The sequence below is a fragment of the Gastrolobium bilobum genome, unplaced genomic scaffold (genome assembly GCF_033153095.1).
Source record: "Gastrolobium bilobum isolate Gb01-03AN ecotype WA unplaced genomic scaffold, APGP_CSIRO_Gbil_v1 utg26293, whole genome shotgun sequence".
NCBI lineage: Eukaryota > Viridiplantae > Streptophyta > Magnoliopsida > Fabales > Fabaceae > Gastrolobium > Gastrolobium bilobum.
This window is the reverse complement of record NW_026897991.1, coordinates 131,390-203,478: the sequence shown is the minus strand read 5'-3', so window position 1 is coordinate 203,478 and position 72,089 is coordinate 131,390. Positions and strand designations below refer to the sequence as shown.

General features: G+C 34.3%; 2 protein-coding genes and 1 non-coding gene across 3 annotated transcripts; all 3 read left to right on the top strand.

The window, feature by feature from the left end:
• The first annotated feature begins 37,982 nt into the window (after positions 1-37,982).
• LOC133312002 (small nucleolar RNA R71) lies at positions 37,983-38,089 on the top strand. The gene has a single exon (XR_009751626.1). It is a non-coding gene; the product is annotated as a small nucleolar RNA R71 (small nucleolar RNA).
• Positions 38,090-47,840: 9,751 nt separating this feature from the next.
• On the top strand, positions 47,841-55,630 carry LOC133311991 (cellulose synthase-like protein G1). Its single transcript, XM_061513132.1, has 8 exons — positions 47,841-48,428; positions 50,592-50,684; positions 52,083-52,184; positions 52,286-52,498; positions 52,607-52,709; positions 53,498-53,676; positions 53,770-54,117; positions 55,157-55,630. Exons 1-8 carry the CDS (start codon positions 47,841-47,843, stop codon positions 55,628-55,630), a joined length of 2,100 nt encoding a protein of 699 aa, XP_061369116.1.
• A 2,943-nt stretch (positions 55,631-58,573) lies between these two features.
• Positions 58,574-63,852, top strand: LOC133311999 (cellulose synthase-like protein G1). The gene is made up of 8 exons (XM_061513140.1): positions 58,574-59,161; positions 60,682-60,774; positions 61,646-61,747; positions 61,845-62,057; positions 62,161-62,263; positions 62,433-62,611; positions 62,738-63,085; positions 63,385-63,852. The coding sequence occupies exons 1-8, from the start codon at positions 58,574-58,576 to the stop codon at positions 63,850-63,852; spliced, it is 2,094 nt and encodes a 697-aa protein (XP_061369124.1).
• Positions 63,853-72,089: the final 8,237 nt, after the last annotated feature.

Genomic DNA, 72,089 nt, shown 5'->3' with positions numbered 1-72,089 from the left:
GTTAGAATGTTAAAGTTGTTTTTTCTCTCTCTCCACGTTAGCAGACAAGTTCTGAAAAATGTCTAAAGAGAGAGGAAAAAAACTAATTTTAACATTAAAAATTATGTACTACCCGTAGTACATAGTTATAAAGGGTGGCTTGAGATAAACTTATCTCAAGTGGCTAGAGAAATGTTTACCCATATATATATATATATATATATGGCAAAATGATTTCTGCAACTGCTGTACCTACAGCAAGCAAGGATCCGCGTCTGGATCCTGAGTTTTTTTTTTTAAAGCCGTGGGGCCCACTTTTTTGTGTCAGCTGTAGATAACACTATATACGGCAGCTGCAGAAATGTTAAGCCCTATATATATATATATATATATATATATATATATATATATATATATATATATATATATATATACCGTTAGAGCTATGTACTTTCCAAGGGCATTTCCGTACCTCATCTTGTCTATGAAATTTGTTCCTTAACTCAACAAACTCAGTTTCTTCACCATTCACATATTTATATTACCTTCTATAAGGAATCACATAAACTCTTTAGCAGACAAACATGCAGATACTTCAAAATGATTTCATAAAAAAAATTGTAAGTCATAACATATTATTTAAATTTGATATGACAATAAAAGGAAGAACAATCATATCACTACAATAAATTGAAACAAATATAAGCAATAGGAATTTTTATCGTACGAAATTTACCTTATAAGATTTACCATAATAGTTTACATGAAATTTAAAAACATAATATATAAATATAATGAACATGCAAAATAAAAATAAAAATTAAATAATACATGTATGATATTTATCACATATACAACACTATTATGATATATGCTACTACGTACATATACGATAATTATAAATATCAAAATTCTAAATTTGCTTAAATATAAATTAGAGTATGTATACATAAATATATAATTATAATATGTAACAATATAAAATGTAGAAAAGAAAATTACAGAAATATAAATTTTTGAATTATAAATCAATATATATATAGTCATAAAGTGGGAAATATAAATTCCAGAAATGTAAATTGCAAAAATTTAAATTGTTGGAATATAAATTGCATAAATATGAAGTGGTAAAATATAAATTGCTGAAATAAATAATATAAAATAAATTGCAACCATGTGTATAAATTAAATTGAAACTAGTATTTCATAAAAAATAAATAAATTGAAACAAGTATCCCATCGGGACCAGTTAAAGGAACAAGAAGAAAGGTAAATAAATAACAAATAACACTTATATGGGTTTATATTAAGAAGAAAGAAAGAAAATATCTTCACCCTTAGTATTTGCTTTTATCTTCCTTATTATAAAGCTTATCACTCTAAAATTTCTTTCTTTTTCTCTAATTCTTTTTTAGTAGAATTTTCTCTAAATTTTCTAAGACACTTCGCTCCTTGATTTTCCTCAATTTAGAAGTAATGACTAATGGTTCATCTAACCTCTATTTATAGGGAAAATATTACCATGTTAACGGTAAAAATTAATATGGTAATAGTAAAATATTATTTATCTAATAATCATTAAAGAAAACATTCCCATGTGAAATTTCTTGGAATTTTGTTTATGATAATTTGTAATTAATTTATATATTTTTGGAGTATTGTTTATGGTAATTCATGATTGATTTATATATTTTTCGAGTGTAGTTTATGATAATTAACGATTAATTTATATATTTTTGGAGTGTAGTTTATAATAATTTATGATTGATTTATATTTTTTTGTGTTTTTTGTAATAATTTATGATTGATTTATATATTTTTGGAATGTTTTTTGAAATAATTTGTGATTTAATTATATATTTTGTAGTGTTATTAATAATAATTTTGTGATTGACTTATATATTTTGGAGTGTTTTTTATAATAATTCTGTAATTGAATTATATATTATTATTATTGTTATTATTATTATTATTATTATTATTATTATTATTATTATTATTATTATACACATACAAAGGTCCTACCTTTCTATGGCTTTTCAGCTTAATACCTTTGATTACTATGTAGGCAGGTTGTATCTTCAATGGTAATCCTCATGATGACTTTGAGGGCTTGTGAGAACTCTTCTATTAGGATGAACTCCTTGCCTTGGATAGTTGTTATTCACATAAGAATGGGTTGCCCTATTATTATGGTGTTTTCTTGTGATCCAAGTTACTTGATTATGTAACTTGGAATGAAGTAAGTGAGAGAGGGAGAAGGAAGATGAAGGGTGCGGCTGCCCAAGGTTGCTCTAGGTGTCTGAGTTGCGGCCAAGCCTTGTTTGAGTTTGTTGAAAGAGAATTTCTAAATGGTTTGGAAAAAATACCCTAACCCCATTAATTATGTATAGGATTTATAATCTTTAATAAAAAATAAAATAAAATCTAACCAAATCTAACTAAATAATTGTAGATACACAATCTGTAAAACTATGAGATTTATTTCCTAAAATAGAAGATAATATTAAGATATTATTCAACACTCCCACTCAAACTAGAACATACAGATCATATGCACCAACCTTGTCACAGATGAAAGGAATTCGAGGGCCATGTAGTGACTTTGTGAGAATATCAACCAACTGATGACTGATCATTAGAGTTGACAAATTCAATTATGATTTCCTTGGAAAGAACTTTCTCCCTGATAAAGTGACAATCAATCTCTATATGCCTGGTCTTCTCAAGGAAAACTGGATTTGATGCAATGTGCAAAGTAGCTTGATTATCATAGTATAGTTTCATATAGTCAACGTTTCCAAACTTTAACTCACTAAGTAACTGTTTTACCCATATAAGTTCACATGTGAGCATCACCTTGGTTTTGTACTCGGCTTCTGCACTAGATCAAGCCACCACATTATGCTTCTTGCTTTTCCATGAGATATCCTGAAGTAGATCTCCTATGAGTAAGAGAACCAGCCCAGTCAACATCAGAGTATCCCATTACTTGAGTATTACCCTTGTCTTCGTACATCAATCCTTGACTCAGAGCATTTTTAATATATCATAGGATTCGTACCACAACATTCCAATGATCAACACTATGAGATTGCATGAATTGAGTTACTATACTAGCTGCAAAAGAGATATTTGGTCTAGTTAGTGTAAGGTAGTTGAGCTTACCAACCAATCTTCGATACTTGTCGAGATCTGAATACGAATCTCCTTGGTCTGGTAATAATTTACTATTTAGATCCATGAGAGTCTCAATAGGTTTGCAATATGTTATACCAGCTTCTTCTAATATATCCAAAGCATATTTTCTCTATGAAACTACAATACCATTCTTTGATTGAGCTACCTCAGTACCAAGGAAGTATTTAAGATTTCCCAATTCTTTGGTTTGAAAGTGTCTAAACAGATGCTCCTTTAACCGAGATATTCTATCATGATCACTGCTTGTAATCAAGGTTGTTGAATCGCAATACGTATCATGTATCGATTGGCTGATTTTTTTTATTGTGTATCGTGAATCATGTCGAATCGTAAGATACAAAATGTAATAAAAAAAATTTCTTAAAATGTATAGTATACTTGATATTATATAAAGTCAAATTTCAAAAAGGATCCAATCAAAAAATACATAAGCAACTAAAGTGCAAACTAATTATTCTCCAACTCATCAATCATCGAGACTAATATTATCATTACTATCACTATCAATATCTATCAGTGACAAAATCTATCATTCTCTTCATTAATGTGGTCATTTGACTCATCTCCCATTTCTTATTCAACAATCTAAGGTTCTTTTCCCTTATCATTCTTTGTTGGCAATATCATTTCGTTTATCAAGCCTGCTGACATTATCTTATTCTTATAAGATGATTCCTTTACTTTTATCATTCTTGTCTGCTTTAAGATTTCGAGGAACTAAAAAATAAAAGTATACATAACTAAATATATATTTATTTAATCATTTTCTTTATTATTAAATTTTTTTAGATTGATGTTTGAATTTAAATTACAAATCAAATCTTTATTTTCTTTTCCTTATTAATAATAATATTTGTAGATTTTTTTTAATTTAATTCACAAATCAAATCTTTATTTATTTTTATATTATAAATTATAAATTTTAATTTTTTTTATCGTATGATACACGATACAGTATCATGTCGTATGATACACTATCATATCGTCTGATACACCCCTCATTACGTATCGCCGAGCTTGTGAATCGTATAGTATCATATAATATTGATAATTATGCTTGTAATAACTATATCATAAATATAAACTATCAAATAAATGCATCGACCAGATGGATTCTGTCTAAAGAAGACTGAATGATTGATTTCACTCTGCGTTAGCACAAACTCCTACACTACCATACTAAACTTACCAAACTAAGCTTTGGGAGACTATTTCAACCCATAAAGAGACCGTTTCAACTTATAAACAAGTCTTGACTCCCCCTAAGCAACAAACTCAGGTGGTTGCTTCATATAAATCTCTTCTTCAAGGTCACCATGAAGGAAGACATTCTTGATGTCGAGTTGATATAGTGACCAATGTCCAATGTCTTCCATGGCAAGAAAGAGACGAACAGAAACCATTTTGGCCACTAGAGAGAAAGTGTCACCTTAATCAAGACCATAAGTCTGAGTGTAACCTTTTGCAACAAGTCAAGCTTTGAGGCGATCAATATAACCATCAGATCTTATCTTGATAGCATAAACCCAACGACACTAAACAACCTTATTTCCTTGGGCCAAAAAAATTAACTCCAATGTATGATTATGCTTAAGGGCATTCATCACATCAATCATAGTCTACCGCCAACCAGAGTGTGAAAGGGCCTCACCTACAATGTTAGGAAGTTAAATAAAGGACAAGGAAGAAACAAAAGCATAATATGATGGAGACAAATGATGAAAACTTAAGAATTTATAAATAGGATAAGGGTTGGGAATGTATCAAATATCTTTTCAAGCGACAATAGGAAGATTATAAACACCAGGGTCACATAGATCCATAGTTGGTGAAGCATTTGGAGCAAAACATGTTTCATGAGAGCTCATGGTTGCCTCTTCTGTTATAGGAATAGAGGTCGTCGAGGTTGCATTGACTGAATTTGCTCGGATTAAATAGATGTAGATTTTGGGGGTTGGACCTGTAAAGGAGACATAAAGGGATCAAAATATGGGACAGGTAAAACTTCAGAATTATGTTTGAGTCAGTAGGTGAAGTAAAGTAGGGTGTGCATTTAAAAAAGGTGACATCGGTAGAGGTATACCATCGGCAAGTGATAGGAGGAGAATAACAACGATATCCCTTTTGTAATATGGGATAACCAAGAAAAACACATTTGATAGCACGGGGAGATAACTTGTCTCGTCCTGAGGAAAGATCATGGACAAAATAAGTACATCCAAACACTCGACGAGGAACAAGGTATAAGGGACATTAGGGAACTAACAACCTTATAAGAACATGATTATTGATTGCTAATGAAGGAATATGATTGATTAAATAGTAATAAATCAATACAACATTACCCTTACAGTGCAAAGGAATTTTATCATGTAACAATAATGACAAGCAGTTTCAATAAGATGACGATTTTTCCTTTCAGCCACTCAATTTTGTTAGGGTGTATGTGCACATGATGATTGATGTAAAATACCACGAGAAGACATAAATGATGAGAATTTAGTGGAAAAATATTCTTTGCCATTATCATTATGTAAAATTTTAATGGACATGCCAAATTGATTTTGAACTTCAATATAAAAGGATTGGAATATGGATAACACCTCAGACCTTTCTTTTATTAAGAACAACCAAGTAAATCGAGAAAAATCATCAATAAAAGTTAAAAAAAATTAAAACCAGAGAAGATGGGAACACTACTTGAACCCCATACATAAGAATGAATAATAGTAAAAATAAACTCTATTTGACTCTTAACTTGACTTATAAAAGAATCCCGAACATGCTTCCCAAGTTGACACGACTCACAATTAAGAGACTTCAAACTTGTAAGACTCCGAACCATTTGTTGAAGTTTTGACAAAACTAGGATGGCTGATACACTGATGCAGAAGACTAGGAAATTTAGTAGTAGGACACACCACATGGGGGGGGGGGTTAACTTAAGATAATAAAGTCCAAGTGATTCATCTCCTGCTCCAATCATCTGTCTTGTACCACACTCTTGTATGATAAAATAATAAAAATTAAAAGTCAATGAATAGTTAAGAGATTTGGCAAGATGACTCAAGGAAATCAAATTAAAAGGACATTCAGGTATAATAAGACTGATTTTAACAGTATAGATGAAGTGAGTGAAACATGACCATTTCCTTAAGCAGAAACTTTAGAACCATCAGTTAAGGTGGCAAAACGAGGAATATCATGTGGAGAGAGAAAAGAGAAAAGTGATTGATTACTAGCTACATGGTCGGAGGCCCCTGAATCAAGCATCAAAGAACTTGAATTATTACCCGTATGAGAAATACACACTGTAGGATTACTCGTATGAGTGATAAAGGTAGTAGAAGATTGATTATACTTTGTTGCCTTCATTTGGAGGTACTCTTGGAACTCTAACTCTGAAAGGATAATAGATGGTTTACCGAATGGAGTATCAAATCTCTTTTCTTCTTGTGTGTGGTAAGACTAACTGACGTTAATAGTTTTATTAGGAAAACTGTGAATAAAGTAACAAGTCTCCTGAGTGTGGCCTTGTATATACAATAAAGATTTCTACCACATCCTCCACAATCGCCTCGAGTTCCATGAGCTCCTCTGCCGCCACGTACTCTACATCCACCACGAGATCACGAATTGTTTACTAGGACTAATGTGTTAATTGTGTTTACCTCAAGAGGCGAGTAAAGATTGCATCCCTGGTGTTTACCTCTTGACTGGTCAAAAGTTGATATCACACATGAGTAAAGTCAGAATGCATTGCACGAAGAACCAACACTACGTACAAGTTATCCAATTTGTTATCCTTGATGACTGTTTGTCTGCAACAACATCTTTAACTCTTTTACTGTAGCCTGAGCCTGAGCAACAAAACTAGTCATGTCATGATCTAGTTGTTGAAGGGAAGCCAATTTCTGGGCTAAATCATACAAGCCCTGGATGTCATTAGTAAATAAAATGTGAGCCTTGTTCCACAAAGTAACACATGTCTTAAAATCCCTGAGATTGATCAAGATATTAGGCTCCACAGACTGCCATAACAAAGCATATAACTCATAATAAAACCGACTCCTATTTGTTGTGGAATATCGAAAGTTGATTTTTCAAGATGGCCAAATAGACCTTGACCGAGAAACCACGGTTTTACGGAGGATAACCAAGCCAGAGAATTCTTAACATTCAACTTCTTAGATGTGATTGTAGGAGAACTAAGAATGCATACGAAACAAGAATATTACTAGTCGGGTTGGTGACTCCAAATGATTGAGGAGCCTTGGAATTCAGAGAATCATTTGTACTTGAAGACATAAATGTAACCCACTTGAGGGGGAGCAAGACCTAGGATTTTTTATGTCTAGAACAGAACCTAGCTCTTGATACCATGTTGAAAGAGAATTTCTAAATGACTTGAAGAAAATATCTCAGCCTCATTTATTATATATAGGATTTACAATCTCTAATAAAATGAAATAAAATAAAATCTAACTAAATAATTATAGATGCGCAATCCCTAAAACTATGGGATCTATGTCCTAAAATAGAAAATACTATTAAGAGTTTTATGGGATCTATTTCCTAAAATAGAAAATTGAAGTCATGGTCGAACCGTAACTCCTTCCTCTGATGAAAAGTGAATTCGAATTAAATGACTAGTAATTATCCAGTCTTGAATTCAAATTCTAAGACTACTTCTACCAAAAAGGATTTGAGTCAAATTCTATAGGATAATGACTTATCTTAATCTCATTAAGATAAGAATAAAATATAAACAACTCAAATCTCCAACTTTTGAACATTTAAAATTCAAACCAAAATGTCTTCAAAAAAATAATAATAATTCAAACCAAATCAAATTTTAAACATACGATAATATCTCTATCTTATCCTTAGTCCATTCAAATTCAAAATCAAAATTTAAATCAAGATAAAGATAAAGATTTAATCCTTATTTAATTCAAACTTTGAATTTAATCTTGACTAACAGTTGATCCAAGAGTGATAACTTTCAGAATGAATATTACAAGAGTTGATTATTAACATATTAAATGCACACAATTCAAAAATGTTATTCTCGGTTTCAAATGCAAGTTAGATTCATGCCTTTGAAGGATTGAAATAATAAGTCTAAGTATGATAGCATGTTTTTCTTTTTTCATTTGGTTAAAAACAACTACAAAATAACAATTAAAATTCAAATCATTTTTTTTTTCAATTTGTAATATAGTTTATTTTAATCTTAAGAAAATTCTGTAATATGATTTGCTTTGGTATTAAAAATATACTTTATAAAAATATATACAAATTTTAGATATAATTAAAGAAATTATAAAATGAAACTAAGAAGAAAAATTTATCAATCAAACAAGTTTATTTTTTCTTTTTTCTTTTTACTTTGAAAACATATTCTTAAAATATATTTATCAAGCATATCTTTTTCTTTAATTTTCAAAACTCTTTTTAAAATAAATTCATCAAACAATTTTTTTTTTATTCTGAAATTCAGTTTCTATAAACTATTTACTAAATAATTTTCAAAACAAAAAAACCAAAACACATTCAAGCATATCGCAGATTTAAGTAAATAAGTTGAATTGATTGGAATTTAGATCAAGTTATGGATGTGAAAATTAAGGGAAATTGAAACTCGCACCACTGTTCTTAATAACGGTTGGTTTAATCTTGTATTCTTATCTGTGTAGTTTCTTTTTTTACATTGAATATTTTTTTTCCTTTCAGTGGATCGTAGATCAGATCGGTGCCACGGTTCTAAGCGAAAAATAATAATAAGATCTTTATCTGAATATCATTTGTTAGATATTTTTGGGGAAATTCTATTTCGGATTATTGGATGCCATTAAAGGTGTATTTAATTCCAATCCATAAAATCTTCAGAGCTTTCGGGAAATTGAAATAAGAGTACATTTTTTTTTTTGTGTGTGAAAATCTTTCTTATTTTAACTTATACAATTCTTATTTTCTACTTTAATTATTTTCAGTTATTATTCGTACACATAATTTTATTATTTAAATTCTTCCAACTTAGTGAAATAGCAAGTTAGTGGTTGGAGTACTGATTTTTGTGGGAATACTAACTCTTTCTTATCATTCTATTATTTGTATGACTAATATGTTTGTCAAGTCTGCAATACAGGAATAACTTTTACGTTCTTAGGCAAGCTCCAAAGAGGTAGAGTGCTACTTTCAAGAGAAATGTTTTTCCTATCAGGTAAAAAATCTAATATATTATATTGTCTCCACAAAATTATACGAGACTTTTCAGCGTATTTTGTCCTCATTCATACTACCGAAAAATATATGCATCTTGTTAATATAGCTAGTACATATTAAATCTTTCAAACCATCCTCAACTGTAAAATTTCATACATGCGCAGCCTCTGGATCCCTCTCGTTCAGGTATTGATTTGATTTATTCATGTAACCTCCCAACTTGAAGCCTGCCTGGAGCCACTCTTTGTCCGTGTCTCATCTCTTTTTGCACTGGCTATCACTCCCAACCTTCGCCAGCCTTTGGGATGTTATATGTCCACCAGCTTTCGCTTTGTTCGTCCTTGATCTACACCATATTGTGAGAGAGACCCTGCTCTGATAACACTTGTAACGCCCGACCACTTGCATGATCAATGACTCACTGACTGTCCCCACAAACTAATATGAAAATTTTCGTGTTTTGTACTCACTCATGCACTTCCTGAGAAACTTCCCAAAAGGTCACCCATTCTAGAATTGTTCTAAATCAAGCACGCTTAACTATGGAGTTCTTAAGTTATGGGCTATCGAAAAGTAGATGCATCTTGTTAGTATAGATAATACATATTAAATTCTTTAAGTCATCCTCAATTGTACAGTCCCATACCTGCACAGCCTCTGGATCCTTCTCGTTTGAGTGTTGATTCGATTCATTCATGTACCCACACGTTGGAAGCCTGCCAGGAGCCGCTCCTTGTCTGTGCCTCTCTTTTTGCATCGACGATCACTCCCAGGCTTCGTCGACCCTTAGGATGTTACATGCCCACAACTTTCGCTTGGTTCGTCCTCGAACCACATCGTACTGTGAGAGAGGGCCTACTCTGATAACATTTGTAACGCCCCGGCCACTTGCAGGATCAATGGTTGTCCCCACAAACCAACACAAGAATTTTTAGCGTGCTTTGTACTTACTCACACATTTCTTAAGAAATTTTCCAAGAAGTCACTCATATCATAATTGTTCCAAGTCAAGCATGCTTAACTATGAAGTTCTTAAGTTATGGGCTACTAAAAAAGATATGCATATTATAACACCCCGTGTATACCCGGAATATTAACATTACATCGTATTAAGCGGTGCTTAATTAAAAATGCGGAATATTTTTTTTCTTTTCAATTATGACGTCATTATCAATTACCAACTTGATTACTTAATCAATTTCATAAAATATCGCCTGTATGTAAATTGCAATAAGACATCTACTGAAATACCTCAATATATAGATAAAGTGTGTATCTAAATCACGGCATTACATCAAGTAATCCAGACAATATCCTGGTACATTATTACAACTCCAAAAGACTCAAGACATAACCAAGACATAATAATACTATGGGTCATGGACAATCCCCATGCTCACCAAATAAACATAGAAACAACAAGTCTCAATATAAAACTCCATAAACATAAACTGAAGCTATAAGCATAAGTAGCATGCAAATCCAGCATCCAATCATGGCAGCATAATATAACAGCAATCTAACTCAGCTCCGGCCTCCTGCCGCCTGAGGTCTCAACATTACCTGACCCTGAAATAAGCATTCCCCAAACGTGGGGTGAGATCTCTAAACTAGAAATCTCAGTAAGACAAGGGGTCCTCAAGGATCTTCCACCCCAAGCTCACTTACATGTGCAATATAAGTTCAAAAAGCATTTATATCATTATCAGTTCCAAAACTAGTGCAACAGATATCTATGGCATGTGTGTAATCACTATCTACTGGCCAGAGAAATGTAGGAATACGTCTATTCCCTACATGTAGTACAAGGAACACCGCTTGCACCTCACCCACAACCTCACCCTCTTGTATGTTCTACATACTCAGGCTTACCGTATAGGTGGAACACCTCCATGCATATCAACAAGGCACTAACATATAATAGCTCAACAGCATTTCCAAAACATCAAAAGCATGTAACACAGCATGCATATAACCATACCCCCATGGGACATGGTGGAACCATAACATGGCTAAACCGAGGACACGAAAGCTTACCTTTAAGCTAGCTATCCAATGCCACAAGCTCAAAGTCCAATCACAGCAGATCACAATCTGATATGGACCAAATATAAATCAATAAACATGTACCACATGCATACAAATTAAAGACAACGCCTTTTCATTACGTTTTCAAGTCTTAAAGCTTCTAACAAAGCCGCAAGCCCTTAATCCCATGATTCTGGCTTAATCCATAAAATACAGAAGTTCAACTTCATCAATCTAGGGTCTACAAACCCCCAATAGCCTACTGTACGCACAACACAGCTACTGTTCTGCGAAATCCCAGAATATCCGGATACTCCTCGGGACCATATCCGGATATGCAATATCCGGATATCTCACTGTACATATCCGGATATGCAATATCCGGATATCCAGAATCCCATATCCGAATATACAATATCCAGATATCCCAAAACCCTATATCCGAATACACATATCCGGATATCATATCCGGATATCCCATATCCGGATATTCCACGGGCAGATATCCAGATATTTCACGACAGAATGCAGTTTCTGCATTTTCGTGAAGATATCCCTTAAAGGTTCCCTTTTACCGATTTTAAACACCTAATCATGTATTTCTAGGCGTGTTCAACATTACTCAACAACAAGTTATCATCTTTTAACCTTAACATGCATCAAGCTTCCATTTTTAAGCCTTAAAACTCAAGATCAAAGGTTGATATACATACCAAGGCTCAAAACTCAGAATGAAGATGCTCTTGGAGCTCAACACAGCCCCTCAAGTCTGACTCAAGGAAGATGCACGAAAATGGCTTCGCAAAGGTTGGTTCTTTAACACAAAGGTCACCACTTAGACCTCCAAAAACCAAAACCAAGCTTCTCTCAACCCAAAACCAACAAGTCAGCAACCAAACCTCCCTCACACAGACTTCACAACTCATAAACAACACTACAAACCCCTTCCCAAAGGTGACTCTCCCTCACACAAGTGTTTAAGAAGAAGAAACCACAAAGAACAAGGAAGAAATGGCTCCAAGACTCTCAAGGAAGAAGAACTCAGCAATGGAACAGTACCAAGGTGCACTCAGCCACCAAGTCACGTATAAAATTCTGATCCTAGGGTTTTGTGCCCATAATGGGAGTATTTATAGCCAAAACTCACTTAAGCACGCAGTATTAACTTTAATTGCTACGCTTAGGATTTTAATCCCAAACTTTGGATTCTGAAACTACATAATTTTCTAAGAATTATCATATTTTTCTTATGATTTTCTGAGCAACTTTCTGGTACGCGCTTTTCCAAGTCAGTACTGGTTTCTAGCACCAGTTCTCATTATTTGGACTTGAAACTCGTTTTACAAGTCCTACATATTATTCTAGTAATTATCATACACTTACATCAATTTTCCGGGATACTTCTTCGGAACGCATTTATACCGACTAGCAGAACCGGTATCTGCACTTTTCTTCCGAAAAGCGACTTTCGACATTCTTAATCACTTATTATGATTATTAAGCCTCATAAATAATTATTAAGGTCAATTATGGAATCATTTCTTATTTTTGCATAATTAATTAATTTAATACCTTAATTAACGGTGCGGGTTCTTACACATATTGTTAGTATAGATAGTTCATATTAAATCCTTTAAGACATCCTCAACTGTACAGTCCCATACCTGCACAACCTCTGGATGCCTCTCGTTCAAGTATTGATTTGATTCATTCATGTACCCCTAGCTGGAAGCATGTCAGGAGTCGCTCCTTGTCTGTGCCTCATCTCTTTTTGCATCGGCGATCACTCTCATCCATAGTTATTAAAACCGGACCGACCCGGAATCAGTAAACCGGTCATATAACCGGTCTGGTTGAAGCAACGGACTGGCCATGCATCAGAACCAGTGCGACCCGGTCCGACCCGACCGGTTTTCATAAAAATCGGTGACTCGATCGGTTAACCGGTGACCCGGCCCGGTCCAAAAAAAAAAATTCTAAATTTTTATTTTTTTCAAAAAAAATCATAATAGTCATATTTGAATATTTTTTTGCTTATTGACTTACATAAGTTATGTACCTACAACACTAATATTATCTCAATTATATACTATGCATAAAAGTTTGAATTAATTTATAGTTAGAGATGTCGTTTTATGAACTTAAAGCCTCGTATCACGATCATTATATTTTTGTTTGATTTTTTATTTGATAATAATATGTGATTTATTATTTTTTGTATTAAAATATTTGAAATTTTTATTAATTTTTTTTAGATATTTGAGTAAGTTTATAATTTTTTAATATAAATTATAAAATTGCATATAATTACTGGGTCATGCGGTTGAACCAGTGACCCACTAGTTGAACCAGTGACTCATTGACCCGACCGGCCCAATGACTGGGTCGGTTTTAATAACATTGCTCTCAGCCTTCGTAAGTGATATTCCTCCAGCATATATGCTTTCTTAAGCTAAAAAGAACAAGAATCTTACCCAATTTGGAGTAAAAAGGCTTACAATTGCTAATAAATCGATAAATCATACTCAGGTATCTTGTCACTGATTCTCTTATATTTTTGTAGGAAAAAGTACAAGAAAGGACATCAATTTAGAAGCACAGATGAACACAAAGAGTGAATTCACCGCTCTACTGGCGCAGCTTTGGCGCCACCAGCGCCAGCATCAATTTTCAAAACAATATTAGTGTAAATGGCTATTTATATAAGTGTACCCACTAATCAATAATATTAGTTCTAATAGCTCCGCTAATCATTTTTCTACCAAACTTTATATTCTAAACTTAGACATTTTTCTAGGAAATATCATATTTTTTTATTATTTTCAAAACACTTTATCGGTACACATTTTATACATAGTCGCCATTAGTTCTGACATCACAACTCATCAGTTTTACCCCAAACTTGATATCCTTGACCTAGATATTTTTATAAGAATATTTATATTTATATTATAATTTTTTGGAATACTTCACGGTTACACATTTATATCGTGAAGCAGAACCGGTATATGAACTTTTCATCAGAAAAGCGATTTAAGCGTTATTTGAACTTCTCGATAATTATTCTAATCTTTCTATATTTATCCAAAGTCAATTATGGAATTATTTCCTAAACTCATAATTAAATTATTTAAATTCCTAATTTAACGGTGCGAGTTCTTACACCGTAAGCCCTTGTAGGCCGGTCTTGCCCATTTACATCCCTACTTGGAGGTTCCTCCACCCTTGAGCTCACTTTCATGACATACAGGCATTAAAATAAGCATGGCACAATATATCTCAGCAAAGCACATATAAATATATACATATACATAGCACAAGAGCCATTCCATTGGCCAACTTGCCAAACACACAAATGCTCATATGGCATTTCTGAGAAAAGACCTTTCGAGCTCCCTCTCTTAGGTGTCAACCATAAGGAGTTTGTTCCAAGCTACTTTGGCTTCAAGTGAAATTGTTATTTCATATTCTCCTAGCCAAAGAATCCTTTCCAATCATGCAATCATACATAAGCATATATCATCATATTATGCATCACTGCTTAATTTAACACATAATTCATATCAATCCATAAAATCATTACTCCTCATGGAGTATGATGGAACAACAAAGGGACCCTATGTCCAAGATTTTACCTTTCAAGGATATATCCTCTAACTCCTATTGGTCCAATCAATCCAATGTCACCAATCACAATAATCCATCCTATTCACAAGGTGGACATCCATCAATAACACATACAAAACAATATAATCATCAAATATCATACTCAATATCCCAAGGCCATGGTTTAGAAGCTTACCCTTGTTTTCTTCAAACTCAAGAACACAACCTTAGTCCTTAGGTTCCACTTCAATATCACCACCTCCAATAACACTTCTACATATAACAACAAAGATTCAAGTATCAATCCCACCATATATATGTATGAAATTCGAAACCCCTAATACCTCCATGAAAACACTAACCTCAACTCATGAATCTAAAAAAAAATCATGGAAATCAATGCTTCTTTACCTTACAAACCTCAAACCACTTGGGAGGAAGGATTCATAAGCACCAAAGGCAAGAAAATCATCTCTATACCTTACCCCTATATTATGGACAAAAATAGGTTTTGAAATGGAGATATGGTTGGGTTTCTTTCTTTATTTCAAGCTTTAGGGGTGAAAGCTTTGGGTTTCTATGGTGGATTCAAGTGGAAGTGATGAGTCCAAGCTTCAAGGAAACCAGGAATTGAAAAATGGAGGGGGAGAGAAGGAGAGGTAGAGGAGATGTGAATTTTTTAAAAGTGACAAGAGAGTGAGATTAGAGACAAAATGGGGGGAGGGGGAAGATATTTATTTTTGTAAAATATCTCCGAGGAAATTTACCTTTTTGCTCCTATGTTACTCCCTTTATACACTAAACCCTTAGCTTTTTTAATTCAAACTTAATAGGTTAGGTCTCAATGGGATATATTGCACACTTTGCATAATTTGCATTTAACCCTCGTACTCTTGTTAATTGCATTTTTGCCCCGAAAAGTGACTTAGCTTAAAAATTAGTTCTTTCATTTAATTAACCCTCTAATTTCATAATTAATGTTATTTAATTATTAGGGTTATTATAGTTGTCACTCTGCACATACCCATGCCTTTGGCTATACGCCAATATCATTGTACACAGTGATCTGTTACCCATTACGGCGTCTCTTCCATGAACTCACGCGAGGGTATTGATCCAATATATAATTACCAGTCATCGATTAGACATCCTGATACTCTCAGATCAAAGACATTTCTTCTTAAAATTATACAACACTTATGAATTGAAAAAGGCCTGTTTGAATGAGCTTTTGTAAAAAAGACTTTTTATGTCTCTCTAATTTTAGAAGGACTTTTTTCAAAAGCTAAAGCTAGTTTGCACTTGGATGTAGTACATGAAAAAACTTGTAACTAAATATATTATTTAGATGTTAAAATTAAAAAACATTTTTCATGTATTAAATTACTAAAAAGGACATGAAAAAACAAATCATAGGAGCAAATTTGATTGTGGTGGTGACGATGGCAGAATGGTATAGGTGGTGGTGGAGTGATAACGTTAGCGGTGGAGGTAGTGGCAAAGACGATGATATGGTGGCGGCGGCGGCAACGACAATAGAGGAGGTGGCGGTGACAACAAATGTGAGATTGGTTGGAGTTGAGGTTATAATGGTGGTGAGTGTGATGATGGAGGTGGTGGAGATGGCGGTGTGAGAAGTGAGATTGGTTGAGTTGTGGCAAATTTGGATTTTAAAAGCAAACATCCAAACACTAATTTGTAATGAAAATGACTTTTTCTCTCTAAAAAAGCAGCATTTAGAGGGGGGAAAAGCTCATTCAAACGAACTTTATGTGCTTAGATTTAAAAACTTGATCTTGATTGAAATTGGTTTACATAATTTTAGTTAGAAATGCTAATTCAAATATTACTACAATAATGGTACAATATGAAGTTATAAAAATATTTATTTATGTATAAACAACTTTTTATAGCAAAAGTGATAAAATACAATTATCATACATGTTATCATCATATGCAAAACAGATAATATTAGATAGTTTGAAATATTTATTAGAATTTGTGTGACAACCCGCTAATTTAGAATTGAACATGATTGTGGGACTCTAGTATATTAAATTAATTCGAAATTATGATTTAGAATTTAATAAGATTAGAGAGTATTCTAAGTAGCAATCTAAAAATCAAAGTAAATTAAAGTGTAAGTTGTGGATAACGAAATATTATATTATATCAATAATAATAGACTATGAGGACTGTTTTCGATATTTAATAATCAGTAAGATTATAGTTAATTAAAAGAAAGTTAGGCGGGTATTAGTATCTCATCCTACTCTACCTATGCTAACCATACCCATACCCGATAGAGATGTCCCCACTACTGTGACTCCCTCCCAATTAAATTACATGCAGGGGGTGTTCATCCTCCATTCCCTTTTAGCTAACCGAGAAACTCATGTCATTTCTTTTTTTTCTTTTCTTAAGAGCAGCAGGGGGATACTCTCTTCTTCCTTCGACATCCATCCATTCCACCAGCGATGGTATGAAAAACATCAGCCCCAAAGCATACCATTCTTCAACTCTTCCATTTTGCTTTGGTCAATTCTAAAACCTCTTTACTCTATTGTCAGATTAGACTCTCCTCTTTTTTGTTGAAGCTCGGCTGAAGTATATGAACTTGGACAACAACGAAGTTGAAATTTAAGAAGCCTTGCATGTGGAAGGAAGGGCTAGGATGGAGACAAAGGACCAAGTCCAAGCTTGAACCATAGAATCATTCACCCTTGAGGGTAAACTTCATGAACATTTTCTATTTTTCCTTCCCTATAAACTTCGAATCTCTATTCAAGTTAAGGCATGCTCTAGTGGTGTTAAAGATTTTAGCATCATGATAATGGGAATGGATAGATTGATAGACACACAGTTCTTCTTTGTTTAACCATGAGGAAGTGGGGTTGTGGTGAAATTCCTAATTTTTAATCCTTTGAAACCAATATGCATGTTGATTTATGACTTGAGTTTTGGGGGAAAATATGATGCATATAGGTTGTTTGTGTTAATGGTCGAAAGACTTGCATCGTGTGAGGGAGTGAACCATCCTTGTCTTTAGATAAATGAAAATAAAGGGCTAAGGCCATTACATGTTAGTGGAAGCTGGTATGGACAGAAAATCAAGAAGGGAATGACTTTTCACTGTCCTTGTTAAAACCTCAACCGGCATGGTCTATATGATACTACTTCCATATCCAAAAATATAGAAATTAGAGTAATTGGTAGTTTATGAATAAATCTTTGTAACTGAAAAAATCGTGTCATGATAATGTTCTAGGTGAAATTTGTGATTCAAGGAAATTCCAAAGAGAAATAAAGTGCTAACTAAATCTCCATCCACAATGTAAGTGTGTAGCTTCCTTTGATTGTATTGAATGACTTGCGTGACCTTGTGTGTAAAATGCCATGTGTATATACTATTGCAAGAATAATATAAATGGGTTGAGATTAATTCCCTATGGTTAAAAATAAACGGGCTGAGTAATTCCCCATGATTGAAAATATAGGTTGAGTGATTCCCGTGATTGAATATATGGGTGGAGTGATTTCTCATGACTGTGTATGGGTTAAGTGAGTCCCCATTATTGAAGATATGGATTAAGATTGATTCCCCATAGTTTTATATGTAAGTGACATGTTGGCTGTTGTATATGTGTATATGCTTATGGGTTTTATGCCTTGTTGTTGTGCTGGGCTTTGATGTATGAAAAGGAATGTTGCCACTTATTGAGATTCTTTCTCACCCTTTATTGAGCTGCTATTTTGTAGGTTCTAAGTAAAATTAGCTATGTTGGCTTATGGATAAGTATGTTAGCCAATGGGTAATTGATGAACGGAACATGTATATGTTGAATTGTAAAGAATTCTTATTATGGTTGAAACATGTAATCCTTGTGTAACTATGGCAGATTTGTGACTTATGTTAAATAACGTGTTATGTAGATTAGACCAATCAGATGTGTATTTCTATGTTGTGTAGAGAATTTGGTATTATGGTCGAATGCCATTGATTGTGTGAGTATATAAGTAGTTTGCATACTGTAAAAATTCAGATTATGTAAAATTTAAATATGGAAGTGTAGGTGTTCAAAAATTGTAAACATAGCACCATGTTAAAGGTATGGATGTCTATGTTATCAAAAAAAAAAGGTATGGATGTCTAGTTTGCTGGATAATAATTTCAAGGTCATTGAATGTAGGGATTAATACAATTTATTGATTAAATGAAGGTACCTCAGGATGACAGGGTTCCGTTAACATAACAAAATTTGAAAGAGTTACAACTAGAACCTTAGGCACTTAATTGACATTCCTTTTTCATGTCTAGATTTCATATTAATTAATTAATATTAAATGAGACTTTAGAAATTATAATAAAAGGAAACAATAATATAAACGCGAGACGAAAATATAAGGTTTCCGATGGTAAGTGATATGGACCGTCTAATTTTTAATTGAAATGTAAATGCTTTTAGCCTTGCGAAAATATAATTATTAATATTAAATGGGACTTTAGAAATTTTAAGACTCGAATACAATAAAATTGGGCAGTCTTGGATGCATACGAGGGTTGTTACAATTTGTCTAAATTAAAAATTATTATTAATCAAATAAAATTATAAAAATTAATGAATTTGAGTGGCTATCCAACCATCCTTTTTATTTATATAAATATGTCTTTAAAATTATTAATTTATTAACAAGTTCGTTTTGTTGAAATTGTCACTTTTTAATAAGTTTAATTTTTATAAAATTAATTGGTATGAATACAAATTAAGATAATTAAACTAATATAAGTAACCTATAGACAAAATTATATATTTATTGAAGGAATTAATGTTTCTCATAATAAAATTACTATTTTTAATCCCAAAACAATGTCGTTTTAGAGTTTTAGAGAAAATGCAGGGTATTTTAATAAAATACATGATAAAAAAGTGTAAAATTTTCAAATTACCTTGTATTTTTTTTTCTTCGTAAATCTCAAAACGATATTATTTTAAAGTTGTTGAAGATAATTTTATCTCGAATATTTTTTTTCCTTTATTGAAACATTATTTATTTATCCAAAAATTAAGAAAGTTAAAAACTCTAGTAAAAACAATATTTATTTTTTCCGTTGCAAGTACTTGTCAACGATAATGGAACTTTTGGGTTAGTAATAATGCATATGCGCAGGGCGAACATTCTCCAAGTTATTCAGAATTTAAATGATCAATTTTTTTGTTTTAAAAAAATCTTCCATGAGATCCTCGAGTTATTTTTAAAATATGTAAAAATAGTGCAACGCGTGCTACTCGCGCGGAGTGCTACTATACTAGTTGCTGTGCACTTTACAGCTGTATGGTTTTATTTGAAAAATATTTTCAGTGCCACATATATATTGATTATTCGATATATCTTTTATTAAATATAAAAATTTATTTATTTATTTTTATAATTATTTTCTTTTATATTCTATTTTTTTTTATAAAAAAATACTTACTTCCGTTATACAGAAAATATACTCTTTAATTTGAGTTAATTCGAACGTCACGAAAATATAGAAATCTATAAAAAGTTTTGTTTATATAAATTGAACTTTAAAATTATTAATTTATTAAAAAGCATTCTCGTGAACTCGTGGGTGAAGCAATATTAAAATAATAATATGATTTTGACATGACAATCTCAATAGACCCTCGACTAAAAGTTAAAACCAGACAAATATATATCAGTGGAAGAAAATAGTTGACAACGAACGTAAGACTAAAATGACAGGCGTTGTTTACCAAAAAAATAAAAATAAATGACAGGTCAGGCGTCCAGAAACTCATGTATGACTAAAAAAATAATACTATAAAGAAAAATAGTAGATACGTTGTTTTATGTTAGTGAAAAAAAATAATAAGAAGTATCCACAAATGATTGGAAAGAGAAAAAAAAAGTGGGACTCACCTTTGTTATGTGTGTGTAGGAAAATTGGTTATCTCATTAGGGTTGGCAAAACGGATCAACCCGGCTCGACCCGAAAAAAATAAACGAGCCAGAAAATCAAACCCATCCCGACCCGACCCCGGTTAGGGTTGGCTCGTGGGTTGGCTCAAAAAAAGCTCGTGGGTTAGCTCGAAATGATGCCAGTGGGTTGGCTCACGGGTTGGTTAGCTCGAAATATTGACTTGCAGGTTGGCTCGCGAGTTGGCTCAAAAAAATTGATTTTTGTGGAACTAGTCTTATTTGTTCTCCAACATTGCTAAAATTATCAACACTGCCAAAAGGTTCCAACTTTGATCTCTTCAAAGGTACCCAGATTGAAAAAAGAAAAAAGATTGAAGTAACAAATCTTATAATGTCACCAACATATAAGAAGAACAATGAATCCATTTTCATATATATATATATATATATTGGGGAAAAATAAAAAAGAAAGATGAGAAATATAGAGAAAAAGGTATTGCACCTTGGGAGTAATGGATTGCGTTTGTCAAGAGAATAGGCATATAGACCCGAAGATGCAAGGTTAATGGTAACAGGGTGAACAAGCTATCCAAGGGGGCAGAAGAATCTTAGTGTTAAGGAAAGTGACGAGTGACGACGATGTGAGCGTATGACAGTTTTGGAGTTTTCATATTTTTTTTAATACAGTTATATTATTTTTTTTTTGAATTAAAAAAAAATACCCAACCTGCGAGCTGGCCCGTTTGACCCGCGAGCTGGCCCGGTTAACCCACGAGTTGGCTCGTTTGGGTCTGGGTTGTATTGGGTCGTGTTGAGTCAGGTTGGTAGCTCATTTAGGCCAACCCAACCCGACTTATTTAGGACGGGTTGCGAGCCAACTCATTTTTGCCATCTCTATATCTCATGTTGAATGAGATAAATATAACCCTACTATAAAAGATAACAATATCACAATATCACAATAAGGATCTATAGCAAAACGAATAAAAGTATATGTTATTTACAACAAAATCTATTTTACAAATTTTTTTAATTGATTTAGGATCTATAGCAATTACCAATTTTTTTTTTATAAAATCCACAAAAATTAATTTTTTTTGAATATAATAGCAGAAATTGAACATATAACCTCGTACAAACTACCCATCACCAAACCAATTTTAGTGGTTTACAAAAATTAACTTTTTTCTTATATATTTTACCTCTATGGAGTATAGTTATTTTTAATATATATTTATAATTTGTTCTTTAAATTTCTATCAGATAACTTCTTTAAGTGTTATAGATAGGAGTGTTAACGAGCCGAGCCGAGCCGAGCTTTGGTCTTAACGGGCTGAGCCTGTGTTCAAATGTCTCAGACTGGCCTTAGCCGGTTACCTGTGACGAATATAATATCAGCCTGTGGCCTGGCTCATTTACAAAAAATAAAAGCCTGTTTTAGCCTGGCTCATTTACAAAAAATAAAAGTCTGTTTTAGCCTGTTAGCCTGTTTTAAAATAATAAGACAACAAAAATTTACCCAAACAAAATCTACAATCAATAACACTAGTAATTCCATAAATATTCATAAATTTAATGTATATCCAAATAGCATAATATAAAATACAATTATTCAAAAAGTATGTTTAATTAATAAAATGGGATGAAATGAATTGAGAAGAGAGAGAGTGCTATCACAAGTAGTATAAAAAATATAAAAAAAAAATATATTAGGCAAGCCTGAGAGGCTCTAAGGTCGAGCTTTTGAATTGGAGTCTGAGGCCTTTTTATTAAATGAGCTTTTATACAAGTCCAAGCCTGGGTCCAACAATCAATTTTAGACATGTAAGCTCATGCCTTCACGAGCCGAGCCAAATGCCCTGTAAGGCCCCTGGCTCGTTTGGCACCCCTAGTTATAGAATTACATTTTTTGTTAAATTAAATGGAGAGTAAGGTAAGTGCGGACAAAAATGGAGTTTATTTAATCGTTCTAACTTTGTTTATTTATCGCTTAACTCATTTAAAATTTAATTTTATGCATGTGGAGATTAATTTTTGCTTGACTTGAGTGAAAAAAAGTTAACATTTCTATTGAAAGATAAGAGGTTTAAACATAAGAATTTTTTTTTTCATAGAAGTAGATATTTGACTATATTTTAGAAGATTGAAATGTATTTTATTTTGTATACCAAAAATATAATATTTTTTTTAACGAGGGAGGTTATATTTACAACCTCTTTTGTCTTACCATCTGTTATAATTATTTTTATTTTCGTTGGATCAAGATTAACAATTATAGAATGGCATAAAGTAATAGCTATTGATTTGAATTTGATCCAACCAACAGAGTGGTTGTAAGAAAAAAAAGTTACAAATACAACCTCTCTAATAAAGAATCATTCCAACCCAAAAACTCAAGTTGTTTGGGCTTAAACATGGATATTGCATATGTCCATTTTTTGTTATACCTTGTGCTGACTTAATTTCACTGAAAAGTGAGGGACAATGAGGATCGAACTCGTGACCCTATGGTCACAGAGGCTCTGATGCCATATACCGTATATAATAATCAATTCACTTAAAAGCTTAAGATATTAAGTAAAGACTCATCAATAATTTTATATTATATTTCTCTAACATATCCCATCACATAAGACCCCACTGGGCTTGAAGCGTGAATATTACACATACCTTTTTTATTGTTCTACTCTATGCTGACTTAATTTCATTGAAAAGTGCGGTGAGTGACGAGGATCAAACTCGTGACCCGTGGTTACCGACGCTCTGATGCCATGTAAAACCAATTCACATAAAAGTTTAAGCTATTAAGTGAAGACGTATTAATGATTTTATATTATATCTCTCTTACGCTCTCTTTTTTTAATAAGACAAGTTTTATACATAGCTGTTAAAAAGTAGAGCTTGGAAACCTATAAGGTTATTGAGTTGCAGTAGAGTTAGAGCTAGGTGAAGTATCTCACTATAAGATATGAATCAAAACTGTAGGAGAGTCATCATAGGTGCTATGTTAGGTGTGGCTGAGAGAGAGAAGAATGTGTATGTGCATGGTCACTTTAGATTTCAGTAGAGTAATAACTTATAAGAGTGTAGATGAAGAGATGTATATATAGGTGAATTCCCTAATGATATGAAAGAGAAAAAGTCATAACCATTTTGTTCACTACTAATTACCAACTAATATAGATGAGCTGTGCAAAAGAATTGGAGATACTTCACATTATGTATTTGTATTGGATACTCACCTTAGGCCTACCAGTTGGGTCCAATCTCTTAAAGCCCACATCTAGAACCTTCTAGAGGGCACCCATGGCAAGCTATAGAGGTTCACCATTTGGACATTCCCCTTCTTCCCCAAGCATTGTTGCCCCTGCACACCAGCAGAGGGTTCAACATGCCTAGCCTAGCCTAAAATGCTAGGCTGACTAAGTTGACTACAACTCTCCACTTGCCCTCTCTAAATACCCCCTCACATATGGAAGAGGGTATCTTCTTCTCCATCATACTATTATGTTGTTACTCTGCCTCTATGTAGAGTCATCTTAGCCACCACACATACCCCCTTTTATGCACACCATGAGAAGCCTCTACAGTGCTTTGATCTCTACCATTGTCACTATGAGCACCCCTATATTAACATATTTCACCCTTTATAGGACACATCTATGTACCACCGTTGTCACTAAGACCTTCCCTTCCTCCCGCCCAACAGGAAGACCTACCCTTCCGCCCTCCCAACAGGAAGACTAGCCCTTCCGCCTTCCCAATAGAAAGCCCAACCCTTTCGCCCGTCCAATAGGAAGACCAGCCTTCCGCGCTGTCCTTCCTCCCTCCCAACAGGAAGACTTGCCCTTCCTCTTGCCCAACAGGAAGACCTGTCGTTCCACCCTCCCAATAGGAAGACCAGCCCTTCCGGTCGCCGAACAAGAAGACTTGCATTTCTGCCCTCCAAACAGGAAGACCTGCTCTTCTGCCCTCCCAACAAGAAGACCAGCATTCATTAACATACTAAAAATCGTCTAACCAACATCTACACACCAATGTGTCCAGCGATACTCACACTATCAGGTTTTATTTTCAACATACGACAATAACATCTCGCCTCATATAAGATTCTTTTTGTTTGTTCTATATCCTCTCATTTGATTATACATTTCATATGAGCTGCTCAAATAAATAACGGACACAAAGTCCGCTTGCAAATTTTTTGCCCTCATAATTATAGGGTGTCTATTATAAACCCACAATGAAGGCCATGATGGTTTTCACCCCCAGTACAAAAATCGGGACGGATTTGACCTGCGGTATACAATGAAGGTCGGGATGGTTTTCACCCTTGGTATACAATGAAGACCAGAACGGTTCTCACCCTCGGTACAGAATGAAGGTCGGGATGGTTTTCACCCCAGGTATACAATAAAGGCCGGGATGATTTTCACCCCCGGTATACAATGAAGGTTGGGATAGTTATCACCCATGGTATACAATGAAGGCTGAGATGGTTCTCACCCCTGGTACCCAAACAAGGTCGGGACAGTTTTCACCCCTGATACAAAACAAAGTCCGAGATATGCTACCCCTCGACAAAAGAAAAAAAATTACGGGATGTGTTACCCCTCAGCAAAAGTCCTAAATAGCCTATGTTTGGCCATAGTCCCATCTAGGAACCTTTTTATTGCCATTCAAATGCTATTATTTTAGCTCTTGCAGGTCATGATCATAGAGCAACATATATGAGCAACTAGACATCAAAAACCCAAGTCATTGATCATTATTTATCTTATATTCACGCCACCAACAATGTTCAATTCTGAAGGGGATATATATATTTATCACCAAGATCTCCACCTCTCTTTCTTAGAACACTCTATCATCTCCATGCTACTTGATTCAACATGGGCTCGCCAACTTATTCTTACAATCAAATTATTGCTACTTCAACAACATTTGAAGGCATTCCTCAATAACAAGGCGCATCTTTGAAGACAACAAAAGTTCAACACAATTGCAAGTCAAAATAGAAGATTCTCTTGAAGCACTCAAGCATCGCCAATCAGACAATTCATACTTGATGACAACAAACAAAAAAGACATGTAGGCCGACGTACTACTGCTCAGTTAAATTGTATCTTTCTTGGAACAATGCACACTACGGGTAACCGGCCTAAGCTGCTATACATTTTGACACCCTGACTCTGCAAGCTACCAAGCTGGGGGGATTCTGTTCTGGATACTCACCTTAGGCCCACCAGTTGAGTCCAATCTCTTAAGGTCCACATCTAGAACCTTCTAGAAGGCACTCATGGCAAGCCATAGAGGCTCTCCATTGGGACATTCCCCTTCTTCTCCAAGCACTCCTACCCCTGTACACCAATAGAGGATTTTAGGCTAGGCTGGCTAAGTTGACTATAGCTCTCCACTTCCTCTCTCTAAATACCCCCTCACACATGGAAAGGGGATATCTTCTTCTCCATCCTACTCTTATGCTGTTACTCTGCCTCTATGGAGAGTCATCCTAGCCACTCACACCCCCCTTATGCACACCATGGGAGGCCTCTACAAAGTTTTGGTTTCTACCATTGTCACTATGAGCATCCCTATATTAACATACTTCATCCTCTATGAGACACATCTATGTATCACCATCAGTACAGTATTCATTATATTGAGGCAGGGGAGTGACTCTTTAATGATCCGGTCTAGACTAGATATAAAACTAAATTCTACACGCAGGAATTACCTCACATGCAGAATGCGTTACGTGATACTGCTTTTTCACCCAAAATAAAATTTAAAATAATGCAATTATGCTAGCTCGCGATCCACGAGAGGCAGTTGATCGAGAAGGAGCCACATAAACTGTAAAAAAATGTCACAACCAAACAACAAGACTTGCAACTAGTTTTTTGGGCCATGTATTTAAGACTAATCTCCTTATGATCCGGGGATATTCAATTCAATCTCCGCTTTAATCATTGTGGTCCTTCCATATCCAACAAGTTTCTCTTCAACAACAATAACAAAAAATATCCACCCTCCCCCAAATATTATCTTTAAAATAAGGTTAAAAGTCTTAATTCTAAATTATCTCCTGCAAAGGATACATATAATTTATCACAAAAAATATCCCCCCCATAACATAGGGCTGATTGAGCATAATAGTGATATATATAAAAAAAAGTAAAGGTATAATGATTTTGTCATGCAGCAACTATCAAACGGCGCTTGTAGATTTTTTTTTTTTTTTGAATAAACGGAAATAAAACAAATTAACTACAGAACATTCTACGTGCAGCCTACGTTAAGTGGACTAGCACCAAATGGCACTGGTTACAAGAATTTGTTATTAATTTATTTACCTTCTTATAACTCATCCTATTTCTTATAATTGATTCACTTTCTTGTAAGTTTTACCATTAGTTAATTCTAATGTGACTATTAATTGGTCGTTAATGTGCTAACTTTAACTTTAAAGATCAATTTTAATTTATTTTCCTTTATCTATTTTTTTTCTCTTTCGCTCCCCTTCCACTCACACTCTATGCGAGGACGATCATATGTGATTGAACTGAAATAAAATGGTTCAAGGAATGAAGATTAATCCCTCCCAAAGGTGGGATCGAACCGAGACCTTTTCCTTTTCACTTACTTAACTTTCTTGCTACTAACTGAGCTACCACCATTTGGTATATTATGATATATATATGTATATATATATATAGGAAAAAAGAAGTATCATTTTGAATGACACAAGTTTGTGTCGTTTTAGGTGTTTTACACAAAGTATGGTCGGTCATCTTTGTGTAAATCTAAAAAGTTATTTTTTTTTCTCTCGCTAGTTATATCGCTGACGGGTAAAGTGAAAAAGACAACTTTTCAAATTTACACAAAGTAAGTATGACCGGTCATACTTTGTGTAAGTCACTAAAAGGACACAACTTGTATCCTTTTAAATGACACACACTAAACCCATATATATATATATATATATATATATATATATATATATATATATATATACCCGAACACAGGTTTTTTTTTTTAAATGTGCGTGTCGGACACGTGTCCGACATGAACACGCTCTGACACGTTCTGACCCGGACACAGGTTTTTTTTTTTTAAAATGTGCGTGTCGGACACGTGTCTGACACGGATACGCTCCGACACGTTCTGACACACGTCCGACACGCGATCAACATTTTGGGACACGTGGTCAACTCTCTGACACACAGTCAACTTTTTTCGACACGTGGTCAACCCTCAGACACGTTTTTTTTTAACTAAAAATAAAAAAAATCATTTATAAATCAATTTTTTTCTGTTATGAAATTTGACATGAAAAATTAACAAGGTACGAATTTTTTTTTTTTTTATATTTTTGTTATGATATTTGAATATTTGATTGGTTATATGACTTATTATGAACTGTTATATGTATTAAATATAAATTATATTATATATATTAAAAATATTATTTAATATCAAAACGTGTCTCAACGTGTCGAAAAATATCATCTTTTAAAATTAACGTGTTGGCGTGTCGTGTCCCGTATCAGTATCCGTGCATCATAGTTTATATATATATATATATATATATATATATATATATATATATACATGGAAATAATAGTCTCATATTATAGGAGACTAATGTCTTATGCCATAGACACTTCGATAAGTGTGCTGTTATTTTTTATTTTCTTTTCTTTTCTCTTTTTTAGTGGTGGGTCCCATCATTTTGTGTCTTAGCATAAGATATGCTCTCTCTTACAACATGAGAATAGACAAACCCATAAGATATGCTCTCTCTTACCTCATCTGAGAGCCGTTAGATCAAAAAATATCAACGACTCTGATTTGTAAGCATGTGACACCATTGATATTTTTTGATCTAACGGCTCTGAGATGAGGTGTCAAATTTGACACCAGTGTCAAAGGATCCTACCTCATATATATATATATATATATATATATATATATATATATATATATATATATAAGCAAAATTGTGCGTCAGTTTGGGAATAAAAAGGGAATATATGGCGAGAGTTAGAATCAATTAAGATTTAAGGGTGATAGTTACTACCTAGTTAGTGCATAATGAAAAGCTAATAGCGATGTTAGAATTAATCAATGCTGAAAGTAATAAAAATGTGAATTAATTACAAGAAATGGTTCTAGAGATATACGAAAGTTAATTAATTATACGAAATCGAATTAGCCACTGTATGACGGTGGCTATATATTTTTGGTGGCTGCTACATGACAAAGTTGCCCTAGACACGGTAAATTTGTTTCCAACAACGTTATACTGGTAATTTTATTTTACTTTTTGACACTATCATAATCACGGCAAAAAAATTAAAATAATGCATTTTAATTAAATAATTACGTATTTATTACAATTTTGAGAATAATTACGAATCTACTGTACAATGTGACGTTCCTTTTGGGCGTCACATGTGACGCCCCATTGAGGCGTCTCACCCTAAGGAGAGACGCCCCAATGGGGCGTCACATGTGACGCCCAAAATGGGCGTCATACTTGTGCCCTATATATTCCTCTACCTCTCTTTTCACTCTTCACACCTCTTCTCTCACTCTTCATATCTCTTCTCTACCAAAATTCCTAACATTATATTACATAATCCTTTATCTTTAATTTAGTATTTGAATTTTATTTCTTATTCTATTTCAGAATGAGGTCACATCCTGATTCTGTTCGTGTTGTGTTATATTACAATGGTAGAAAGGTATAAGGTCGACGAGGTGTCATGTTTGAAGGTGAAAAAGGCCGACACGTATCCAACGCAACGCAACCATTGGCGAACTACATCAGAGAATTCGGCAGAAGTTAAGTCTTCAAGGAAACCAATGTATCACTCAGATCACGACAAGGTTATGACAATGTGATAAATACATTAGTTTGCAAGTGGTTGACGATGAAGACGTGGAGATGAAAATGGAAGAATTTTTCAACCAGTCAAGGACAGATTTTGTGGAGTTGTATGTCGACATCTCCGCAGCGGAGAGTGTTCCATTACCGGTGCGGTCAGTTGATTTAAATTCTCTCTGTCTTCCATCAACGTCTGCCGCTCATGCGTCTCTAGTTGGTAACATTTCTGAGGGAGATGAAAATGATCCAACTTGGGAAATGCACGACGAAGACGACGATGATGATGAAAATATCGCAATGGAAGAACGTCTTCTGGCAGAGGATGCTAGTGCTTCAGAAGAAGATGAAGGTGGTGAGATGGTTGCGTCTCAAATCCCAGTATACCATGAACCAGTGGTCGTGCAAATGACGCAATTGCATGACGTTGTGTCTCCCCCATTAGGTAATCATCATCAAGGTAATTGATATAATTTGTATATACATGATTTGATACCTGATTTAGGAAGTTTGTATTCAAAAGTTTTAATTATCAGATGCAGGTGACAAAGCTGTTATTTCTTTTTGGCAAGGAATTCCGCATTATTCGTACATTGATTGGAGTTATCGTAGCGAACAAGAATTATGCACTGATGGTACGGTTTCAGGATCGAGTTCAATACAAGGTCCGTGGCAACTGGGTGACAAGTTATTTGTGAACCAAGAATTTGCAACAAAAAAAGATGTCCAAATGGCACTTAAGCACAACCTGATTAGGGAGCATCAAGAAGCAATTGTAATTGAGAGCACGCCTACAAAGTTATCCACGAAATGTTGTGCGTATGATAAAGGTTTCCCATAGCGCGTTAGGGCGATCAAACCAGTGTTTGGTGAAAATTGGAAGATTACGAGATGGGGTGGAGATCACAATTGTTTAAATGAGCACATTTCCCAGGGACATAGATAGCTCGATGCGAACGTTATTGCGGAGCTCGTTCTAGGTACATATTTATTTTCTATGACATGTCAATGTTTACGTACTGCTGTGTAATTAAATTCGTTCAATGTTATCGAGTTTGTGACCTATTCAATGCAGGGATGATAAGGGAAAAACCATCTGTCTTAATTTCTTTAGTTCAAGAAAGGATAACCTCTAAATATGGATGAGAGAGAGAAGAATGTGTATGTGCATGGTCACTTTAGATTTCAGTAGAGTAATAGCTTATAAGAGTGTAGATGAAGAGAGGTATATATAGGTGAATTCCCTAATGATATGAAAGAGAAAGAGACATAACCATTTTGTTCACTACAAATTACCAACTAATATAGCTGAGCTGTGCAAAAGAATGAGAGATACTTCACATTATGTATTTGTTCTGGATACTCTCACCTTAGGCCAACTAGTTGGGTCCAAATTCTTAAAGCCCACATCTAGAACCTTCTAAATGGCACTCATGGCAAGTCATAGAGGCTCACCATTTCCCCTTCTTCCCCAAGCATTGTTGCCCCTACACACTAGCAGAGGGTGCAACATGCCTAGCCTAGCCTAAAAAGGCTATGCTAACTGAGTTGACTACAACTCACCACTTCCCCTCTCTAAATAACCCCTCACACATGGAAGAAGGTATCTTCTTCTCCATCATACTCTTATGTTGTTACTCTGCCTCTATGGAGAGTCATCCTAACCACCCACACACACCCTTTTAATGAACACCATGAAAAGCCTCTACAGTGCTTTGGTCTCTACCATTGTCACTATGAGCACACCTATATTAACATACTTCACCCTCTATAGGACACATCTATGTACCACTGTTGTCACTAAGACCTTCCCTTCCTCCCGCCCAACAGGAAGACCTACCCTTCCGCCCTCCCAACAAGAAGACCATCCCTTCCGCCCGCCCAATAGGATGACCAGCCTTCCGCGCTTCCCTTCCTCCCGCCCAACAGGAAGACTTGTCTTTCCACCCTCCCAACAGGAAGACCAGCCCTTCCGACCGCCGAACAGGAAGACTAGCATTTCCAGCCTCCAAACAGGAAGACATGCTCTTCTGCCCTCCCAACAGGAAGACCAGCATTCATTAACATACTAAAAATTGTCTAACTAACATCTACACACCAAAGTGTCCAACGAGACTCACACTATCAGGTTTTATTTTCAACATATGGCAATAACATCTCGCCTCATATTAGATTTTTTTTGTTTGTTCTATATCCTCTCATTTGATTATACATTTCATTTGAGCTGCTCGAATAAATAACGGACACAAAGTTCGCTTGCAAATGTTTTGCCCTCATAATTATAGGGTGTCTATTATAAACCCACAATGAAGGTCAGGATGATTATCAACCCCGGTACACAAAGAAAGCCGGGACAATTTTCACCCCAGGTATACAATTAAGGTCGGGATGGTTTTCACCGTTGTTATACAATGAAGGCTGGAACGGTTCTCACCCCAGGTACAGAATGAAGGCCGGGATGGTTTTCACCCCCGGTATACAATAAAAGCCGAAACGATTTTCTCCCCCGGTATACAATGAAGACTGGGATAGTTCTCACCCCTGGTATACAATGAAGGTTGAGATGGTTCTCACCCCCGGTACACAATGAAGGTCGAGACAGTTTTCACCCCCGAGACAAAACAAAGTCTGAGATGTGCTACCCCTCGGCAAAAAACAAAAATTATGGTATGTGTTACCCTCAGCAAAAATACTAGATAGCCTATGTCTAGCATTAGTCCCATCTAGGCACCTTTTTATTGCCATTTAAATGCTATTATTTTATCTCTTGCAGGTCATGATCATAGAGCAACATATCTGAGCAACTAGACATCGTAGACTCAACTCACTAAGCATTATTTATCATATATTCACGCCACCAACAATGTTCATTTCTGAAGGGGATATATATATTTATCACCAAAATCTTCACCTCTCTTTCTTGGAACACACTATCATCTCCAGGCAACTTGATTCAACATGGACTCGCCAGCTTATTCTTACAATCAAATTATTGCTACTTCAACAACATTTGAAGGCCTTCATCAATAACAAGGCGCATCTTTGAAGACAACAAAAGTTCAACACAATTGCAAGCCAAAATAGAAGATTCTCTTGAAGCACTCAAGCATCGCCAATCAAACAATTCATACTTGATGACAACAAACAAAAAGACACGAAGGCCGACGTACTACTGCTCAGTTAAATTGTATCTTTCTTGGAACACTGCACACTACGGGTAACCAGCCTAAGCTGCTATACATTTTGGCACCTTGACTTCCAAAGCTACCAAGCTAGGGGGGAATTCTGTTCTGGATACTCACCTTAGGCCCACCAGTTGGGTCCAATCTCTTAAAGCTCACATCTAAAACCTTCTAGAAGGCACTCATGGCAAGCCATAGAGGCTCTCCATATTCCTCTTCTTCTCCAAGCACTGCTATCCCTGCACACTAGTAGAGGGTTTTAGGCTAGGCTGGCTAATTTGACTATAGCTCTCCACTTCCCCTCTCTAAATACCCCCTCACACATGGAAGGGGGTATCTTCTTCTCCATCCTACTTTTATGTTGTTACTCTGCCTCTATGGAGAGTTATCCTAGCCACCCCCCTTTATGCAAACCATGGGAGGCCTCTACAATGCTTTGGTCTCTATCATTGTCGCTAAGAGTATCCCTATATTAACATAGTTTATTCTCTATGAGACACATCTACCATCCGTACAGTATTCATTATATTGAGGCAGGGGAATGGGTCTTTAATGATCCGGTCCAGAGTAGATATAAAACTAAATTCTACACGTAGGAATTACCTCACATGCAGAATGCGTTACGTGATACTGCTTTTTCACCCAAAATAAAATTTAAAAAAATGCAATTATGCTACCTCGCGATCCACGAGAGGCAGTTGATCGAGAAGGAGCCACATAAACTGTAAAAAATGTCACAACCAAACAACAAGACTTGCAACTAGTTTTATGGGCCATGTATTTAAGACTAATCTCCTTATGATCCGGGGATATTCAATTCTCAATCTCCGCTTTAATCATTGTGATCCTTCCATATCCAACAAATTTCTCTTCAACAACAATAACAAAAAATATCCACCCTCCTCCAAATATTATCTTTAAAATAAGGTTAAAAATCTTAATTCTAGATTCCTCTTTTGATAAAATTATCTCCTGCAAAGGTACATATAATTTATCACAAAAAAATATCCCCCATAACATAGGGCTGATTGAGCATAAGTGATATATATAAAAAAAGTAAAGGTATAATGATTTTGTCATGCAGCAACTACCAAACGGCGCTTGTAGATTTTTTTGTTTTGTATAAACTGAAATAAAACAAATTAACTACAGAACATTCTACGTGCAGCCTACGTTAAGTGAACTAGCACCAAATGGCACTGGTTACAAGAATTTGTTATTAATTTATTTTTTTAATTAATTTACCTTCTTATAACTATCATCCTATTTCTTATAATTGATTCACTTTCTTGTAAGTTTTACCATTAGTTAATTCTAATGTGACTATTAATTGGTCGTTAATGTGCTAACTTTAACTCTAAAGATCAATTTTAATTTATTTTCCTTTATCTATTTTTTTTCTCTTTCGCTCCCCTTCCACTCACACTCTATGCGAGGACGATCATATGTGATTGAACTGAAATAAAATGGTTCTTCCTAACCGTGCACTAAATTCAGTAACCATCTTCTGGTAATAGCTGAATATTCTTTTCCTTAAGCTTAGGCAAATGAGAGTCCATAAATGCCTTGTTAAGTTTCACATTATAAATTAAATCGAAAGATTAATTACATGGAATTTAACTGAGGTCTGAATTGAAGATACAATATAATTAGAGACAACATATACCTAATACCTCCAAACCTTAACACTATGATATATATATATATATATATATATATGGGATATGATCCTTTCACATCAGTGTCAAATTTTGAAATTTGACACCAAATCCTAACCGTTGATTTCCGTCAATCAACGATTATCATTTATTGGGAACCAAACATATTAATTACTATTAATTCTCAATAAATGATAACCGTTGATTGGCGAAAATCAACGGTTAGGATTTGGTGTCAAATTTTAAAATTTGATACTGGTGTCAAATGATCCTGCCTATATATATATATATATATATATATATATATATATGGATCCGTTAGATGTCATGTTACATGACATCCTTTTTGTGCTGCAACTCATTTTTCACTATGTACTCCAGTGAGTACATACTTATAATATTAAAGTTATTTTTTCTTACTCCTCCACTGTTGGGACTCACGGCAAGTGCACCGATCGTACAAGTAATATAATGATTAAATAAGAGATCGTTCCCACGAGGATTATACTCAAGCACTAATTCACTATTGCAACTTAAGTTGGACAATCGAAATTGTATTGGTAACAGGATTTGAATTTGAAATTTAAAATATTAAAACTAATTACTCGCAAGAATTTAAAGATTTGATTTAACTGATGTAAATAAAATGTAGCTAGGGTTTCGATTTCCTTCAATCTCTCTATTACGTTTGAATTCCTTCTTTACGTTAATCGTCCTTAATATCAATCTAATCGATTCCTTCTTATGTAATTAGGGCTCAATCCCTTGTTACCCTAAACCTTTACAATCTTGTAAGAACCCTAGTTCTCCGGTTATTCCCCCAAGAAGGTAAGCATTAAGTTCAAGAATCATAAAGATTACACAAACTCTATGTCTATCCCTAGAATCATAAAGCGTACGATGAAATTATCAGATACGGATCACGCACCAACATTCCTATTGTCATGCATTTACCTAAGATCAATATATAAGATTCAAGCTTATATAAAGCATTAAAAACAGATAATTTCATTCATGATAAAAAGGAAAATTAACATAGCGAATTGTTCAAAGCATAACAAAGATCTTGAATTTCATCTAACCCTAACTATTAAAAGACTTAGCCAGACATAGCAAGAGCAAGAATAAAAGAAAATAGAAAAGCTTCCCCAAACTCCATAGTTGATTGGTGAATCTTCAATATCTCCAGTGAAAGCTTGATTTTGATCTGTTTTTATTTTTTTGGGACTTAAAATGAAATAAACTAAAAATAACATACTGAAAGCTAAAATATTGAAAAACTAAAAATTGTTGGGTTGCCTCCCACAAGCGCTTGTTTTACGTCACGAGCCTGACGTACCTGATTTACTTTCATGGTGGCTCAAAGCATGAACTTGGTGATGACTAGGCTCCATCATTCAGAAATTGTGCCCTCCCATAGTACTCTTGTGCATATGAGTGAGATACAGTAGGCTCAATAACTTTGAATTTGGCATTTACATGTTTTCCCTTGCTTCTGAGCTTTTCCATTTTAACCTTTGACTTACCTTCTTGAGGAGAATTCTCTTTGAGCTCTTCTTCTCCTTTCTTTTCACTAATATAGTAGACTTGATCTTCCGGTTGAGTTATAGGTGAGGGGACTTCTTTGTCAAAGAACTTGAAAATTGCTTGCTCCTCGTCTACTGGTAAGATCAGCTCGCTTTTCGGTACATCAATCAGCGCTCCTGAGGTTGCCAAAAAGGGTCTTCCGAAGATCATAGGAATAGTAGAATTTTCCTCTATATCAAGGATGATAAAATCAACAAGAATGATGAATTTGTCAACCTTTACCAGTATGTCCTCAATGATTCCATAAGTTTGTTTTGTAGAGCGATCATCTAGTTGCACTATTATCTTGGTTGGCTTTACTTCAGTGATCCCCAGTTTCTTCATCATAGATAGTGGCATTACGTTGATGCTGGCTCCGAGATCACATAGAATGTTATCCACTTTCACATTGCCTATGTTGTATGGAATGCTGAAGCTTCATGGATCTTTAAGTTTTTGAGGCAACTTTTTCTGGATAATGGCACTGCATTCCTCTGTCAGAGTCACCGTCTCACATTCTTACAGCTTACGCTTTCTTGACAGTAGATCTTTCATGAATTTCACGTAATTGAGCATGTTCTCCAAGGCTTCAGCAAACGGGATATTGATTTGCAGCTTCTTGAAAATATCAAGGAACCTAGAGTACTGTTGCTTTTGAATTTCTTGTCTGAACCTCTGTGGATATGGAATTCTTGCATAAGGTGAGAGTTCCAATGGCTTTTCTTGCTTTTCTTGAGCTTTCTTTTTCTCCCACTTGAATTGTTTCCTTTCAACTTTTCAGGAGTGCCCTTTTCAACTTCAATTATATCCTTTTCTTTTTCTTTCTTATCTTATTCAACAATAGGTTCCTCAACATTCTTCTTTTCTTTAGAATGCTTCTCTATAGGCTGAATGGCTTTCTCACTCATAGTAGTAATTGCATTGCAGTTTTCCCTACTTGGATTTGGAATAGTGTTACATGGAAAATTTCCTTGAACTCTTTCAGTGAACTGCCTTGACGGCTGGCCAATCTGAGTTTCAGGATTTCGGATAGAAGCTTCTTGGTTCTGGAATGAAGCTCTTGTTTCATCTCTGAAGGCATTAGTATTTTGAATATAATATGACATGGTTTTGGATACAAAGGCCTTCTCCCACTCTGATGTGTTTCCTTATTGAGGAGGCTGCTGTTGCACTGGTAGAGGAGGATTCAGATGATGATTTGACTTGTAACTACACCCCGGGTGTTGATTTTGATTCCTCCACCCTTGATTATAGTTATTCCCATATTGGTTCCTCCCCGGATTATACTGATTCTTTTGATCGTGCCAGATTCCATGGACTCCATCATTCTCAGGTGTTTTCATGAAATCATAGTCTTCAGTAGCATGAGTACCTGCACATAAACCACAAGTGACTGGAGGAGTGTTAACAGAAGGAACTTGAGTATTTGAAAACTGCTTTATGAGAGCATCAAGTTGTTGCTGTTGTTTCATGTTAATCTGTAAAATCTACTCATTCTAAGCTAAGATGGCATCATATCCTTCTAACTTCATTACGCCTGCTCTCCTTTAAGGTGTTGGAGCATTATCAAACTCCTAAGAGGCTAGAGATTCTAGTAATTCCAAAGCTTCCTCTGGAGTTTTCGTTTTCAGTGATCCCCCTGCTGCAGCATTCACTAAGGTTCTGGTGCTCGGCGTCATTCCTTGGAATAAAATTCTCCCTTTCTCCCAATCTTCAATGTCGTGTTGTGGACATTTCCTGAGTAGTCCTCTGAACCTTTCCCATGCTTTGTATAAAGATTCACTTTCTTTTTGTTCAAAAGCAGTGATATCTGCCTTGAGCTTCGCCATTTTCGAAGATGAGAAAAATCTCTCTAAAAATTTTGTTGCCAAGTCATCCCAGTTGGTGATGCTTCCTTGAGGTAGTGATTGCAACCATCCTCTTACATCTTCTTTAAGTGAACAAGGGAACAATCTGAGCAAAATAGCATCTCGAGACACTCCATTCATCTTCAAGGTATCACAGAATAACAAGAAGTTTTCAAGATGGATGTAAGGGTCTTTCGTGCTTCCTCCGGCAAATTGATCTTTTTGAATCAGCTGCAATAGTGCAGGCTTGAGTTCAAAATTGTTAGCATCCATGTTTAGTCTAACAATGCTCGCTGTCTGTGGAACTCGAGCAGGAGTCATGTAATCTCCCAACGTCCTCTGAGGTGGTGGAACTCCATTGTTATCTCCCATTGCTTCTTCTCTTGGTTCTGTCGAGCTTGAAGCTTCTTTTTCTTTCTGCTTTCTTTCTTTAGTGATCTTTCTGTTTCTTTTTGCTGTTTTCTCTATCTCAGGGTCGAATTGCAAGGAATCGGTGTCAATGGTACCTCGTATAAACCAGAACATAGATTAATAAAAATCAAAACTGAATTTAAATGACAAAAATTAAATAACAGAAAATAAGGTCCAATCTAAAGAATTAATAGCTACTATTAATGTTGAAGTAATAATCTCCGGCAACGGCGCCAAAAACTTGTTGGGACTCACGGCAAGTGCACCGATCGTACAAGTAATATAATGATTAAATAAGAGATCGTTCTCACGAGGATCATACTCAAACACTAATTCACTATTGTAACTTAAGTTGGACAATCGAAATTGTATTGGTAACGGGATTTGAATTTGAAATTTAAAATATTAAAACTAATTACTCGCAAGAATTTAAAAGCAAGAATTTAAAGATTTGATTTAACTGATGTAAATAAAATGTAGCTAGGGTTTCGATTTCCTTCAATCTCTTTATTATGTTTGAATTCCTTCTTTACGTTAATCGTCCTTAATATCAATCTAATCGATTCTTTCTTATGTAATTAGGGCTCAATCCCTTGTTACCCTAAACCTTTACAATCTTGCAAGAACCCTAGTTCCCCGGTTATTCCCCCAAGAAGGTAAGCATTAAGTTCAAGAATCATAAAGATTACGCAAACTCTATGTCTATCCCTAGAATCATAAAGCGTACGATGAAATTATCAGATACGGATCACGCACCAACATTCCTATTGTCGTGTATTTACCTAAGATCAAGGAAGCACGAACACTCCAAAAAATAGGGAGTGTTGTGTCCAACACGCCGACATGTTCCGACACGCTCTGACACGGTGTCCGACACGCGGTCAACATTCCTGACACGTTGACCATTTCGACACGCGAATTTGACTGTGTCCGACACGGTCAAATGGCATTTTCATAAAAAAATTATTTTTTTAAAAAAAATTATTATTTTTAAATTGAAATATATTAATAAAGCTTCCACCTGATCATATCTATTTATTTATTTTTTTCCTTTTTTCCCCTTAAGTATCAATTAAGATTTAAGGGTGATAGTTACTACCTAGTTAGTTGTTACAAGAAGAAGCTCTAGGAGAGAAAACCAGCCTTCAGTGAGATTGAAAGATTACATGGCTTAGCTTAAGTGGGTGCATGTGAAACGTGTCATAGAAGTAGATGATGTATTGTGTGTGTGGCACACATATGCCTTTAGTAGTAACACTTTCTGTATTGGGTGTGTTAACCGTAATACGTGGTCATAGGATAAGTACAGATCGATTCATATAAGACACACATTGTAGCATTGTAATTACTACTTAGAATATACAATCGGTTATTTTTCTTTCTCTTGTTTCTCTGTTCTTCTCTTGTTAGGTCAATTCCTAACAACTGGTGCTTTCACTTGAACTCCACCTGTTCGACGAAATGCACGTTCAGGATCTTGCAGAGGAATTCAACACGTTCCAACAACGTGTAGATACTCGGTTGACTGACAATCAATCGCACCTTTCCCGTGTGGAAACTCGCTTGGATGATTATCAGAATCCAATAGCGTTGATGGTTTCTCAATTACAGCAACTCAATACAACAGTGATGGCCATGGATGCACGTCATCGAGATCCTCCTTTTCGCACTCCACCAATTCATCCACAAGTGGATGGCCGCAACGTATCCAAGGCAATTCGCTTGGAGATTCCTGTGTTTAGTGGTGTGGACCCTAATAATTGGATTTTTCGGACTGAATTGTTCTTTGTTCTTTAACAAATTCCGGAAGAGTTCAAGGTTCCTATGGCTGGGTTGCGCATGGAAGGTATGGCATCAGGGTGGTACCAGTGGATGTATAATAGTGGCTTGATTGGTTTGTGGCCAGATTTGACAAGGTTGCTGCGTGAGCGATTCGGAGCCTCTGCTTATACGAATCTTAAGGGTGTATTGTCCAAATTGACTCAATTGGGTACCCTTCGTGAGTATATACAGCAATTTGAGATGTTGCTTAACCAGGTACCAGGGTTGGGTGATGATTTATATCTGAGTTTTTTTGTCTCCGGTCTTCAACCTGAACTCCGAAGCGCAGTGCAACTCAGATCACCGATGAATTTGCATCAAGCAATGCAACAAGCATTGGCTTATGATGATCATCATATCGAACTTCGTGCTTCCTTTTCTGCGGGTGGTAAGAAATTTGGCTTTAAGAATTTTTCTTCTCATGACACTGGGGGTTCTTCTATTGGATCGACTTCAGTACCTCCAATAAACCTTCCAAAGCCCACTGTGCCTCAATTACCTGTTCCTACTCCGTTATTGGCATTACCTGCTCCTACCAATATGAAGAAGTTCTCTCATGCAGATTTGCATAAGCGGCGTGAGTTGGGACTTTGTTATTACTGTGAGGAAAAGTGGCATGCTAAGCACAAGTGTAAAAACAAGTTGTTTTTAATGGTGGGAGATGTTGATGAAGTACACGAAGGTTTAGAGGAGGAAGAAGAGATTGTATGGCATTCGACCAGCAGCAATAAAAACTCACAGGATGGTGCTCTTCATGCCCTGGCTGATCATTCAGGCACACGTTCTTTGGTGTTCACAACAATTATTAAGGACCGTGTGTTTCCTGTGTTGATAGATTCTGGAAGTACACATAATTTCCTTAACCGACAGGTAGCCCTTGACTTGTGCTTACCAATGACTCGTTCCAAAAGAATAAGAGTATTCTTAGGTAATGGGGAATTTTTGTCCACTGATAAGAAATGCCTTAAGGTACTAATCAATTTACAAGGTCATGAGTTCACCATTGATTTCTGGGTGTTGGAGCTTTGTGACCTTAGCATTGTCTTAGGAATGCCTTGGTTGGCGGCCCTTGGCAAGGTCACCCATGACTATGTCAGCTCTTCAATGGAATTTCAGTGGCAAGGATGACATGTTTTGTTGGAGGGAAATAAGGGAAGTAATGAATCCGACGGCATGGTGAATTACATGAATGGCAGGAAGCTGAGTTGCTTGGCATTGTTGCAGCATACAGAAAACAGTCTTAGTGGTTTGGGAAGTGAACTGAAGGCTATTAAGGAGGTGATTCCTGATAAATTGTGGGATGTTTTGTGGCAGTATCAAGAAGTATTCCAGATTCCACATGAGCTTCCTCCTTTTTGGGGCAGGGATCACACTATACATCTAGTAGAAGGATCAAGGGCTGTGAATGTTAAACCATATCGATATGGCCACCATCAGAAGGCAGAGATAGAGCGACAAGTGACTGAATTGCTGGCAGCTGGTTTAATACAGCACTCCCAGAGCCCTTTTTCATCTCCTATTCTCTTAGTGCGTAAGAAGGATGACACTTAGAGAATGTGTATACATTATAGGGCATTGAATGCCATCACAGTGAAGGACAGGTTTCCCATTCCAACCATTGATGAGCTCCTAGATGAGTTAGGGGGAGCTAGAATTTTTAGCAAATTGGACTTGAGAGCAGGGTACCATCAAATTAGGGTACTGCCTCAAGATGTGGAAAAAATAGCTTTTAGGACCCATGAGGGCCACTATGAGTTCCTAGTGATGCTATTCGGTTTGACTAATGCTCCTGCTACATTCCAAGCCGTGATGAATCAGTTGTTCAAGCCTCATTTACGCAGATTTATAATTGTATTCTTCGACGATATATTGGTCTTTAGTAAATCTATGGAAGAACATGTTGAGCATTTGGCTACTGCTTTGAGTTGTTTGCAGGTACATAAATTTTTCGTGAAGGTGTCTAAGTGCTCATTTGGAGCTGTGTCCATAGAATATTTAGGTCATGTTGTATCCAGCCAAGGAGTTCATGCCGACCCGAAGAAAATTCAAGCCATGATGGAGTGGCCCTTGCCTTGTAATCTGAAACAATTGAGAGGATTTTTGGGCCTCACGGGTTATTACCGTCGTTTCGTAAGGAATTATGCCATGCTCGCGGCCCCACTAATAGATCTGCTCAAGGGTTCAGAAGAATTTGTGTGGACCAAGGCAGCAACTTCAGCATTCCATCATTTGAAGGAAACCATGAGTAAGACTCCAATATTAATTTTACCAAATTTTTCTCTTCCTTTTGTCATCGAAACAGACGCTTCAAGCAGTGGAGTAGGAGCAGTACTCTTGCAGCAGGAAAGACCACTAGCTTTCTTCAGTAAAAAGTTGGGAATGAGGATGGCTAACTCTTCCACTTACGTACGAGAATTGTATGCTATTACGGATGCTGTTAAACGGTGGAGACAATACTTGCTGGGCTCCAATTTTGTGATTAGGACTGACCATAAGAGTATAAAGGAGCTACTGAATCAGACCATCCAGACAACAGAGCAACAAAAATACCTCTGTAAATTGCTTGGGTACTCATTCACAATTGAGTACAAAAAGGGCAGTAGTAATGTGGTAGCAGATGCGTTGTCAAGAGTGCATGATGATGGGGGGCTGCACACCTTGATTTCAGAACCGGTCTTTAATGTTCTTGAGGAAGTAAGGAAGCAAAACTCACAGGATCCTTATCTGTTACAATGTCATGAAAAATTAAAAACTGATCCTGGAGCGGATAGTTCATTGTCAATTAAGGATGGTATCTTGTTCCATAGTAACCGTTTTTTATTAAGCTCCAATTCTTCTTTGATTCCAATTCTGATTCATGAATATCATGCTACACTAGTGGGAGGGCATGCAGGGGTTTTGCTCACGTTCCTTCGGCTCTCTGCCACTTTTTATTGGAGTTCCATGAGAAAATATGTGAAAAATTTTGTGGCTCAATGTCTGATTTGTCAGCAAGTTAAATATGAAACGAGCAAACCGAGTGGACTACTGCAACCTTTAACTGTACCAGAAGGGGTGTTTGAAGACTTGTCTATGGATTTTATTGTGGGATTACCTATGTCTCGAGGATACTCAACTATTCTAGTTATAGTTGATAGGCTCTCAAAATTTGCCTATTTTAGCAGATTGCCTCAATCCTTTACTGCAGTAACGGTGGCCAAACTCTTTTGTGAGTTAGTAGTATACAATCATGGCTTTCCTAGATCAATAGTGACTGACCGAGATCCTATATTCGTGAGTCAGTTTTGGTCACAGCTATTCAAGTTAAGTGGAACTTCATTGCACACTAGTTCCGCATATCATCCGCAATCGGACGGGCAAACTGAGGTAACTAATCGTTATCTTGAACAGTATTTGCGTTCTTTCTGTCACGAAAAACCGAATTGCTGGTCAGAATTTCTAGGATGGGCACAATTCCATTACAATTCAAGTGTGCATTCAAGCATTGGTATGGCTCCATACACTGTTGTCTTTGGTAAGCCACCTATGCATATTCCTTCTTGTCCTAGAGTATTAATAAAGGTGGAGGCAATTGATGCCTTATTGGTGCAAATGGATGAAATCCTCTCACGGCTAAAATCTCAGCTACTGCAAGCTAGAAACCGTATGAAAATGCAAAGTGATAAACACAGGAAGGATCGTTCGTTTGAGGCAGGGGAATTAGTTTGGGTGAAATTGCAACCTTATAGACAGGTTTCTGTTGAAAGGCGTGCTAGTCATAAAATTGCCAAACGCTATTTTGGACCTTATCCAGTTGAGAAGAAGATAGGAAGTGTGGCTTATCGTTTGCAATTACCTCCTGATTGTCAGATTCACCCTACCTTCCATGTCTCTTTACTCAAGCCATTCCGTGGAAATTTGGACAAGCAGCCTGTACCCCTTCCTTCCAGGGCAGAGGAGAACAGACCACTGCAAGTTCCATTGCCAGTGTTGGCCAAGCGCATTGTTCATGTCAGAGGAAATCCACAACGTCAATATTTGATTCAATGGACCAATTCGGTGCCGGAAGACGCTTCCTGGGAAGTAGAGGAGTTTTTGCAGCATTGTTATCCCTCTCTGAACCTTGAGGACAAGGCCATATTTGAAGAGGAAGGGAATGTTACAAGAAGAAGCTCTAGGAGAGAAAAGCAGCTTTCAGTGAGATTGAAAGATTACGTGGCTTAGCTTAAGTGGGTGCATGTGAAACGTGTCATAGAAGTAGATGATGTATTGTGTGTGTGGCACACATATGCCTTTAGTAGTAACACTTTCTGTATTGGGTGTGTTAACCGTAATACGTGGTCATAGGATAAGTACATATTGATTCATATAAGACACACATTGTAGCATTGTAATTACTACTCAGAATATACAATCGGTTATTTTTCTTTCTCGTGTTTCTCTGTTCTTCTCTTGTTAGGTCAATTCCTAACATCAGTGCATAATGAAAAGCTAATAGCGATGTTAGAATTAATCAATGCTAAAAGTAATAGAAATGTGAATTAATTACAAGAAATGGTTCTAGAGATATATGAAAGTTAATTAATTATACGAAATCGAATTAGCCACGGTATAACGGTGGCTATATATTTTTGGTGGCTGCTACATGACAAAGTTGCCCTAGACACGGTAAATTTGTTTCCAACAACGTTATACTGGTAGTTTTATTTTACTTTTTGACACTATCATAATCACGCATAACAAAGATACTTATTTAACATATATATATATATATATATATATATATATATATATATATATATAGGGAATAACATTTGTCATTTTAAAGGATATAAGCTTATATCATTTTAGATCATAACCATTGATTTCTGTCCATTAACGGTTATAATTTATTGGATCAAAATTATAATTAATTAATAATAAATTTAGCCCATTAAGTTTGACCCAATAGATTATAACAAATCAATGGTTAAGATTTAAAATGATATAAGGTTATATCCTTTAAAAGAATATATATTTCTCCCATATATATATATATATATATATATATATATATATATATATATCCTTTAATTTCTTACAATTTTTAGAACCAAACTGTAATTGAGACAGAACAAACATGAACGATGAAAGGAAATAATATAAAATTATTGATGGCCTTCACTTGTTGGGTTGAAATAGTTTTTTTATATACTTTCGTATACTTGTGCAGATCATAAAATACTATGTCAATAATTTCTTTAATTTTTTAATAGGGTTAGTGATTGAGTTTAATGATTTTAAAATTTTAAGCACTGAATAAATAAAATATAATTATAGGATAAAAACAAAACATAAAACAAAATCAACCATGACAAATAATATAATTTTCACAACAAACATAAATTGTTTGAAATAATAGGAACAAAACCTAATTGTAAGTCACGGCTCTACCTCAGTCAGTATTTGCTCCCTCTTAAATTTACTCTTTTGGATCGTTGTTAGTATATTGAACTTCCATAAACTTGGAAACTCAATAAAAAAAGAAAAAATGTGTTTCATTTTAAATGACACAAGTTGTATTATTTCATGGACACAAAGAGGCAGGACCCACATATATTTTTTTTTTTCAGTGCGACTTACATCACTTTATGTCTATGAAATGACACAACTTGTGTCAATCAAAATGGCACACACTTTTTTCTAAAAAAAATTATTGTTTCTAATATTGTAAGAGATAATGCTATCTCCTAACATATATATAAGTGTATGTGGTTTATTATTTTTTTCTCTTTCCCATGGCCTCACATGAGTAGTCGTTCTACACATTTTTATGTGTGTGAAATAGATAATATTATCTATTATAATATGATAAATATGTTAGGACCCAAAAAAATAAAGCAAATACAAATTCAGATAAACAACTCAAAATTCAAATAAGAACATCAGCGAAAGTAAATGACACATAGGACTTTTTACGTGAAAAATTTAATATGGGAAGAAAAATCATGAGACCTTTATTGCAATTCACCCAAATTTTCACTATCAATATAATAATAATATTAATAATAATATAATCAGAGCGTTTTCTCTTTATGTAAGAGTAGAAGGATCAAATAATATAATCTAAAAAGATGGAAATTTAGAGAGAAGAAGAAAAAGAGAAGTCACCAATAATGTTCCAAACGGGGAAAACACATCTGCGACTTTAGAGACCTCCAAATTACAAAGCGACCGTTGGATATGAAATAACAGATACCACAAACCTATGTAGCACTGATACGACACGTGACACGTGACACGACACGACACGACATTCCAACACGTCAATCCTAAAAAATTATGGATTTTGACATGTTGGGACACATATTAATATTAAATAATATTTTTAATTTATATAGCGTATATTTCATTTAATATTCAATAATTTAACAAAAAAATGAAACTAAATTAATAATACTCATCAACACGTTATAAAGGTGGAAGCTTTAATAAAAAAAATAGGAACTGGGATGAGAGAGAGATAACATCAGATAGAAAGATCAAATCATATTAGAGAGAGATCAGAGAGAAGGAGATACAACAAAGAGCGTAATAGAAATTAACAATAATGATGCTGAGATGATCTCTGAAAAAAGACAAAAAAATAAAATTGATATGATCAGGTGGAAGCTTTATTAATATATTTTAATTTTTTTAAAAATTAATTTTTTTAAAAAAAATGTTTTTTTACGAAAATGTCATTTGACCGTGTCGGAGCGTGTCAGACACAGTCAAATTCGAGTGTCGAAATGGTCAACGTGTAGGAAATGTTAACCGCATGTCGAATACCGTATCAAAACGTGTCGACATGTCGAACACGACACTCCCTATTTTTTAGAGTGTCCGTGCTTCCTTGCCACAAACACTTTCGTGAAATTTGAAATCGTTCCAATAAAGTCTCACAGTTAGATTTGTTGGAGAAGTCCTCTTTCCTTTCTTTTTATTTTTTTCTTTCACCTCCCTATTCTTTCTCTTATTTTTCTTTCTGCTTTTTAATATTTTCAGTACTATAAATACACTGATTAGTCTATATATCCTTTATCAAATATAGAAAAAAAAATGTATTTATAATACCTTATTTTTATAGTTACTTTCTTTCATTTATTTTTGGATAAAGATGTACACCTACTCCGGGTACGAAAGTGCTGCGACTCTCTTCTCGTTTTTATTTGTGTGGCGCTACACTACAAACATACTGCACTTTTTTCTTTTCTTTTAAATCTAGGTTAAAAGGAAATTGGGCCTAAAAAAAATAGCTTACTAAGCTTCTTAAAGAATCCTTTTCTCTTCATGTGGGGTCTGCGTAGCGTAACATTATTTCGTTTACTTGTTTGTCTTGAACTCCTGACATGTGTATAAATTCAGGGTCCCTACGGCTATATTACATGCACCATTTTTAATGGTACTCTGAAAACTAAAAAAGGGTTGTTACAGCTTCAAGAACTTGGTTATACAAGCTTGAGAATTTCTAGTTTCTAGTTTCTAGTTTCTAGTTATGGCCACCTTCACCTTCCACACTGAAACTGTTCAATCATGGCTAGTCCTTAGTAGACTTCACATACTCTTCCACTTAGTTGTTGTGTTGCTCCTCTTTTACTACCGCATCACCAACCTCTTCTATGACAATAACACACCAACTCTACCATGGATTCTTATAACCATAGCAGAACTTATTCTAGCTATGCTATGGTTCTTCAACCAAGCCTTCCGGTGGCGGCCGGTGTCTCGGACCGTCATGACGGAGAACTTGCCGAGTGATGGGAACTTGCCGGGGCTTGACATCTTTGTGTGCACGCTTGACCCTGAAAAGGAACCTACTGTTGAGGTTATGAACACTGTTATTTCAGCAATTGCAATGGACTATTCACCCAATAAGCTCGCCGTGTATCTCTCCGATGACGGTGGTTGTCCGGTGACTCTGTGTGGTATTAAAGAGGCTTCTGAATTTGCTAAGGTGTGGCTTCCTTTTTGTAACAAATATGGAATCAAATCAAGGTGTCCCAAGGTTTTCTTCTCTCCTATGGGGGAAGATGAACACTTTATTCGGACAGATGAATTTAAGGCAGAGGAAGAGATGATCAAGGTATAAGAAAATCTATATAATGGTTTCTATTTATGGGGTCAATTATAAATTAGGTTATCACAAGTGACATATATAAGCATAATGCATAACTCTGCTAAAATAACTCATCTTATTGTCACTAAACCAGTACAGTTGCACGCAAAATTTTAAAAATAAATTAAAAAATTGTAGGTTATTCTTATAACGGTTAAGAATAATAAGTTTTACATTCAATTTTTATTATTTATATACTTATAATATCTAATAACTGACATATTTAATAAAAGATTTTATAAATGTTATGTTGTAGAAAAATTGTTAAGTTATGTTATAAAGATAATAATGATAGATCCATTGCTGTTTTCAGAAAGAAAGAAAGAAGTGTGAGATCCACTATCATTGTCTCTGTAACATAACCTAATAATTTTCCTACAACATAACATTTATAAAACCCTTTAATAAATTAAAACGGTTAGATATAAATATAATAAAATGATCCTAACCCATTTAAAAAAAAAACTTAAAACGTCACTATGATATTTGTTCCAAGGGATCGATGGTTTTGATTTGTGGTTTGAAGGGGGAGGATCAACTATAGAGTAATATGATCCGAGGAGGATCGACCCAATAGTATGCAATGCAGGAATCAACTGTATTATTATTAACTTAGAGTGGCTATCTACTTATCATATAATTATTGTTTCGAATGAATTAGGATCCAATTTCGGGTAAAAAACAACTGTATTATTATTATATTTGGTTGTAGTCTTATATTTCATGATTAAAATAGTAATTAAGTAAAGTTGTTTATAAAAGTAATGGTTCTAAGATTTAAATTCTTAATAATATATGTAAAATTCGCCTTGTATTATAATTTATTCTTACTTTGATCAATAGTAGGTGTTTACATTAAATTTATAACAATATTATTTATATATCATATTTTTAACATTTATCTTTTCACATGTTTTCCTTATAAGAGAGAGAATAAAAAATGTAAAGGTGTAAATTACATTTTTGCTGAATTATGGAAATTAATAGTTTCAATTAACGAGATCTGGATTAGTCAAAATGAATTTGGATCCTTTTTATTCGAGAGAAATATATAAACAAGTAGCAGTTATATTTTCAAAACTATTTGAATATTGACCTCTTTAATAAAACTTCTCATCAAATTCAAAGAATTCAAAACCAATCACATTCTTTATATTTATTATGGAAAATGATAGTCTCATGCTACATAAGATACTTATCTCATGTTATAGACCTATAGAATTTTGTGCCAATTTTTTTTCTTTTCAAATTGTGAATTTCTCATATTATCACTCTCATAAGAGTACTATCTCATGTAACATGAGATTAGTAAACCTCATTTATTATCTCAGGCTTATTTAAAAAAACCATAATTATATAAACAAGTGATGAACCTCAACATTGTTTAAAGTTAATATGTTAAAATATAAATAATATAAAACAAACTTAGTTACTAGTCATGTCATTGCATAGTTGCCTTTTCATTGTGGAACCAGTGGTGGGGTCCACCGATTAAAGTGACCTGCTTAAGAAATTTTTCTATTTTGTTTTTTGACTATGTTGTAAGGGAAAATTCTTTTTTATGTTGCAGGAAAGTTTTTTTCTTATGTTAGTGAGAGTTTGTTTTGTGCGTAATATTTTTTTTGTTTTCTTTATTTTTTATATGTGGGTCCCACCATAAATTTGAGTGTGTAGAAAATTTCCTCCTTTCTAATAGCATGAGAAAAGCATTGCACATGTTGTAAAGTGAAATAGATATGTTGTAAGGGAAAAAGTTATGTTGTAGGAGAGTTCTCTTCTCATGTTAGTGAGAGTTCGTTTTGCGTGCAATAATTTTTTTAGTTTTCTTTATTTTTTATATATGAGCCTTATTATAAATTTGAGTGTGTAGAAGATTTCCTCCTCTCCAATAGCATAAGAAAATCATCGCCCATGTTGTAAAGTGAAATAGAAACAGAATAGGGGCCAAAATCTTTCCAAAAAAAGGGGGGCACATTAACAATTTCTTCTTTTGTGTCTAGCTGTATTCAGTACAAGCTCATTTTCTTTTTGTTGTGCTTGAGTATTTTTTTGATACAAGTTGTTCTTCAATATTATCTCTGAAGTACGGTAATAATATCCGACTCACGTGATGTTGTTGCTATTTTGCAGGATAAATACAATAAAATGCAGAAAAATATTGAGAAATTTGGTTCGGACCCTAAAAATTGTTGTATTGTGCCTGATAGACCAACTCATATTGAGGTATTTATTTATTTATTTATTTATTTTTATTTTTTTGATAACATTTATTTATTTATTTAAGTTGAGATGAAGAGTGAAATGGTAAGGGGATGATCACAAATCAAGGAGACATAAAATTGCTACCACTAGATGATCTTAAATAATGGAATTTTTGTTAAAATAGTATTCATTTTCTGTTAACATATATTCTCCGTAATTATATAAAAGAATATCCAGTAAATATTTGCTAGATTATTTAATTCTATGTTAATTATTTTGAGCAATAGTCCTGTTTGATGAAAATATATTCACTTAATTAACAACTTTTTTTTTTTTTCTGTCACTAGGTGACTTTATTGACATTTAATGCACAGAGTTGCAACTAAATGACCCGATTAAAACAAATTTATAATCTTACAAACTTAAAGGTTCAAAATGTAGATTAAATGACTATTTTGTCTCCATTTTAATGAAAAAGTATTACTTTATTTTTTTTTTCAAATTGTATATAATATCAATTTGCACCTCTTCTCAAACTATATACAAATCATTTGACCAAAATTTGACCCCACACTTATTTAAGTAAATGAGTAATTTATTTGAGTAAATAACTCATCAAGAATTAGGGTTTGCTCAAATTTTGGTCAAGTAGGGGAAATTTGATATATAATCTAATAATAGGGACATATTAATATATAGTATGGAAAAATGAATAAAGTGATAAATTGATTTTAGAAGACAGACAAAATGATCAATCAACCTTAAAATGTAGAATGAAAACTTAAATGTTCTGAACTTAAGTATATGATGAGAAAAAAAAATATTACAAGTTCTGTTCACTTTGAAGTTGCAATTCTACATTGGTTAAAGATGAATTAAATGAAAACTATATAAATGAAAGAATAAAAAACTCAATACCTTAAGATTTGAACATATAGTCCATTGATAAGTTTTCCCCTGACCTCCCCTAACTGCCCAATAATTTCTTTGTAATCCATTACTATTACGTGTGGAACTAATGTATAGACGTTACATTTGATTTGTAAAAATATTTGTAGTTAGGATAAAGTTTATGTTGAAATAGACATAATAACAAACTCTGACTTCATGCTAAAACATGGTTGATATTATTATTATAAATTCATTTGGGGCTATATATCATTCCTTGAGTACTGTGGTTCGCATAACACATCAAAGACACGTCAATTTTCAGTCATAGAGAAGCAGTTTTATTGTTACCCTGTTTTTATAATCTTCAAATTTAATAGATACTTGCACATTTATGTTTTGTACATAACAGTTATAATGGAATGAAATTTAATGCCCTGTTTTGTTCCAATTAACTTCAACAAAAATAACTCTTTGAGTTCATTCATACGAAAATGTAGTTGATAAACTTTATTATTATTATTTTTCTAGATTATAAATGATCAAACGGAAATGCCACTCGTTGTTTATGTGTCTCGTGAAAGAAGGCCATCGGTTCCTCACAGATACAAAGGAGGAGCCCTCAACACATTGGTGTGCAAACTCTGAATTTGATCTCTACTTTCCACTTTGTCTTCCTTTTTGAATTTCTGATATACTTAATCAATTGAGCAATTCCTTAATTGTGGTTACAGCTCAGAGTCTCAGGGCTAATCAGCAATGGCCCTTATGTACTTGTAGTCGATTGTGATATGTACTGCAATGACCCATCTTCGGCCAAACAAGCCATGTGTTTCTTTCTTGATCCTGAAACCTCAAAAGATGTTGCTTTTGTCCAATTCCCTCAAATGTTTCACAACCTTAGCAAGAAAGACATCTATGATAATCAAACTAGGATTGCTTTTAAGGTAAATCAACAAATTATTAAGCACTTTATTTTAATTTATTTTTTTCTTTCACTTCTGCTTGTTTATTTTGTTTGATCATATATCTGATAACAAGGTAATTTCTTTCAGACAATGTGGCAAGGAATGGATGGACTAAGAGGTCCAGGTCTATCTGGAAGTGGCAATTACTTAAGTAGAAGAGCATTGCTCTTTGGAAGCCCAAACCAAAAGGGTACGTATGGACTGACTCATTATATTTTTTTTATTGATATACACATATTTATCCTAAAGTTTATCTAAATTTTCAGATATTTTGAGCCATGTAATTCGAAATCCAGAGACATTTCACCGGTTTGATTCTTTTGACAAACTATTTATCAATTTAATGCGAGCGAGAGATATATTGGAGTATGCGCGTTTAAGTCGCGCATTCTTTTCATGTGTGACTTGTGCAAAAGGCAAAATGTACCTATCACATGTCGCTCTCTGCAAGATGCGCATGAGTCGTGCGCTGACTTGAAATCGCATTGTGCTAAATTTTACAAAAGTCATGCATAGAGGTGATGTGTGACTTAAACGTGCACATTAATTTTTCCATGCGCTTTTCACTCGCATTATACTAGTAAATAATATGCCAAAGGAATTGAACTGATAAAATATATCTGATTTCACATTGATAAAAGTCCAAATTTTCACCATATGAACAATATGTTTGGCCATCCTGCCAGGTCACTCATTTTCTATAGGATTCCATTTTATGGTGATTAAGCATTGATCAAAGGGGTTTGCATTTGTCATTTAACATGACATAACAAACTTTCCTACACACACAACATTTTGTGAGGCCCACAATTTTTGAAGAAAAAAGAAAAAAAGAAAATTACGGCACGCAAAATGAATCTCTATAAAATTACACAATCACTTTTCCTAGAACATAACTCTTATAAAACCCTTGATCATACCCAAAAACTGCTGATTTCTAATTCATCAGGTTGTGTGGTTTTTTATTCATAATGGCAGATGACTATCTTCTTGATGCCCAAAACAACTTTGGCAAGTCTAGCATGTACATAGAATCACTGAAGGCCATCCGTGGACAACTAACTGCCAAAAACAATATTTCAAGAGATGTTATTTTAAAAGAAGCTCAAGCAGTGGCCTCTTGTTCCTATGAGAAAAGCACAAATTGGGGTGAAGAGGTAAGTACATACGTGCTACATATATACCTATTACACTTTGATTATGCATAAAAATTGACAATTTTGTAAATGTAACTTGATTGCTATCCACAGGTAGGATTCTCTTATGCTATATTACTGGAGAGTACAGTTACTGGCTATCTTCTGCACTGCAGAGGATGGAGATCAACCTACCTATACCCAAGAAGACCATGTTTCTTGGGGTGTGCCCCCACTGACATAAAGGAGGGTATGCTACAGTTGGTGAAGTGGTTGTCCGAACTTTGTTTGCTTGGATTCTCCAAATACAGCCCTTTCACTTATGGGATTTCAAGAATGCCCATTATTCATACCTTCACATTTTGCTTCCTGACAATGACAACCCAATATGCTGTTGCCTTCATCCTATATGGCATCATTCCTCAAGTATGCTTCCTGAAAGGAATTCCTATGTTTCCAAAGGTGAAGTTCAATACAAGTCTTGAAAAATATAAAATTCTAAATCATTTATATCATTAAAATAATACCCAAATAATAATGAAATTAAAGTTGTGATTGTGGATACCTTATTAGGCCATCATAAAACCAGAGGAAATAAGGCAACTTGAGATTAGAATCTTCCTTTCTATTGCCCATTTCAAAAATAACAGCCTTATTGTAATGAGAGCATATAATTAATAAGACTTAAACCCAATATAAATAGGTTAGAAATGAGATCTAACCTGATACCCTAAAAAAAGTTTATGTCCACTAGATTCACTTATCTTGGAAATTAAGGTCACACTAAAATATACATTGCTGTCCAATTGAACCCAATACCGACAGATGCCAAAAGCCCAACTTATCATAATTACAATGGACTAATCAAAATAATTAAAATTGAAATACCCATTAGCCTGATTAATTTTAAAAATAAAATTAATTAATTAATATTACCCATTTATATAAAAACTTCTAACCACTCTTTCAGTTGTGCTATTGCTATGTATTTTTGTTAGGGTAAAGTGTGTGTCATTTTAAATGATGTAAAGTTGTGTCATTTTAAGAGAGAGAAAGAGATAGATAAAAGAGGAGAGAGAGTTGACAAAAAATATAAAGGTGTGGGCCCCACCTCTTTGTGAGAGTGAAAGGATATAAGTTGTGTCATTTAAAAGGATAAACATTTTTCCCTTTTTGTTACTATCATTTTCTCTTCTTTTCTTTTGTCATCTTCCAATATATGCTACTATAAGATTTCTGGTTTACTGAGTCCATAATTATTTAAATAAGTAGAAATTCTATTAAATTATTTAACATTCTTTAATTTATGGGAAAAAGACTTCTCATCTTGCATGAGAAGTCTCCTCTCCTACCACTATCATTTTAATGTCCGTGCTAATCACTTTTTTATTTTTAATTTTTTTCTTTAAAATGGGCCCCACCTCTTTCTCTCTCTGTAGGAAAACTTGAATTTCTCATGCAACACGAGAAATTACAAACCCTTAATTTATTTATGTTACAGGTTTCAGAACCCTGGTTTTTAGTGTTTGCAATATTGTTTGTATCCACTCAAATTCAGCATTTGATTGAGATCCTTTCTGGTGGTGGCTCCCTGGCAGTATGGTGGGATGAACAAAGAATTTGGATTCTAAAGTCAGTTACTGGATGCTTATTTGCACTTACAGCAGCAACCAAGAAATGGTTAGGGTTAAACAAGGTGAAATTCACTTTATCAAACAAAGCCATTGACAAAGAGAAGCTCAAGAAATATGAGCAGGGTAGGTTCGATTTCGAGGGTGCAGCTTTGTTCATGTCTCCATTGGTTGTATTACTCTTAGTGAACATTGTGTGCTTCTTTGGGGGATTATGGAGACTACTCAATGTGAAAGATTTTGATGAGATGTTTGGTCAACTTTTCCTGCTTAGCTATCTAATGGCTCTTAGTTATCCCGTTGTTGAGGGGATAATAACTATGAAAAGCAAGGGTGAGAAGTGAACATTGCTTGCGAGTAATTAGGCTAATTCAGGTATCTGAACTGTATTCATAAATAATCAGGCTCATTTAAGAATCTGAACTGCAAAATAAGTACTTGAATCTTTCTAGTTTCTAATGTGTATGCTGCCATGCATCTTGCTGGAAGCTGACCTTTCTTGATTATTTTACTTTTATGCCACTTTTGTCCTAATGTATTTTGACGTTGAAAGTCCTTCCTTACATATGAAATAAATCGAATTCCAATGATTGTATTGTAGAAAAAAAAAAGTATTTAGAAAGTAAAAATTATTCTCTTGAAACTCAATAAAAATTCTAACTTTTAATTAGGTTTTCTTTTTAACAATCAGAGTTTTTTTTTTTAACAATTCAAATCCACACTTAATGTGGTATTGTGGTTAATGGTAAAAAAGTACAAACTGGACACGTAAAAGCTATTTGTTGCTGTAAATAAAAGTATTTTGCATATCATAATGGGTAATACATCTTTTGGGGAAATTATTTTTTAAAGGTGTGGGATCCATGGGTCTTTTTTTGCTCTTTCCTTGTATTGTAGGACTCACACCTAAACACAAGGTTCATCCTCGTTCTTGATAAAACCGTTACTCTTAACGACTTCATCAAAACGAATATTCCAACTCCTTGATGCTTGTTTTAGCCCATATATTGACCTTTGAAGTTTGCATACCATATGCTCCTGATCTTTGATTTCAAAGCCTTCAGGTTGTGTCAGGAAGTTTTTTTCCCCTTCAAAGCAGGATAGATGTATTACCCATTTGTAAAAAGTTTCTACAAACAAGATTTTAATTTAAAGTGTATAAATTATATTTTTGTAAAGGGGAGATATTTTGATTACCTTATTTTCAATTATTATTATGGAGAGTATATAATTATAATATTAATTTTTTTTTACGTCAGCTGACAAGTTTACGAAGAAAGAGAAAAATAAATAATTTTAATATTATAATTACATAATTCCCAAAATACATAGTTAACAGTGGATGATGTTATTGAAGACAGTGGGTGATATTATATTACTAATAGATTTGAACCCATGTATAAAGCAGATGAGGTAGATGATCAGAATTATCACTGTGCAATTATAAGATTGAAGAACAGACTTACTTGGTATGTATGAAACAGACAGAATCAGAAGAATGAAAAATGCAGTATCAGAGGAGTAAAATCCTAGCCCACAGAACGTGTCTCCTTAAGACAATTTGCCCCCTCACAGATGCCAAAGGTTGATGGACACTTGTCTCCCAGAATAGAACGGATTTCGTCTGAAGAATGGTGGCACTACCAATCAACAGCCCAAACGAATACAACAAAATGCCAGAGGAAGTCACACCGGAGTATGAACAAGAATATGCAAAATCGGAAGGAGAAAAATTCTGGCAGAGTTTCAGTGCAGAAAATCGGATAAATTTCTGAAGGTGTCAGTGTCTATAAATAGACACTGACCGGTCACGATGAACAGTCGCCGGCGGCGGCGAACGGGTGCGACCGGTGACCGTTCCGATGAACAGGTACAACCGAAACACAACCGGTGACCGGTTCGCGAAAGAGAAGAACCTGTTCGGTTCAAAATTGCTCAAAAAATTAGCAGGTAGAAACGTTTGGGTTCGAAGTTTTTGGAGGGAAGCAACGGATACATTTTTGGACAAAATATTAAAAAATAATTTTATTACACACATATGAACCGAACCGAACAGACAGCGGCGCGCGCGGTGGACCAAAGCCCACCTAGCTCCTCCCCCTCCACAAAATGTGTAGTGACCCAACGGCCAATCTAGGAGAGTGAGGTGGGAGCTTATAAACTCTCTTACTTCCAACTATTTGTCCAATGTGAGACTTTGTTAAAATTCACACACCTCTTCAACTTCCCTTTTCTCTTTTCTTTATTAACCTACTTCTTATTCATAACTAATAGATCATTGTTCATTAATTCCAATGGAGAAAAAATAAGATACTATGAATATCTCCATCTTCTTGTAATATTTAAGGTTGAACCCAAATATAACTAAGTAAACAAACATATATTTGGAATCATTAGGAGGACCGTACCAACTTACCAAGCACTTATGGTCATTAAGCTCTTACATTCATTCAAGCTTTGAATTTGGAGGCTGTGGACCTTACTAATAAGAATAACTTCGTGAGTAATCTCATAACCTGAGACCTTAGTTAGAACCCGGCCCATTATAACAAAAATTAATATTAATAACATTATTAGATTGCAAAAAAATAATTTTGATTTAATGAAGTAACCTAATTTCAGTACTTTGTAAAATGATGATGCTAAGATAATAAGGATACAATCATTAATATGACAAGTTTTATACATAGTTGTTAAAATAACAAACTACAAGACCAATTTTTTTCTTAAAAAAAAAAAAAAAAAAGCACGTGGCAAGTCCATGTGTCACGGGAGCTCTTTGTGCCATTTTCTTTTGTTCTACATAAAGAAATCATAGAGCGAGCTCCACGCGAGGGAGTTTAAAATAATAAAGTAGCCACATGAAACATAAAAAAATGCCAGTACCACTTATTTGATTACTTAATTACCCGTAGGTTCATTTTTTCTGCAGTTACAGATAAATTATTCGCAGTAAGTTTAATGTGACGTCGTTTTGGTACAGAAATTATGATATTTTTGTAATTTTAATTTATTTTAATGTTATAATAAGTTTTATATTTATAATTTTTTAATATTTCAATACCAAAACGATGTCGTTTTAAGAATAAATAGATAACCTATCTATTTTACATTTTTCCTTATATGTACTACAAGTTAGTTAATTTGTTCTGCTTCTTTTTTCTTTAAACCTAAAATAAAGTTAATAAGAGTCAATGAGGTGTTCTATAAATGAAAGGGTGTAGCAGAGTGTTATATCCTAACCTCAAGAACTTGGTTACAAGCTAGAGAAATTCTAGTTTCTAGTTATGGCTACCTTCACCTTCCACAGTGAAACTGTTCAATCATGGCTACTCCTTAGTAGAATCCACATATTCTTCCACTTAGTGGTTGTGTTGTTCCTCTTTTACTACCGCATCACTAATCTCTTCTATGACAATATCAAACCAACTCTACCATTGATTCTTATGACCATAGCAGAGCTTATTCTAGCTGTGCTATGGTTCTTCAACCAAGCCTACCGGTGGCGTCCGGTGTCTCGGTCCGTCATGACGGAGAAGTTGCCGAGTGATGGGAACTTGCCGGGGCTTGACATCTTTGTGTGCACGCTTGACCCTGAAAAGGAACCAACTGTTGAGGTTATGAACACTGTTATTTCAGCAATTGCAATGGACTATCCACCCAATAAGCTCGCCGTGTATCTCTCCGATGACGGTGGTTGTCCGGTGACTCTGTATAGTATTAAAGAGGCTTCTGAATTTGCTAAGGTGTGGCTTCCTTTCTGCAACAAGTATGGGATCAAATCAAGGTGTCCCAAGGTTTTCTTCTCTCCTATGGGAGAAGATGAACGGCTTATTCGGACAGATGAATTCAGAACAGAGCAAGAACAGATCAAGGTATATAAATATAAACATTGGATTTTAACTAAAATTATCTCCACCCATATTAAAGCATGTTGGGACATTCAGAAATTTAGAAAAATATAAAACCTCACCTACTAACATTTTTAGATTGAAATATTTCTTTATATGTTTGTGATCAATTGGTAATGAGTTCAATCATTATTGTCTCGGTTCAATTAATAAATAATTAAATATTATAAATTTTTTTAATACATGTAGGTCTTATCAGTTTAAATATTTAGATATTTAGGTTGAATTGTCTCTTTACGGATATCATACAAAAAGAAGAGAAATAAAGAAAAATTAGATTTTACATACTTTATGTGTATAGAAGATATGTTTTATTTCAAAATTGGGAGTTATGTTACTAATTACATACTCAAGAAGTCTCTGTAATTTTATTAACAATAAATGCTTTTTTCGAAAAAAAATATGTATACTTTTAAATGATATAAAGTTATCTCTTCTTAAAAGAGTGACATTTTTTTTTTCTACTTCCATAATCTATCCTTTTCTCTTTCTTAAAAAAATCATCCTTCAAAATACACACACTTTTCCCATGTTTTTTACCTTGTTACTTTTAAGTTTATGCTTGACTACTCACTTTTATTGTTGATCTATTCTCAACAAGTCAGGTAAGTACTTGAAACAAAAAGGTTCCCCAATCCAGAGAATGGGTTGGGTTGGATGTTCTTGAATTTTTTATTTTTTTTTGTTCTGACGGGAAAAGAAAGCTGAATATTCTTTAAGTCAGGATGTAAAATATTGATTGAGACATTGACTTTGTTTTATTTTTGTTTGTATCACTTTCCATTGCTGATTCAGTGGATGGTGGTTGTCACTCTTCAGAATTAAATTTTTGGTTTCTCTGATATGTCTTGGGAATTTTGGCTGTTGCTATGTTAGGGTATTATATCTAAAATTAATTTTTGAATATTTATTAGTTATTTGTTTCATGTTAAGTGTTTAACCAATTATTAATTATTATTAAAACACAATATTTAATAACTCATATTAATTGATAGCTTTTTAAAAAATATAAGACGCGGAAGTTACTTAAAAATTTAATTTATCAATTTTTTTTATGTACATATATTTCGTATTTACGTAATTTTTAATTTTTAATTATAATTTAATTTATTTTTTTATTTTAATTCTGGCACTTAAATATAAAAAGATGTGATCTTAAATAATGTATGAGAAGTATTTTGCAATTTAATTTGGGAGAATGATATACATACCACCAAAAAAATTTATAATTTTTACAACTAACTTAATCATTATTGATTTTTGTCAATCTAATGGTTATAATTTATTAGAAATTATTGGGTGATATTTATTAATTAATTATTATTTTCAATAAATTATAACCGTTAGATTGACATAAATCAACGATGATTGTAAAAGTAATAAATTTTTTTAGTGATAAATATATTTTCTTCCTTTCATTTGTAATTTGAGTCTGAGCTATTATAATTAATATTTCTGTGCTCAACGTTTTTACAACTTTGCAGGCTAAATACGAGAAAATGCAGAAAAATATCGAGAAATTTGGTTCAGACCCTAAAAATCTTCGTATAGTGACTGACAGATCTCCGCGCATCGAGGTACTTATTAAATATTTTACTGGTTTTGGTTATATTTAATTATTTTAAATGTTTATGATAAAATTAATATTTCTTAAATGCTTAAAATCTCGTTTAAGTATCATATCTAATGAGATTGCGTAGTAACTCGCCCTGTAATAGAAAGGCTTGACACTTTTTGTGTTTAAGGTTATGAACCTTTTCTAACATTAATTAAATTTGATTCAATAATATTATCTAAAGGATTTCTTTAAAAGGGTATCTGTTAAGAAATTGAATAACAAGAAATTTTTTAAATTCTTAACATATTAAATTTCATATTTTTTATTTTTTTCAATCCTTAGCCAGTTGTTTTAGTTTTAGGTCTTATAAAAAAGAAGATTTTTATATCCAGTTCTCATATCATGTATCATCTTGAATGTCATTTTTGTCTCCAAAATCTTAGTTTTTTTTATTAGTTAAATTACAATTAATATTATATAGTTTGTTTGACAGGATAAAAGACGTTATACGATGTTAATTAGTTATATTTCTCTTAAATAATATTCACAGTAAATATTATATAATAACAATTATCGAAAATAATACAGCATAAACTATTTAAAATTAATCTCATTCGATGAGTGTTTTCTTGTAGGTCTTGTTTTGTTAAATATATTAAAAATCGAACTAGAAATTGAACCAATAAGATGCCCATTCATGGTTTTTAGTCAACTAAATCCGTAATTAAATTATAATTAAATTAAGATGGTTTATGGTTGCAATTAATTAACTTTAATAACAAACAAGGTATTATTACAAACTACTTCAATTAATTAACAAAGCTTTTATGGTTAGCTGAAGGGGAAAAAAGAAAGCTAGTTGGTGATGTTACTTTGTTATTTGTTTTTAGATTATAAATGACCAAAAGGAAATGCCACTTGTTGTTTATGTGTCTCGTGAAAGAAGGCCATCACTTCCTCACAAATTCAAAGGGGGAGCCCTCAACACATTGGTGTGTACTCTATGAATTTGATCACTTACTTTCTCTTCTCCTTTCTCACTTTCTGCCATATTTAACCAATGTAGCACTTCATTAATTGGATTTGCAGCTCAGAGTATCGGGTCTATTAAGTAATGGACCATATGTGCTTGCAGTGGATTGTGATATGTATTGCAATGATCCATCCTCGGCCAAACAAGCCATGTGTTTCTTTCTTGATCCTGAAACCTCTAAATATATTGCATTTGTTCAATTCCCACAAATGTTTCACAACCTTAGCAAAAAAGACATCTATGATAATCAATCTAGGACTGCTTTTAAGGTAAGCCCACAAATTATTAAGCCCTTTTATGTCTTCTTCTTTCACTTATGCTTCTTTGTTTTGTTTGATGAACTATCTGATGACATAGAGTAATTTCGTTTAGACAATGTGGCAAGGCATGGATGGACTAAGAGGTCCAGGTCTTTCTGGCAGTGGCAATTACTTGAATAGAAGTGCATTACTATTTGGAAGCCCAAACCAAAAAGGTACTTATAGCATACCCTTTAATAAAATTTAGTAACATAGTTTGGCCTTCACACAAGGTCACTCACTTTCTATATAGGATTCATATTTTATGTTGAGAGTGTATCAATCACACCAAAGAGTTATTTCAGAGATTCACCAGCTCATGTGATTTTTTATGCATGACCATAGATGACTATCTGCTTGATGCCCAAAACTACTTTGGCAAGTCTACCATGTACATAGAATCAATGAAGGCCATTCGTGGACAGCAAACTACCAAAAAGAATATCTCAAGAGATGCAATCATACGAGAAGCTCAAGTAGTGGCCTCTTGTAACTACGAGACAAACACAAATTGGGGTACAGAGGCAAGTGTATAAGTACATACATATAACAACATAAATACCTTTTTTAGTTTTCAATTGATATTAAATAAGATGGTTATGAACAAAAGTTGATGATTTTTGTAAATGTAAATTTGATTGCTATCGCAGGTAGGATTCTCATATGGCATCTTACTAGAGAGTACCATTACTGGCTATCTTTTGCACTGCAGAGGATGGAAATCAGCTTATCTTTACCCAAAAACACCATGTTTCTTAGGTTGTGCCCCAACTGACATCAAGGAAGGCATGCTTCAGTTGGTGAAGTGGTTGTCTGAACTTTGCTTGCTTGGAGTCTCCAAATACAGCCCTTTCACTTATGGGTTTTCAAGAATGTCCATTATGCATACCTTCACTTATTGTTTCATGTCAATTTCATCCCTATATGCTATTGGCTTCATCCTTTATGGCATTGTACCTCAAGTATGCTTCTTGAAAGGAATTCCTGTGTTTCCAAAGGTGAAATTCCTATACAAGTCCTTTTTTTTTTTAACTGTTATCTATCGGTTCATCGATTAGTCTGATTTGAGCCAGATAGGATTATAACTATCTTTCCAGGGACTCGAACTTGGAACAACTAGTTAAGCTGGAACAACCCCTTTCCAGTTGATCTTTGACTACTCATATTGAGGAATTTGTTTTTGTTACTATCACTGTTTGTCTTTTTATCAATATGTTACTATAAGATTATTACTTTATCTAGCATATAATATAATTAGGACTTGAATTTAACATGCTTTAATTCATTTATGTTACAGGTCACAGACCCTTGGTTTGCAGTGTTTGCAATATTGCATGTATCCACCCAGATTCAACATTTGATTGAGGTCCTTTCTGGCGATGGCTCTGTTACAATGTGGTGGGATGAACAAAGAATTTGGATTCTGAAGTCAGTCACTAGCTTATTCGCAATTATAGATGGAATCAAGAAATGGTTGGGGTTGAACAAGGTGAAGTTCAGCTTGTCAAACAAAGCCCTTGACAAAGAGAAGCTAAAGAAATATGAGCAAGGTAGGTTCGATTTCCAAGGTGCAGCTCTGTTCATGTCTCCATTGGTCGTATTGCTAGTAGTGAACATTGTTTGTTTCTTCGGGGGTTTATGGAGACTATTCAATGTGAAAAATTTTGAAGATATGTTTGGTCAACTTTTACTACTCAGCTATGTAATGGTTCTAAGTTATCCCATTCTTGTTGGGATAATCACTATGAAAAGCAAGAGCGGGTAGTGAACTTTGGTCATAAATCATTTGGCTCATTCATGAGTCTAAACTGCATAAGTATTTGTATCTTGAGATGAAATTTATTTATGCCATCATGTTGGGTACTTTAGATTAGTGTAATCTTTCACTTGAATAGTCTCTCTCTCTGGATTTTTGTTCATCATGGCAACATTTCAATACAATGAAGGGGTTTGTCATGACTCAGCATTGATGACCTCATCATTAAGATCTGGTGGGGTCCTGGTTCCAAATAAAGATACATTGCTCCTATATTGCTGACTGGGGAATTGCTTCTGAGATACTCAATTGATAAATATTGAAACATTCATTAAATAATTCATGAACTAATTTTAAAATAAGGTACTTCTTCCTTTCCCTAAACCTTATTTTTTTTTAAAAAAAACTCTCACTATATGTATAGAGACAGATTACATTTATTTGTTAATTTAAGTTCTTACACTTTACCTTTTTACATCTATATTTTCTATTCTTACGTTATTGGCATTTGCACTTCCTATTATTTAAGTTTCTAAAAGAAATTCAATATCAAATCATCACTGGTTTGTAGAAGTTGTTAAATTACTTGAGAATTCGTTTGGAGGATATTCTTTTCCAAGAATGATACTAGAATCATGCTATTAGTCAAATCTTGAAAATTTCCCACCGAAAACAAAATATCACAACCCAAAATTGGTTTTTCCTTTTTCAATACAAAACTACTTAACTTCAACAATGGATTGAGCTATATGTAACAATTGACAGTCTCTGGAACAAGATTGAGAAGGAAATAATCATGAAAGCTTGTATTACTCACATATTCAAAATGAATTAACAGAAACAAAAAAGCAAAAAAAGAAAAGATAATCTAGAGGAATTATAGTGCCTCTAGTCACTCCCAAACACACAATGGTGTCCCAAGTTCAGAATGACCCAAAAGATGTTGGGACGGGGTCCCTCAAATGATTCACGCGAAAGAGTTTATCGCCTGGTACAATTGCCAGGGCTTTTCATTATTACCGCCCAGTACAATTAGCACAATAATTTAGTATTACTGCCCGGTACAACTATCTGGTTTTCACTACAGGCTTTATCGCCCGGTATAAACATAATCCGACGGTGTGAAGTCTTCAAGTTTATAGCTCAGCAATTCAGTCTTACCGGTCGACAATTTAATATTACGGGTCGGCCAACTCAATCAATTGATCTTAATCACCGGTGGGTCTAAAACAAAGCATAAACAAGTAACTATAAAAGATCAGAGATGGAGAGAAAGACACAACAAATTTTAACGTGAAAAACCTTCTTGAATGTAAAAAAAGAAAAAGCCACGGGATACTAGTCCATAAAATCTTCCACTATATAAAGTAGGATTACAAAGAGATTCAAACTTCCCTAATCACACTAAAGGTACACTCAAACATCACCAACAATAGTGGTTACAAAGATCTTCTCTAAAGAGGTCCACTCTCAAACTTCTCTTCAGAGGAATCTCACACTCACACAATGTCTCTCAAAAGAATATCATTACAAATAGTTTACTTGGGCTTATATAGATGAGGAGAAATCCTACATCTTTTTCTAGAATCTTTAGCAAAGATGAGGTGGTTGAGCATTCATTGAGGTGGTTGTCAGACATTGAGCCATGCACCCATAAATAAAGTGCATGCTTAGCCACCAAGCATTAAAGGAGGAAAGAACCCCAACAAATTTTTCTCTTCCGACTTTAATGCGTCGAGATTAGCAGTCTACCTGTCAGGACATAGCAACTCGGCACCTTGACAACAGTCTCAAATTTCCTTGCACAGGCCAACTTTGTCATTATGTCTGCTCAGTTCTGGTCGGTTTTAACTTTGCCCAGGCCAACTTTGTACCTTTTGATATCAAAATAGTCAAGTTACACACGCTAAAGATCCTTGTGGGAACGATTTAAGGGTCTCAAATACACCCTGTATTACTTGTTGTTGCGTATACTTGCGCGCTACTTGCATAATTGTTAGCAAGGCAACAAGTTTTTGGCGGAAAATAAAATAGAGAGTTATGGGCTTTATGATGTTGGCAATTATTATGGGCTTTATGTATAACATGTTACAGGACAAAAAGAATGTTTCCTACCGACACAATGAGCTAGTAGGGTTTACCAATTTATTTTTCTCACTCCTTAATTCATTTTCTTTCTCCTCATTACTGTTTCTGCCGGAAACGATTTACTTTATCCTACAATATTATTGTTGTATTTCCCAATTATTATATGCAACAATGAACTAATTTCCAGTTTTCACATTTAAACGAATAAATGAAAGACAATATGAAATGCAAAAGGATGGCATTTGTCAAACGCAAAGTCACAAACTCCAATTCCCAATTTGGCAGTTCGCGACATGATAACTACCTTAAGATCAAAACACGGAAAATAAAATAAAATAAAATTCTGATGTTGGCAATTATTATACGCAACAATGAACTAATTTTCCCGTTTTCACATTTAAACAAATAAATGAAAGACAAAATGAAATGCAAAAGGATGGCATTTGTCAAAGCAAACTCCAATTCCCAATTTGGCAGTTCGCGACACGGTAACATTTTTAATTACCTTAAGATCAAAACATAAATATGATTTTTTAGGTAATTATCTTAACTCTTTTTAATTATTTATATAAAATTAAATAATTGAGATTATTTTATCTCTCTATAATAAAATAATACTTTAATTGTTTACCAAATTTCATTTAACATGTCATATATATATATATATATATATATATATATATATATATATATATATATATATATATATTAAAATCATTTCTGCAACCGCTTTATATACAGCAACGACAATTGTATGATTATGATTCTCCACATTTAATGCTTTCATCCTTTGTATGATTATGATTTGCTGCATTTAATGCTTTCAAGTATATATATGGCAAGTATTTGATTGCTACACGTACAACAGCTGCAGAAATGTAAACTCTTAGGGCCTGTTTGGTGTGACGTATAAGGCATGATATTATAAGCTTATACTATACGTTATGTCATTTTCAGTTGTTTGGTGTGACTACCGTATAGTATAAGCTTATACAGCATAATCCCTTAATACATCAAAAAATAATGTATAACTTAATCCGGCCTAAGGGTGAGGGATAAGACCTGATAAGAGATTGATGCATTAACATCGTTGACCAATGTAATTCTAAAAATTTAATATATTATTTTAATATTAATCTATTAAAATAAAAATTTATTTTTCAATGTATTAATTTTTAAAATATTGAATATTTTTATTTTTATAAAAATTAATTTATATTTTGGACACACTGATCAATAAATTTTTATAAAAATTAATATCATATGACATTTTTTGAAGAATTATATAAATTCTTTATTAAAGGATAATTTTATTAAAAATATTTATTTTTATCATATATAGTATTATACAGTGCATTACCAAATACTAGATGATATCATCTTATAGAATATATTATTTTATACAATACCGTGTCAAACGCTTGATAGTATTAAAATTCAATCAGGTCTTATACAATCAGACTTTATATTATCAGGTCTTATACTATCAGGCATTATCTTATACTTTGCACCAAACATGCCCTTATATATATAATGGATCCAGGACAGTTGTAAAACTTTTATTCTAGCATACCAAAAAAAAAAAAAAACTTTTATTCTAATATATTATTATTGATTTTATTTAAGGGATGAATATTTTTCATATTGTAAAAGATAATTTTATCTTCTAAACACACATAAAAGTGTGTGGGGTCCATGTAAGGAGAATAGAAAAAAAAAACATAAACCTACACATATTATGTCAGTTTTTTTATAAACAAAAAAATCAGCTCAATTGATAGAATAAAACAAGGATAGTAATATGCAACTATAAAAACAAACTAGAATTAACAAATTTTTGAAGTTTGAACATACTTAAAAGGGAAAATCACTAAACCATGTCCACGTCCTAAAATATTTTTCCTTCTACTTTATAGACATTTTTTTTCTCAATTACTTCATTTTCGTTTCTATTAAAAAAAGAAAAGAAATTCTAGTATAATATTCGAACCAAATTCGTGGGTCAAAAGTTCGCGTGAAAGAATCGCCCAATACGGGTTCAATAATATTCGAACCAAATTAAATCGGTTTATACTAAAAATTAATAATAAGCTTTGACAAAAAGATTTTAACAACGTTTGTAAAAATTTTAAGAATCTATTTTACATAAAGGAAGAAACAAGGTCATAAGGATCTTACAGAGCTTCCAACATATATATTTTATATTGATCCTTTTCAAAGGCTGTATCATAGGCTTTTTGACCCTTTTGCCCCTCATTAATTAATTAATAACCAATTTGTCCCTCCCCAGAACTATCCATCATCCTGCCCCCATTTAGTCGATCAAGTTGCACTTTTAATCGACTAAATGGGCAAAATTCAGAAATCAAGAAACACGAATTTTAGTCGACTAAATATTCACCTTGATCGACTAAATGTCGAGCACTTTTAGTCGACCAAGGCCATTATTTAGTCGACTAAATATCGCGAAAAACCCTATATCCAGACCTCTCTCGGTCTCATTTGCAATATTTTCGAAATCAAAACCCCTCTTTCTCTTGTTTGTCAGCAACGGGACCTCCAATCACCCTTCCATTTCATCCCACCATCTCCAATGCATAGTAATTGTGAAATCATTGTCATTTCCCTTATTTTCTGATTTGTTTCCCCCAAATCCGAACCCAAAACCCTAAAATCCGATTCCTACCCCCAAATTCGTGTATAAGATGAGCTCAAGTCCAAACATGTATGTTACCATGATTTACTATGATGGAAAGCATTATGAAGGCCCCAACGGTGTTCAATTTGAAGGAAAAATGAAAATGTTGAAAATTAAACGTGGCACCACGTACAATGAGCTTAAGGGGAGGATTCACCAAAAATTGGGGCTACAAGGCAGCCAGTGCGTTCAACGGATGATCGCTAGGGTAGAGTCTACAGTTGGTAAGGATGCTATATTCTACATTGGTAATGATATATGTGACAATGAAGATGTGGAATGTGTCATAGATGCAATTGTGGACCGAAAATTTCAAAACTTTATTGAGATATATGTTGAAATAGACTGTGGTCAATCTTCATCTGCACCTATGCATGAAAGAAGTCAAAGTCAAGAAGACAGAGTCGTCGATTTATCTGCTCCTGCACCTGTCTTAAGTCAGATAACACTGAGGGAAATAGACGATGAGGATGAGCATGACGAGGATATGGACAGTGAAGACGATGGTGAACCCGAGAGTGTTATTCCGCTGGGTGACAGCTCAGATATCATGTCGTACCTTCTTACGCCTCTCATTTCCCACGTTACTCGATCTTCTACGCTCAGCCATGGGAACTATAATAACCCTCACTAGTAATTGTGGATTTAATATTGAAGAATAATTAGAAGTAAAAGAAATAAAGTCACCTTTGGTGAAAAAAAGAGTTAAAATGACAGTTAAGGGATAAAAATGCGGGTAAATAAAGTTATCCAAAAAGTGAAAATAAAATAGAAACGTGACTAGAAAAATATTCTAGTCTATTGGGTAAAGTTTGGTAATGAATGAAGGTGGGTAGATAGATGAACTTATACCCGCTGGTATAATGAACTTGCTTAAGTGACTAGGGAGTCACTATTCCCATTCTCATTTCGTGACTTATACGGGAGGCAGAGACAGAGAGCATGAAAATGAAGAAAAGAAAAGGATTTTGATGGAAATCTTCCAAAATTCATAACTTGAGCTAGAGACCTCCAAATCACTTCGTTCCAAAGCCAAACTTGTGAGAAATTTCGAGAGGAATCCATTGGTACTAGTATTTCTGGGTGGGTTTCACTGTAGAGAGAGATCTCCTCCTCCAAAGATTTCGAATTTCATGAAAAAGATGGATTTTGATGGAGCTTGAGGCCATGGGAGCTTAGATACTCATCTCTCCTTTGTTTTAGAGTGCATTGTGGTAAGAAATTCCCTTCCTTTTCATGTTTTTATGAAGACTGAATTTATGGTTTCATTTTGAAAATTTGGTTTGATTGAGCATGTTAGAGCTTGATTCAGGTTTAGCTCATGTTGAGAAAAGTGTTTATATGAGAATTTTAACGGTGAAAATGTATCTGAAAAATTAATGATACCATATTTTTGAATAGTGTTGTATACGTGATAGTGACTTATACATGAATAGTATTGTAGAGATGAACAGTACCGAAGTACCGTATATATATATGAATTAATGAATCTTGAATTAGAGGTGTGTGATAAGCTTGAATTTGATGGACTAAAGCATTGGAATCATGAAGTTGGCATGAATTCCTTTATGTGCCTCTTAGCCATTTACAAAGGAAGTATGTGCTATGAGTTACTGTTTTACAAATCGAGCATACTTTTATGCGTGGAATAATATTCTAAGGTGTATGGACCTTCGCTTTGGTGAAATAAAAAAGAAAATAAGGTAGCTCCTTTGTATGACCTTAAAATGAGTTTTAGCCATTTTCAAAGGAGGTATATGTTCGGAGATATTATTTCGCAAAGTGAGAACACTTATATGCGTAAAATAATTTATATAGGTGGCTAAGCTTGGGTTTAGGCACTAGACAGAGAGAAATCTTATAGCTCCATTGTAATGGGCATTCTGCCTTAAGTTGGGACTATCCTAAGACTAAGTGAATGTGTGAAATTTTGTGGGGATTTATTGAACAAAGAACCACCCACTCATGACTTAATATGATTAAGTAAAAAGAAAATAAACAATAAAGTGTGTGTCTTGTATATTTACATGGCATTATATCATTTTATTGAGTTTTGTGTTGAATTCCTTCTCTAGGTATACCCAGGGACTGTGAACGTTTGGATTCTCGTGGAGCATGATAAGTAGCTTGTTCTTCAAGTAAGCAAATTGTAAAGCTCCAAGAGGTAAGCTCTATGTTTATGGGGTTCGCTCCTACTTTGTGTTCCGCCATAGTGTACGGACTGTGGTCAGGTTGTATGATATGTATGAGATATATGATATAGATGCATTCATATAGAGCTATATGATAATATGATATGTTTTGTTTTGATGTATTTACTTTGATATGTGTTAATATGATATGTTTTATTATGATATGACTTCTGTAATATGATTTCTGTAACAATATCTGGCCATTGATTGTATAGTACCCGGATGTTCGCTTTGGGGTCCTCCCTCGGGACTGATGGTGTACGCCTTTGATATGTTCTGATTTCGCTTTGGGGTCCTCCCACGGGAACACGTGCGTTGATTTCCGCTTGGGGTCCTCCCTTGGGAATGACTGCGTACGCCTCTGATATGTTGTGGTTCCGCTTTGGGGTCCTCCCTCGGGAACACGTGCGTTGATTTCAGCTTGGGGTCCTCCCTTGGGAATGACTGCGTACGCCTCTGATATATTCTGGTTCCGCTTTGGGGTATTCCCTCGGGAACACGTGCGTTGATTTCCGCTTGGGGTCCTCCCTTGGGAATGACTGCATACGCCTCTGATATGTTCGGTTCCGCTTTGGGGTCCTCCCTCGGGAACACGTGCGTTGATTTCCGCTTGGGGTCCTCCCTTGGGAATGACTGCGTACGCCTCTGATATGTTCTGGTTCCGCTTGGGGTCCTCCCTTGGGAACACGTGCGGTGATTTCCGCTTGGGGTCCTCCCTTGGGAATATCTGCGTACGTTTCTGATAAGATGTGTATATGTTTAGTTTAGTTATGATATTTGATTATATAACATGTTTTATGGGATATGTATGATGATTTTGTAAATGATATTTGTTACGTACGTTGATTTCCGCTTGGGGTCATCCCTTGGGAACGATTACGTACGTCTCTGATATAACACGTTTTGTTCTGATGTGAGTATTGTGATGATTTTTGTAAAAGATATTTGTTACGTGCGTTGATTTTCGCTTGGGGTCATCCCTTGGGAATGACTGCGTTTGTCTTTGATAAGATATGTATATATGCTTTGTTCAGTTATGATAATTGCTTATATGATGTTTTGTATATTATGTATCTGATTGTCATGCAGGAAGTGAGCCCAGGATATGGAGGGTTTTCCATAAACCTGGAGTTTACTAGAGATTCGTCTCTAACCCCGTTTGGGGATATGATTTCAGGAACACAGTTAATTGAAGAGCCTCATGGGACAAGGACACTAACCGTGGCTAGAGGTACTAGTATGAGGATGTGGAGTTCTGGGTGGTCGGA

Coding starts and splice junctions, on each gene's coding strand:
- LOC133311991 (XM_061513132.1), top strand. CDS start 47,841: ATGGCCACCTTCACCTTCCACACTGAAACTGTTCAATCATGGCTAGTC. Junction 52,499..52,606: donor AAACTAGGATTGCTTTTAAG/GTAAATCAACAA, acceptor AATTTCTTTCAG/ACAATGTGGCAAGGAATGGA. Junction 54,118..55,156: donor GAATTCCTATGTTTCCAAAG/GTGAAGTTCAAT, acceptor TTTATGTTACAG/GTTTCAGAACCCTGGTTTTT.
- LOC133311999 (XM_061513140.1), top strand. CDS start 58,574: ATGGCTACCTTCACCTTCCACAGTGAAACTGTTCAATCATGGCTACTC. Junction 61,748..61,844: donor GGGGAGCCCTCAACACATTG/GTGTGTACTCTA, acceptor TTGGATTTGCAG/CTCAGAGTATCGGGTCTATT. Junction 62,058..62,160: donor AATCTAGGACTGCTTTTAAG/GTAAGCCCACAA, acceptor AATTTCGTTTAG/ACAATGTGGCAAGGCATGGA.